Source organism: Tiliqua scincoides, chromosome 10, assembly GCF_035046505.1.
Source record: "Tiliqua scincoides isolate rTilSci1 chromosome 10, rTilSci1.hap2, whole genome shotgun sequence".
Taxonomy (NCBI): Eukaryota; Metazoa; Chordata; class Lepidosauria; order Squamata; family Scincidae; genus Tiliqua; species Tiliqua scincoides.
In genome coordinates this window covers 21,293,380-21,365,468 of record NC_089830.1, presented here as the reverse complement: position 1 = coordinate 21,365,468, position 72,089 = coordinate 21,293,380, and the positions used below count along the sequence as shown (strand labels likewise).

The window sequence follows — 72,089 nt, the reverse complement described above, 5'->3', positions numbered from 1 at the left end:
CCAAAGCTAGAGTCAGCCCAAAACCTCCTGACACCAGAGACATCATGCCAGATGCTGCCCCCTTAACCAGGGGCCTCTGATGTGCTAGCCTCTAATTAGTGGCAGGGCCATTGCATCCTTATCAACTGTGTCCCAGTCAAATGCATCCCCACACAGGGCATGTACTTTTTTTATTTTTTAAACACAATGGTAGGGGTTAGGGCTGAGATAAGAGGGTTAGGAAATGGAACAATTGGTTTGTTGCCCAGTTATAGTGGGATGAAGGTTTTAGTTGATACTTACTAGACCATGCCATATAAAACCTTTCACATCTTTCTGCCACTCTTTAAAAGGTTTATCAGTTCGGAAACTGCAATTAGTTCAGAAACTGCAATTAGTGCAGAATGCGGCGGCCCGTGTGGTCACTGGAGCTAGGCGGTTTGACTCTATCAGCCCGCTTCTCCGGGGGCTACATTGGCTGCCCATTTGTTTCCGGGCCCAATTCAAGGTGCTGGTTTTGACCTTTAAAGCCCTATATTGCTCTGGGCCAGGTTATCTTAGAGTTCGCCTACTCCCGTACAATCCGGCTCGTCCTCTCAGGTCATCAGAGAAGGCCTTTTTACAAGTGCCGCTGCCTAAGGAGGTACGTGGGGCGGCGGCAAGAAATAGGGCCTTCTCAGTAATGGCACCAACGTTGTGGAACTCCCTTCCCCTTGACTTGAGAATGGCTCCCTCTCTTGAGACCTTTCGGCGAGGCCTGAAGACCTTGTTGTTTAACCAAGCCTTCTGACTTTATGGCCTTTTTAACATCTTTTATACATCTTTTAGTTGCTTTTTTACAGGCCTGATTCCTCTAAGAACTGCTGTTTTATGCTTTTTTATTCTGACTTTTCTGACTACTATTTTTATGGGTTCTGCTAATGTGTTTTTTAATATGTTTTTATCTGTTTGTGAAATTATGTTTTAATCTGTTTTACATGTTGTTAGCCACCCTGGGTCCCTCTGGGGAGAAGGGCGGGATAAAAATAAAGCTGTTATCATCATCATCATCATCATCATCATCATCATCATCATCATCATCAGAGAGTAATATTGGTATATTCTGGAAGAGAAAAAGCATTTTTGGTAATACATTCATTTTGATTACAGATATCCTTCCCAAAAAAGATAATTTCAACCTTTCCCATCTTGCAAAATCTTTTTTGATTTCACACCAAACTTTAACATAATTATTTTGAAATAACATACAATTCGTATTTGTCAAATAATATCTAAATACTTAATCTTTTTCTCCACTTTGAACCCGGTCTTATTCAGCAACTTCAATTGGTCTTGTATATTCATATTTTTAGATAAAATTTTAGTTCTCTGTTTATTTATCTTAAATCCTGCTAATGATTCAAACTTCTTCAACTTAACCATCAACAACTCGATATCTTTTAAAGGTTTTTCTAAGATCAAAACCGTATCATCTGCAAATGCTCTTAATTTAAAGCATTCATTTTTAATCTTTGCACCTTGTAGCCTTTCATCTTGTCTAATATCTCTACACAACACTTCTAGGGCAAGTATAAATAAAAGTGGTGATAGTGGACATCCTTGTCGTGTTCCCTTTTGGATCTCAAACACTGTTGTTAGTTCTCCATTTACCACTACCTGCACAGTTTGTGATGTGTAAATTGACTTTATCCATTGAATAAAATTCCCTTCAAAATTCATCTTCTCTAAGACAGCAATCAAGGAAGTCCAACTCAAATTGTCAAATGCCTTCTCAAAATCTAAAAAAATCAATGCTAATTGTTTCTCTATTCTTTTATCATAGTACTCCAACAAATCCAATACTATTCTGATATTATCACTCATGTGTCTTTTTGGTAAAAAACCACATTGATCTTCATGTATAAGATTCTGTAATATCTTCTTCATTCTAGTTGCTAAAATTGCTGTAAATATTTTACAGTCATTATTCAACAAGGAAATAGGTCTAATTTTTTATGTCCATCAAATCCTGTCCTTCTTTAGGAATCAAAGTTATATTTGCTGCTTTCCAGGAATCTGGCATTTTCCCGGTCTGCAAAATATCATTCATCGTGTTAAGCAATGGTAGACTTACTTCTTCTTCTAAACATTTATAAAATCTACCTGTTAGACCATCTGGACCCAGAGCTTTATCTGTATTAATCTTCTTTATTGCCTCTACAACTTCACATAGAGTTATTCTATTATTTAGAATTTTCCTTTGTTCTTCAGACATTTTTGGTAAGTTTTGTTTATCCAAGTAGTTCTTTACTTCAACTTGACCTATTTTCTGATTTTTGTATAAATTAGCATAATAATTTGTAATTATTTTTTTTATATCCTCCTGATCAGTATACATTTTTCCTGCCTCCTGCAATTTTAAAATTACTCTCTTCTCTCTCTCCTTCCTCAATTTGTAGGCCAACCATTTTCCTGGCTTGTTGGCATGCTCAAAGTATCTTTGTTTCACACGATGCTGCTTCCAACGGTGGGAGAGATCATTGCATCTCATTGGGCAGCTACCGCCCGCCTTAAGCTGGGCAGTCCCCAGCCAGTAAGGTGTTGCCTCGCCACGGTCCGTTAACCTCATGGGGTGCGTGGGGTTTAGGGTGAAAACCGACAAGCAGATCGACAACTCTGCACCATGCAACAGAAAACAGAAAACTACTGCCCTAAAGCTGGGCACCTGGAACGTAAGGACAATGACACCTGGCTTCTCTGATGACCTGCAAGAAAGGCAGCTAGCGTGCCCGTATGGCTGATTGCCAGGCTAAACCCCCCCTATCAGCCGGCAGCAGGGCTTTGCTGCCAGCTGATTGGCTGGCTGGCCTTGGGGGGCGGGACAACAGAGCCTGATCTACTATTTTTTTTTTATCTCCTGGGACTTCTATTAGCTCATATTCCTTCTTTTTAATTTCCTCCTCAATTTTCTGAAACTTACTTTGTCTCTCTTTTTTCCATTCTATACTTTTCTGAATAAAGTATCCTCTCATAAAGGCTTTACTAGTTTCCCAAACTTTTCTAATTTCTGGAAATTAGGGAAATTTAGGGAAATTAGGGAAAAAACCGAGAGTGAAATTTAAGATTTTGCAAGATGCAAAAGAAAGAGGAGGTTTAGGACTGCCAGACCTGAAGACTTATTACGCATCATGTTGTTTTCTGTGGCTTAAAGAATGGATATTGCTGCAAAATAAAAAATTGTTGAAGTTAGAAGGATATGATTTAAGATTTGGTTGGCATGGATATCTTTGGTATGATAAATTGAAAGGGAATATGGAATTTAAGAATCATTATGTTAGACATGCACTGTGGAAGATATGGAATCATTATAAGAAAAGGTTTTATAACAAAATTCCACTCTCAGCCTCACCACAAGAAGCACATTTTGGTTTGGGAATAGTACAAAGAGACAGATGGTTATTGTATAAGAATATATTGAAATTTAGCCAAGGTCAATGTATGTTGAAGTCTAGAGAAGAATTGATTGCAGAGGGTTTTGACTGCCAATGGTTTATGTATTTACAATTATTAGAAAGATTTAAAACTGATAAAAAATTATATGGCTTTGAAGAGGGAGAGTCAATATTGGAGAAACAACTAAGATCAGATGAGCAAGTAATATCTAAAATATATAAATTGCTTTTGAAATTTGAAACAGAACATGAACAGGTCAAAGAATGCATGATCCAGTGGGCAAAAAATGTGGGCCATGAACTCTCAATGGACAGATGGGAGAAACTATGGATAAAACAGATAAAATTTACTCTGAATGTTAACATTAAGGAAAATATATATAAGATGATTTATCGATGGTGTGTGACACCAGGTAAATTAGCCAAAATGTATGAAAGTATGCCCAATAGTTGTTGGAAATGTAAGAAACAAGAGGGAACCTTTTACCACATGTGGTGGACGTGTTCAAAAGTAAAAAAATATTGGTTACAAATTCATGCACAGATACAGTTGATCTTAAAAACAAATATACAGTTGAAGCCAGAAGTATTTTTATTAGGTATGACAGATGAATATGTGGAAAGAAAAAATGAAGTTTTATTTTTGTATATGATAAGCACTGCCAGAATACTTTATGCTCAAAATTGGAAGACTATAAACATACCCTCGATAGAAGAACGGTGGATAAAACTTATGAACTTTGCAGAGATGGACAAACTCACAACTTTACTTAAGGAGAACTCAACAAAAAAACTTCTTGAAAAATTGGAAACCAATTATTGATTTTTTGAAACAGAGAGAAGACAATGATTTGATGTATTAAGGATTTGAAGATTGGTTTTGAAGGATTAGATAGTGGTATAGACTACCATTTGTTAATGTTTGGACTTTATGTATCTAAAATATAACTAGTAGGAATTTTTGGGCTTTGCTCTTGCTACACCATTAGAATATTGTTTATGTATTTGTTTATGTATTTTATGTTTATTATAGTTAAATAAATAAATAAATAAATAAATAAATAAATAAATAAATACTTACTAGACCATGCTGCAACGAAAGGGAAGGGGAGGCGAAAGAAAAGAAAAGGAAGGAAAAAATGGAGTTAAAAAATATTCTTCAAGCTTCCATAATATTCTGAGGCAACATGCCAAATTTCCCTCCCCCCCCTTTAACCTGATGCTGTGCCAGCCTCTGTTCCCCCTAGACTCCAACATTCTAGCTCAGCAATCTTCTCTCCTAGACATTTCCTCATCCTCTTTGTTTTCCTCTTCTCTTTCCCGATCCAGGGGTGAAAGGAGAGATAGGAGCAGGAGAGACAAGTCGGCAGCAGAGGTGGGCAAATCAGAGCAGAGCAAAAACTGATGCCTGAAGCACCTGCTTCAAGTTGGCCTCATGAATGGGTCGGTGCCCCATTAAATCCTCTCTTTAGAGGGTTTATGTACACCATAGACTAATTAGCCTCCCTTCTTTCCCCAACAATGGCCCTGGGTCTGCAGAAAGTACTAGGCAGCAACTGTTACCCTGCACATGCCTGATCTCGGATGCTAAGCAGGGTCAGGCCTGGTTAGTTCTTGGATAGGAGACTGCCTGGGAATAGCGGGTGCTGTAGGCTTATACCACAGTCTTTTGAGAATGAAGGTTGCCAACCACCACTGCTGGACCCCACCACCAGAGTGGCTGGCCTGTTCAACCTGCAGAGGTCCTCCTTCCTCCCCTCCCATTAGTAGCTTCTCCAGTCACAGCAGCAACACCTCAGTTCTTAGCAGCTCCTGGGCATGGCAGCCACAAACCAGTCTCCAGTCACAGTCATCCATCCATCTACACCCACACCCTCTGCTTCCTCCAGGGGCTGCTTTTACCCCTGAGGGCCCTACTACCTACAGTATACTCACTGCATTCTAGGTCTTTGGTGTTAACCCCATGCTTCCCAGACCTGTCAGAGCAAGGAGACACTTTTGACCTTGTCTCCCCGAGGGATCTTGCCACTTTCCACTACAGTCACCCCTACCCATACCCTGAGATGCTCCCCCTGAGATACTGAGTACGCTTTTGAATCTGCCCTTCTACCATTTGGAAGAAGTCACTGAAGCCAGTAAGTAAGTACAAAGAATGTTTTAACTTAGAGACAGAACTGACAGGTCACATCCACTTGCTGATACTTACTCTTCCCTTCTGCAAGAAAAGATATAAAAGATGAGTTAAAAATGTCCCTCCAACTCCCATAACATCTTGACACAACTCCATAATCTCCATACCCTACAGAATCTAAGGTACTGTGGAAGGTTTTATGAAAGTAGAAGTATGTTCGCACACCCCACTCTGCCGCATCCTGCAGTGGGTTGTGTGTTGTGGGGATGTGGCCAAACTGGGCAGCGGCGGGCAGCTGCCACGGAGGCCAATTTGGCTGGCTAGACCTACAGGTCACCCAAGGTCACGTGAATTCACACCAGCACAGGGCATGACCCTGATTGTATGGGGCTGAATGCTGCAGCTGCTGACTTCAAATGGAGTGGGGCAACAGCAGGGGGGCAGATAGCTGAGGAGCATGACTGTCTCAGCACCAGAGAAACCACCTCTGCAAGGGATCAGTTGCCACCCTCTGAGGCCTGAACTCCCTGAAGGGGGGGGCAATTCAACCCAGGCAGAACAGGCTCCATTTCAGGTCCAGGTTCCAACCTCACTAAGACCCCAACCTGGCAGGGCTCTGGAGGTGGGGCCAAGATAAATGATTCCATATCTGGGGGCAAGAACCCATCTACAACCACCACCCCAGCAAGGGAAGCTCAAAGCGCCCAGCTACCCTCCGATCAACCCTGCTAGGACTTTGACAACCCCAAGGACTTATCTAACGCACCTTTGCTCCAGTGGCTCCACCATACTCATCCTGGAAAAGAGAAGGCACTCCTATTTGACACTGCGACCCAATGTCAGAACGTGAGACTGCTATATGAATGCAAAATTATATACCTAAATATACCATCCTAGAGTAGTGTTTCTCAACCAGTGGTAATACCCAATACAGTGTCAGAGAGATGATGTGGCCCTCCTGCCAAAATGTTTGGACACCCCTGCCCTAGAGCATCCCCTCACAAGTCGCCTTGGGTGCCCTTCTGGGAGAAAGGCGGGATATAAATCGAATGAATGAATGAAAGAATGAATGAATGAATGAATGAATGAATGAATGAGTCTGTTGGCATCACCCTACAACCAAGCCACAAAAAGAGCCTGCCATGTCCCAATGATTCCAGTTAGATGCCCCCTTACTCCCCAAACCAGGGACCAAAGGAACCATAGATGTGTGAGAGTAGCCATGGATTGCTCCTCAAGGTAGGAGGCCTCGTTAAGGTAAGGGAACTTTGGGCACAGCAGGGTTGCATTGTGGCTGCATTGGTGCTGGGAAGTTGGATATATTCAACTCTTAGTGGGCTAGAGACTTGTCTTCAAAACCCTGGTACTCTGTCAAATGCCAGGCACAGTGATGCTGCTATCCCTCATGTCAAAATAAGATGTCCATATCAAGGAGATTCTCACAGAAGAGTTCTTGTGTATTATTGGTTTCTCATGGTCACCATACACAGAACTGTCCCCATAAGCCCCTTTCCTTGTCTGCACATGGTTCCTAAAGAGCGCCTTGTGGACCCAGCTGCGCTTCTAAAATTCTGGCTTCTTGTGCTGTTTCTAGAGTGTCACCATGCCAGGGTCAGAAGTTACTATGGATGCCCCAGCTCAAGCCTATCTCATGAACCCCCTAATGGCTTGTTTCCCTCTGGCTGCTGGTGGCACCTTCTCAAAGAAGCCATTTGGCTTGGCCTTCTTGACAAAATGGCGCTCATCAGCCATCATGAATACTCACGAAATCTTCCCTCATGATCCCCTCTGCCGCTAACTGTCCCACCACCATGCAACAAATCAGGGTCCTTCTTACCTGGAGAGCAGCAGTGGTGTCCTGTAGGATGATCAGGCCGATGAGGAGGAAAACAGCCACCACTGACAGCTTCATCTTTGGGTGACTTCTTCCAACTGTACTCTTTTGAGTTGAGTTTGGGAATAAAGTAGAAGTAGCGAATTTTGAATTTGAATTTATGCTGGGTGCTCTCTTGGGCAGGGCTAACATCCCTGGGCCAAACCCAATGACTCAGCCTTAGAACAAACCTATGCAGTGTGTCATAGTCCTCTTTCCGCAGAATTAAGGGGCTCCAGTTGCTTTCTTTATCTCTGGAAGACCTTGTGCCCTGTTTCTGATCTTTCTACATATTTATCACTCGTTCAAGCCCGTTTCTTTGTTCCAAAGACACTTGTCTGCTCTCTGCTTCTGGTAGACCTGTGTGCTTGATAGCAGAGTGGAAATCTTAATAACTGGTATTTTGTCCTGGGAAATCTAATGGTCAGCTTGAACGTCAGACAAGGAAGGTGCCTTCCAAATAGAACTGCAGTATTGGTTTTGTTCATTTAAGGGCACAATACTAACCAGGTCTACTCAGAAGTAAGTCCTATTTTGTTCAATGGAACTTAGTCTCAGGAAAGAGTAGTTACGAATGCAGCCTAAGGTCACAATCCTAACCAACTTTCCAGCACTGACATAAGGGCACAGAAACTCCGAGGTAAGGGAACAAACATTGCCTTACCTTGAGGAGGCCTCTGTAACTGCCCCCCAACTTCAGGATGCAGCATATGCCCCACTGGCACAGCTATGCCAGTACTGGAAAGTTGGTTAGGATTGCGCCCTAATTTTTCATTCATTATCATTCTAGCCGAGTCCAAATCTTGAAAGAACAAAGGACATCCAGCTTGAACTGAAGGAATGAATGAGGCAAATTTGTCCCCACAGACAGTATAAATATAGTAGTAGTTGGCAACCTTCAGTCTTGAAAGACTCTGGTATCGCGCTCTGAATGGTGGTTCTGGAACAGGGTCTAGTGATTCGGGAGTGACAATCCCTTCCACATCGGGAGCAAGTGCAGTCTGTCCCTGGTGTGTCTCCCTTGCTACGGGCCTTCCTTCTTTGCCTCTTTGCCTCAGTCTGTTGGCCAAGTGTTTCTTCAAACTGGGAAAGGCCTGGCACATTCTGGCTATAAATGTATAAATAAAGCACAAATAAAGCATAAATCAGTATAAATATAAAGCCATAAATAAAGCTTTAAAGCATTATAAATGCATTTATATAAAGCATAAATCAGTATAAATACAAAGCCTTTTATTGCAGCCCTTTCCTGCCTGCTACAACAGAAGTGCGAACGAACCTGCCAGCACCTTGTGATCATCTTCAGAGGACCACCTCTTGGAGAAGTCAATTTGGAGGGCGCTGAGCCAGGGCCGCCTTGGTGGTGACACCCAGAAGTGGCATCAGGGGTCCTTGTTTATTAGATGAACTCCCTGAGTAGGTTGACCTGGGAAGCCCCCAGTATCAGAGGCACTGGTGGAGTGGGTCAACAGATGGACTCAGAGATTCCATCTTATCAAGACCTCTCCCCAGAAATACTGCCCCTCCTTCTATACCATACAAGACAGATGACACATCCTCTTCTCTGTCTTCTTTTGTTTTCCCCCGTGTTGTTATTATGGAACATTCCTGCCAGTGCGTCTCAGCGGCAAGCAATCCAAATGAATTCTGCTCCAAATCATATGTTAACGCAAAGGGTACTTCTTTCTCATTATTCAGTCATTGTTTCAAACCCCCCAGTTATTTTTTGTATCTTCAGATATACTTTTGTCAACAATATGCTTTGTCTGTCATAATCTTTGATCCTCCTTTCGAAAGCAAATATGTTTCAGAAAATGCATCTGAATGGAAAGGAGGAGCCCTTTGCTTTCACCATTTGAACCACAGATTAATACATCTCCTCTTGCTACACAGCCCTGCCTTTTATCTCTAGTATATTGGCTACATTGTGGCATGGGGAGTTCCTACCCCTCACTTCTCCAGAAGTCAGTTTTACTGGCCAGGTGCCCCCACGTCTTGCCGGGATATAAACTTCAATTTCTTCACCCTCATCCAGTCCATTACTGACTGCAGATCCCAAGAGTGACCCTCAACTGCTCTCCAGTCCCTCAGAAACAGGAAAGGAAACCTTGGTCTCCAGCACAGAATCACCCCCCCCCCCCAACTTTCCTTGCAATGTCTTGTGTGAAGTCACTTTGAGGTTAGGTGTTTCTTACTTTCGTTCACCGACTGTGAGCGCTCTGTGCGGTTGTGGACCTGGCCCCCATACCGCCCCAGGGCACAGGACCGCAACATGCCACCCCCAAGGAATACTTACCCAGCCCATTGAGCTTTGTGCAATATTCCTGGGTGCTCTGAGAGCCTTCTGAGGCCTCCAAAGTACCATTAAACATAACTTCTGGTTTTCCAATGAAATCCAGAGGTACTGTTTAAGTGTGCTCTGGAGGCCTCAGAAGGCTTTTGGAGTGTCCACAAATGAAGCGTGGGGCTTCACCTACATGCAAAATGGTTCCAGAGGGCAGGCACAGGGGGCAGTGGCAGCTTTTGCCCCCCCAACCTAGGACCACCAACCCCCGGACCACTACTGGCTCTGTATGGGGATGGATGTGTAGCAATTTTTCTACATTTTAGTTGGAGACCCAAGATCAACCTCTTGCTGCTTTGGCCCAATAAGCTTGTCTGATCACTCCAGCATGTCCTCAGAACAAGGATCTCCTTTCAGAAGCTTGGAGTGTTGGTCAAGGTTTGGGGGAAGAAACCAGATTCCCGACTACAAGTAGACCACAAGTGAAGAGCTACCTTGGCCTGCTTCCAGGCTCTCCTCTTCCCTGTAGCACAGAAAACTACCGTATTTTTTGCTCCATAAGATGCACCTGACCATAAGACGCACCTAGTTTTTAGAGGAGGAAAACTTACTTTTAAAGTAAGCCTGCCCTCCCCCTGTGGCACCTGTGCAAATGAGGACCTTGCCCCCAGTATTTGCTCCATAAGACGCACACACTCCCCCCCACTTTTGGGGGGGGGAAGTGCATCTTATGGAGCGAAAAATACGGTATTTTATACCTTTTTGCCATTTTTGAACCTCCTAAATCTTTCTCCTCCTCTCCTACCAATCTCCACCTTTTCCCTGCCTTCTCCTTCCTTCTGCACAACTCAAACTTCCACTTCCTTCTCCTGGGTTCCAAGCAAGTTACATATCCTCTCCCCCCACCCACGCCCGCATTTTCCCCATGCTCTGTTCTGTCCCTTCTCCTTCAAATGAGTTACTTCCTTCATTCTCTTCATTTCTCTTATTTCTAGCAATTTTCTAGTATATGTATAGTATATGACTCCAGAAGCCCAATCCTATGCATGTCTACTCAGAAGTAAGCCCCACTATAGTCAATGGGGCTTACTCCCAGGAAAGTGTGGATAGGATTCTTGACCACGGAATTCACTTGTCTGAGATAAGCATCAGTTATTTTAGTTAGACCTCAAGATGAATCCACCTTTTTGCTTCTTGGGCACCAGAATTAATGTGGATCCTTCACCTGAACTCCATTTGCCTACCAACACCAAACCAGATGGGCCTGCCAATAGGTTTGTCACAGGATCCCTATGCATTATCGGCCCCCCGTTGTGCATGCATTCATACTTATGTTAAAAAGTTGTTGGCAACCTTCAGTCTCGAAAGACTCTGTTATCGCGCTCTGAATGGTGGTTCTGGAACAGTGTCTAGTGTGGCTGAAAAGGCCAATTCGGGAGTGACAATCCCTTCCACACCGGGAGCAAGTGCAGTCTGTCCCTGGTCTGTCTCCCTGGTATGGGCCTTCCTTCTTTGCCTCTCTGCCTCAGACTGTTGGCCAAGTATCTCTTCAAACTGGGAAAGGCCATGCTGCACAGCCTGCCTCCAAGTGGGCCGCTCAGAGGCCAAGGCTTCCCACTTGTTGAGGTCCTTTCCTAAGGCCTTCAGATCCCTCTTGCAGATGTCCTTGTATCACAGCTGTGGTCTACCTGTAGGGCGCTTTCCTTGCACGAGTTCTCCATAGAGCAGATCCTTTGGGATCCGGCCATCATCCATTCTCACAACATGACCGAGCCAACGCAGGCGTCTCTGTTTCAGTACTGTTAAAGTACTCTGTTCAGTACTCTGTTAAAAAGTACTACCAATAATATTGCTACTCAGAGGTGTATCATATAGATTAGTCGTTCATCTCAAATTGCCACCTTACTCTCCTGCTTTGTGGCACAGTGGTGGGCAACAGCCTTGCATCTCTTGAGACCAGAGAGTGACAGAGACGGGGGTTGCTGTGCAAAGCCAAGTTTATTGGTTAGCAAAGGGGGCTTGGGGGAATCGGCAGCTGGAAAAGGATCGTCTCTAGAGGCGATGTTCAAGCAGGGATTGCTAAAGGGTGGCGCCCAAGAGTGAAGGGCAGAATAGAAGGCATCTCAGCCCTGATGCAGGTTTCTGGCTCTGTAAAAGAAGAACACTGGTAAGATTTTGAACATGCAGCTGATCCAAGAGGAATTTTCTTTAAAAAAAACACAACACCCAAAAAACTTCTAGGCTAGCTGTGATCTCCGCATTCTTTTCTTCATCATATTGCAGGGCCAAGTCACATCATGAGTGTCATTTCTGGGTTTGCAATTCCTGCTTTGGACAGCGGCCACGAGTCTTTAGTGGTATAGGAAGGTCAAGAGGTCAGCAGCGAATCTAAAATAGCCACAGCAGGAAATGCAAGCATGGCTGAGTAATCACAGCAACGTTCAGAAACTGTGTAGATTGTGAGCCTTGCCACAATGTAGAGAGGAAGACAGATGTTCATAGGCCTGCATCATCTCTACTCTACTGACCAGTACAGGATGCTTTCATTCCATTGGGGCAGAGGTAATGCCTAATGAGGTCAGCATCTGTTTCTAGATATGGGTTTGTGTGTATGCTGGTTCCATTTTCTCTGTGTCCTTAACCCTATGTGGATGTGAAAAGGCAGTTCCTCAAACTCACCCAGATTCAGGGATCATTTCCCAGGCTGCAATCAAAGCAAGAACAACACATTAATCCTGATTTGTTTCTGAGATTCTTTTAATTTGCCATGAACACAATCTAAAAACAAATTGTCCTATCTTAAATTTCTAGTGTATAGGAAACTCTCTCTCTCTCTCTCTCTCTCTCTCTCTCTCTCTCTCTCTCTCTCTCTCTCTCTCTCTATCTATCTATCTAGCAACTCCCCACAGTGGATAATCTGTCTGCAACAGAACTGAACTGAGATCTAAGGTTGGAGGGGAAAATGCATCTTTTACTTCTACAGAAATAAACACAAAAAGTCATGTGGGAAATCCCACTGTGAATATTGAGAATTGTTTTAATATTGAGAAGAGGGCAATTGTGATAGACTAACAATCAGTCACAAAATATAGAAAAATTGTGAGCACTTACACCATAGATTATATGACTGTTGGCCCCTCCTCCAATGTTACCATTATAGTCCCCGATACCCTGGAAGAAAGAGAAGAATCTTGTAAGGGGATGAATGGGAAACCCAATTTCTCATGTTTAATCACCTATCCATCCATTTCAAAACATAGAGAAATTCTGACACTCACCCCATTGGCATTGATAAGGCCCATTCCTCCACTGTTGTGGAACTGAAAAGGAACAGAAAGGGTCTCATTTAAGTAGATGACTTGAAAAATTAGCTGATTACTCTGGTATCAAATCTGTGTCAGTGGATGATGAAACAGAGAAGCAAGCAGACATTCAGGAGGAGTTTTCCCAGGGCATGGTTTTTGTCACTGCTGTTGAAACTGCTGAAAAAAAACTATAATAATTTTTCAATCCAGCATACAATATGCATCGCAAGGTAGGTTGATATTATGCTGACTGCCTGAAATAGGAAACTCAGGCCAGACAACTGTGGGAGTGGAGTGTCCAAGGTATTTTCCCTACAGCTATAGTGATCATGTAGCATTTGAACCGAAGGAGATAGTAGAGAGGTAGAATATGTTAATGCAATGCTAGATGAGGTCGACAGTGTACATTGACTGATACTTACTCCTCCTCCACCACCCATAGGGAGAAACTGCAATTAAAAAGAAAAATAAATAAATAAAATATGTCTGACATTTGATGCTGGTGGTGGGCTGATTCCAAGTGAGTTGCCCCCCAAGAATCCCTGAAAGTTAAACTTACAATTCCTGCAAGACCCTTCTCCATCCCATTCCAACTTCAAGTTCTAACTTTAGTCACAAACAACAAGCTGGGTATCCAGAAGTGCTTGTTCAAAAGTCATTTTTTTGGTAAGATTATTGTAAGTAGAGAGATTGAGGGTGCAATCCTGACCGGGGGTTGAGCCAGCGCAAGTCGCTTGTGCTGGCCCAGGGGGGTCACAAACGTTCGGTAAAGCACATTTATGCCTCCTTGTGCGTCGGCTGGTCCAACGCACAGATATGTGCTGGCTTGCAGAGGCTGAATCCACCCTCTGAGCCGACTTGGGGAGGTAGTCTTGCATCGGCCGAGCTTGCATCGCAAGGTAGGCTGATATTATGCTGACTGCCTGAAATAGGAAACTCAGGCCAGACAACTGTGGGAGTGGAGTGTCCAAGGTATTTTCCCTACAGCTATAGTGGTCATGTAGCATTTGAACCGAAGGAGATAGTAGAGAGGTAGAATATTTTAATACAATGGTAGATGAGGTCGACAGTGTACATTGACTGATACTTACTCCTCCTCCACCACCCATAGGGAGAAACTGCAATTAAAAAATAAAATATGTCTGACATTTGATGCTGGTGGTGGGCTGATTCCAAGTCGCTTGTGCTGGCCCAGGGGGGTCACAAACGTTCGGTAAAGCACATTTATTCCTCCTTGTGCGTCGGCTGGTTCAACGCACAGATGTGTGCTGGCCCGCAGAGGCTGAATCCACCCCCTGAGCTGACTTGGGGAGGTAGTCTTGTGTCGCCCAAGCTTGGCCAATGCAAGGCTTTGGGATGGGCAGGGAGTAGGTGGGAGGGAGGCATTTGGGAGCAGGGGGTGCGTGGGTGGAGGGCAGTTTCAGGGGTGTGCAGGTGGGGAGTGGGAGATGGGAGGCGGGGCTGGGACCTGGCTGTTATGCTGAATCCCAACCCTTGTTCCTGCGCAGTGCCTTCAAGCCGCTTCGCTCTCCTCGAACTTATGCCACCTCAGGAGGTGGCGCAAGTCTGAGGAGACCCACTGGGGCTGCAGTGGCTTGCCCAGTGGTAAGGGGAAGAGTTCCTCCTTATCTCTGGCTGAGCCACTTCAGGGCCCTATTTTGCACTGGATACAGCACAGGCCTCCTGGTCTGCCTGTTCCAGGGCAAGATAGGATTGCGCTGTGGATATTTTAAGTCAATGATAGATGAGAAAGAACGTGTGCTCTGACTGATTCTTACTCTCCTTCTCCACCCACTGTGGGAAACCGCAATTAAAAAGAAAATAGCACTAAAAATGTCTTCAGTTGGGAAATATTTGCTCCTACGAGTTGGATGATAACAAGTGAAGTACCCTCTAAGAGTCCTCCTGCAGTGAAATATATGATCCCGACAAGAACCCTCTCCACCCAATTCCAACTCCAGATTTTCACAGCAAACCAACAAGATGGGTATTTAGCAGTGCTTGTTTAGTGGTGCTGGTTCAAAAGACAATTTAAATTTGACATCTGCAGAAGGGATTCCTTTAGCTCCCGCTGAGCTTGTCATGAACTCTCTTTGAGAGTGGAGCACTATTAGTGAAAGTAGGAAGGTAGATTATTGTAAGGCAATGCTAGACTGAAACATGTGGGTTAGCTGATACTTACTCCTCCTCCTGGTCTACAACCCATATTGGTACAAGGTGTCTGCAAAGGAGAGAGAAGTTAAAAATATCTCCCAATAACCGACTCTCCCAAAACAGAGCATCCATCTCCCTGATTAAAAATATCAGCAAACATTATATACCCCAAAGCAAACCTACTCTTTCACTATCCATCCCATCCAAGACGTTGGGATCAAACAATGGTACTGTTTGGGAGGACTGGGATAAGTGAGTGCCACGGACAACTCTCCCCTTTCTTCCTTGGTACTCCTTATACCTCTTTTTCCTGAACATCTCCCTCGTATGAACTTTCTACTCTCTTCATCTTATCTCTCAAAAATGTTACCCTGCACATGCCCAATCTCTTCCAATGATCTTGGAAGCTAAGCAGGGTCAGGCCTGGTTAGTACTTGGATGGGAGACCACCTGGGAATACTGGGTGCTGTAGGCTTATACCATAGTCTTTCGAGACTGAAGGTTGCCAACCAGGGTTGCCACAAAAGTATTCGGCCATTTTCCTTTTATCTAGCAGGCAAGATGCATTGCAAGGGAGGTTGGTTTGATGCTGACCATCAAGTCAAGCAACACACAGGTGGCAACACTTGGGGTGGGGCAGACTTCAGGCAACACTTGGGGCGGGGCAGAGTGATTAAGGCATTCTCCTTTTAGCTAAGAGCCTGTCATGAGCCTTTCCATGAACCTGTCTTGGAACACTTCCTGTGGCATTTGTGGGTCTGTAGAACCCACAGAGGTCTAGTATAGTTTAATGCATACTAGAGTAGATGGAACCTGTGATGATACCTACTTCTCCCCGGTACCACCAGGAGGAAATTGCAATTTCTTTTCTAAAAGGAGTTAAAAATCTTCCCAGTCATGGCCTTCACAAGATTCCCTCCCCACTCCATTCCAACTCCAAGTTCCCATCTGAATCACTAACCAACAACCTGGATATTGTGTGATGGATGTTCACATTTTGATTTTTCTGAAATTTGTAGACAGGTGGGATCATATGTATTTCCTGATACTTACTCCTCCTCCTACTCCTACTCCAACTGATACTCCTTGATGACCTACTCCAACTTTTACTCCTTGATGACCGACTCCTACTCCTACAGATACTCCTGGTTTACAGCTAGGACAGGTGGCCTGAAATCAGATAAAGGAGTTTAAAAAAAAATGCACATAGCTACCCAAATCATGTATAGTGCATTATCTATCACCTTGATTAAAAATAGTAGCAATCAGAACATTTTCTTATTTGTTCGTATTCATGATGTCAAGCTGAGTTGGAGCACTCCTGCAAACCGAAGACTGATTCACTGATAGATTGATGTTAAAAATGTAGACCAGGGGTGCTCATGCTTTTTTGGCTCGAGAGCTACTTTGAAACCCAGCAAGGCCTGGAGATCTACCAGGGGGGAAGGAAGCGTCTGACAGACTCCCCCTTTGATGTATGGAGCCCCTGCTGGACCAGGTCAGAGGAGGCCCACCAAGTCCAGTCCAGTTTTGTTGCTGCATGCCTGAAGAGCAGCTAAAGTGTCAGTTTCAGTGTCAGTTTAGTGTCAGCTAAATATGTCAGTTTCGTCTAGTCACTAGACGAAACTAACATATTAACAGTTTGGAGAGACAGGGCTCCGCGATCTACTCATTTTGCCTCGCGATCTACCAGTAGATCGCAATCTACCTATTGAGCACCCCTGATGTAGACCTTGCTCTTTTCCCCTCTAGGGAGAATGAAGACAGCTGACAATATCCATTAAAGAAAATTAAAATCAATACAAAAATAAAATATCAGTGATTCAATATGCACATCCATGGGGGGGGGGGCGGTCAAACAAAGAAAAACAGACACAATCACCAAAGGAACGTCCTTCTGGGAAGGCCAAATTTGCCTGGTAAACTTTGTGGCAAGCCATCTCTTGTCGTTTCTGTTGTTTGCTTTAAAGTTTTGTTGCTTGTTTGCTGAAACTGGATTATCAAGACTGAACACTTTCCTGGGAGTAAGCCCCACTAAACACAGTGGAGCTTACTTCCAAGTAGACATGCATGGGACTGTGCTCCAAGACAGCTCCCCTTGAAAGACCGCGGAGTCTATGATGAACAATCTCTTTGGCTTCAGACTGTTATTAAAATCCAAGGAGGAATTCGAGGTGTAGAATATTTTAATGCAAAGCTAGACTAGAAAGATCATGCACATTGGTTGATACTTACTCCTCCTCCTCCACCACCACCTGGAGGGTGATTCTGCAATTAAATTAAAAATAGTGTCAATACTTTCCCCAACAACCTATATTTAATTAAAAATAGTAGCCAACCAAAGCACTCGCTCTCTCCCCCCACCCCATGTATCCTGTTCACGTTGAATACATCTCCCTATGAATCTCATTCATGATGATGAATTCACTAGCGTAGCAGAAACATCAATAAGACCCTCAAGTGACCTGATTTTAATCTTTCTTGATTGCTCTTTTCTATATGCCTATTTCCCCAAACTCACTTTTCAAACTCCTGGGGCTCTGGTGGGGGGGGAGCAGGGAGCCCCGTGGACACCTCCGCAGGGCTCCCCAAGCCTCCAATTTAGTAAAAATAACTACTGGAAACTACTTGATTGGAAATGTTTTAAATCATTATTTTTACTCTATTGGGGGCTTGGGGAGCACTGAAGAGGTGTCTGTGGGGCTCCCTGCATTCCCAGGAACCCGGCAATGACTTCAGTAAGTTAAAAAAAAAAAAAAAAACCCTTCTGACCCTGGCAGCGGTTCGATCCTGGAGGATTGCTTCCATTGCCCTGCCCAACCCCTTAAGGAGCCAGAGAGGAGTGCTTCTCTGGTTGGGTGTGTCATGACCCACCAGTTTGGGAACCACCGAGCTAGAGGCAAGCCTGGGAATTTCTATGAGGCCTGGAAAACAGTCCGTGTTCTCATGAGCACTCTCCTTGGGATGTGAGTGTTGTTAAAATTCAAGGAAGAAGTAGAAAAATAGAATACTGAAATGCAAGACTAGACTAGGTAGATCACGTGTGTGTAGTGATACTCACAACTTTAATATCTAAGCCAAAATTCCCCAGGAGAGAGCCCAATCCGCCGCCTCCTCCGCAACCAAGCCCCAAAAGCTGCAATTTAAAAAGTAAGAGTTAAAATTGTCCCCAAATACTCACCCCTTCCTCAACATCTCCCTGATTAAAAGTAGCAGCAAACAGAGGTTGTATCTCCACCCATTAAAACGACTCTCCCTCCCTCATTCATTCATTCATTCATTCATTGGTTTCATTCATGATGACCAAAGCTTAGCATCCCATTCATGACGGTGAAGAATAAAATGCTGCAATCGCTAGACCAGCGGAGCAAAATTACTCTCTCCCTCTCCATCCCATTCATGAAGATGGGGTAAAATGATGGTACCATTTGAGAGGATATGGACAAATGGGTGTATCGAACAAGTCTCCTCTTTCCTCCTTGGTGCTTTTTATGCCTGCAATAGGACTCCCTAAATGTCTCTCTTATGTCAGTTTCCTCTCCGTATTACCTTTCAAAACACACCGCTGTTTTCCTAAACCCTTTGGCAGAACCAAACGTGTCCCCATACTCTTATCTTCCCCTCCGCCCAGCACCTTTTAGAGCAGGGGTCTCTAAACTTTTTGGCCAAAGGGCCGCATCAAATATCTGGTGCAGTATTGGGGGTCAGAAAAAAATAAAAATAAAATTTAAATTAATACATTAGAGATGGAACTTAGATGAAGGAATAAATGAATGGGCTCAAATGTCCAGGACTTCTCCAAGCATGAACACAGCCCAAGAAATAAAGCACACACTTAAATGGACCCCCATCCCCCCACCCCACAAGCACAACTCTGGTTGTGTTTGGTCATCTGGGCCAGAGGTTGTTAGGGTATCAGAGGCTGGCCGTGGGCCACATCTGGCCCCCGGGCTGGGGTTTGGAGACCCCTGTTTTAGTGTGACTGAGATTTTTCTTTTTCTGGAAGACATTCAAATTCAATGAGTAAGGATTGAGAATATTTCAACATGGGGACAGAACTGACAGGTCACATCCTCTTGTTCCTTACTTACTCCTCCAAGCTGCAACAGAAAAGAGAAAAGAAGAGAGATATGTATTGAAAATGTCCCATAAACCTTCTGACACAATGTATAGTTCCCATACATTAGCTAATTTAAGGTGCTTCCCCACTAGGGCTATTGTTTGCATTCCACATTAAATATGGATTTCTTTAAAAAAATCAAGGCTTTGATTTTCTTTATGCAGCGAACCTTAGGGCAGCATGGAAGGGCATTCATCCTGGATGGGTTTCTGCAAGGAGGCCTGGTGGAGGGCAGAACTCAGTTGTAATGGATGCAACACTCATTATCTAATGTGGAGGTAATGGAGAGGGCAAGGAGGCAGTGATCAGCCCCCAATTGGTTTAAGTGTTCAACAATATTCCAGGCTTGAAGGGATATCCAGCTAAGAGAGGGTTGTTTTAGCAGCTCAAGGGCCCCTCGTGACCAACCTCTTTGCAATTCTGAGCATTCATATAATGCAGAAACTGTGTAGTAAAATACAACGTAGAGTCTTTTCATGCAACAACAGGCTAAGTGGTTCATATTTGTGGGTACTTACCGGATTACCACAGGGACGAGAGCACATCTGCAATTAAAGAATAGTGCAACTTATTAAGAGTAAATACATAGTGATTGCAAAATTAGGGATATTTTCATGCAACACCAGCATAAGGCTGCAAACCCAGGCACACTCATAAGAACAGCCCCACTGGATCAGACCATAGGCCCATCTAGTCCAGCTTCCTGTATCTCACAGAGGCCCACCAAATGCCCCAGGGAGCACACCAGATAACAAGAGACCTGCATCCTGGTGCCCTCCCTTGCATTGGCATTCTGACACAGCCCATTTCTAAAATCAGGAGGTTGCACATAGACATCATGGCTTGTACCCCATAATGGATTTTTCCTCCAGAAACTTGTCCAATCCTCTTTTAAAGGTGTCCAGGCCAGACACCATCACCACATCCTATGGCAAGGAGTTCCACAGACCAACCACACGCCGAGTAAAGAAATATTTTCTTTTATCTGTCCTAACTCTCCCAACACTCAATTTTAGTGGATGTCTCCTGGTTCTGGTGTTATGTGAGAGTGTAAAGAGCATCTCTCTATCCACTTTATTCTTCCCATGCATAATTTTGTATGTCTCAATCATTTCCCCCCTCAGGCATCTATTTTCTAGGCTGAAGGCTGAAGAGCCATTCGCCTGGATGGAAGTCCCATTGAATACAGTGAGGCTTACTTTTCTGTTACTGTGCATGAAGATCCCCCATCATATGGATCTTATCTATTTGCTAATACTTACAAGACAGCACCCATCTGATGCAAGACCACAATAAAAGGACAGTGGTAATTCATGGAGTCCCAACTAGGCAACATTCTCCCTAAAGATCCCTTAAGATTCTCCCTTAAGACTCCTTTATAAGGAGTTCTTATAAAACTCCTGCCCCAAATTCTCACAGGGACTTCTAAGCAGTCCTCTTTCCCAGTCCCTTCCCATGTCTGAGGTAGTGGCACAACCCATTGATCTCCTCCGCCTTTCTTACCTGGTGTGTGGAGAATGACATGATCAAACTACCCACCAAGGAGCTCTCTCCCCTACCAATCAACCTGTACTAGCTTCCTCCTCCCTGCCCCACCTGACTTACCAACAGCATCCCCTCTGCCATCGTCCGCCACGGTTAACTCATCCTCCATTTCTCTCCGAACCCCTTTGCTTTTCTTCCCCATTTCTTGGTGACTTCCTCCCCCCTCCATCAGAACAAGTGGAGATCTCCTCCTCCTCCTCTCTTCACTTCCTTTCATTTACCTCTCTCCCCTTCTATCACTGCTCCAGAGCTTCACATCCCAGACTTTTCAGAAGACTGGGTGTGGTGAATGGAAGAAGGAAGAGTCAAGAGTTGAGTTAGAGCACCCAACAGTCTATGTCTCCATTTTCTCTTCTTCCATTCCTTGTATCTTTTCTGAAGGCAAGAGGTAGGGTGGGGAGAGGAGAACAAACAAAGAGACCTATGGCCATAACCACCATTACATTCAGGGAGATTGAAGTCAGGGGTATGACGAAGCAGGAGGCCCTGGTAGTGTTGGGTATGGGTTAGGCTCTGGTCTTGAACAATCACTGGTGGTTACTGAAACTTACTCCTGTAGCACAACGACGTTCCTGAAACAAAAAGGGGGGTGGGGGATTAAGCAAGTCCCAGGACAACCAATGCAGCAGTCAAGAGTTCTACATTCCCAATCCACATGTCCCAATCTACATGTCCCACATTCCCAATCTACATATCCCAATCCAAGGCTCTGCACTCCACGTCCATCACATTTTTAAAGCAATATCATCACCTAATGAACGCAGCTGCACTGCTAAAAAACTTTGACTCTTGTGAGATTTCTAGAGCACCACCACACCAGGACTAGAGGCAAGCTTGGATGTCCAAGCTTATTTTATGACTCCTCTTCGTGCCTTCATTGGTTGTGGCTGCTAATCTTGCTCCTGGTTGATGCGAACCTATTCTGCTCTGAAGACAGGCTGGCCCTCAATAACTGCCTAGCACTCACAGACACTTCCATCATCATCCTCTCTACCACTGCCTGTCCCACCAGAATTCAATATGTCGGAGTCCTTCTTACCCTGGGAGCAGCTCTGGTGCCCTGTAGGAAGACCAGGCAGATTAGGAAGAACACAGCCACAGTTGGGTCCTTCATCTTTGGGCTACTTCTTCTGACCATCAAAGCTGAGTTTAGGAATGACACTATAATAGCGGGCTCTAATTTATGCTGAGTGGCCTCTTGGGCAGTGCCAACCTTCCTGGGCCAAGTCCAGTGACTCAGCCTTAGAATGAGCCAATGCTTGTTGCCCATCTTCCTCAGAATCAAGGGGCCACACCCTCTATCTTTTATCTGGAAGCCCTGTTTCCGACCTTTCTGCATATCCGCTCTCCACCGAGGAGGAGGGGGAAACAGTGTTACTCCACTAACATCCTCAGAAATGCCAACACAGTCCACCTATCATGGAGTGGCAGCTTGATGCCACTCCAAAACTGGCCAGACCTCAGTCCAATGTGCAGTGAGCCAGTTACTGCTATCCACCCAGCCAAACAAGTGCCTGCAGGGTGAACCAAGCCGAGGGGGGGGGGGGGGTTTGATGGCAGGAACAGCTCCAATGAGTGGCAACAACTGAGAAGACACCACCCAGTGGGTGCCAGGGGGTAGTAACAACCACAGCTGCTAACCACAAGGAGATACCCCTAGGACACTTCTCTAATACATACCTGACTTAAGTATGCCACAGCACTCCCACCCCTGCTGGAGCTACCGTGGCTACAGATAGCTATGGAGCAAAATCAGATAGCTGCCTGGACACGTAGCACCTTGATTTCAAATCCCCTTATGCCACTCTTGTAGAATCCCTTCAAGATTTAGTGTTGGACTACAGCAGATCAGGAACACAAGGAATGGTCCCTTGGGAGAAGACAGCCATCTGAGACAAACACTAGAATGCAACAGAGCCAATGATCTTAGACCTTGCTTTGGTCGAACAAAAACTGGTTTAAGGAAATGCATATCAAAGCCAAGAAGGAACTCAGCACTTTCCTCAGTTTAACCACAAATTAATACATCTTCGCTTGCTTCATTCTCCTGCCTTATCTCTCATTATACTGGTTCCATTGTGGCTGAGTACGTTTGAACGGAGCCTTCAGCTCTGTAACCAGCAGGAGGTGCCTGCCAGGTTCTTGCAACTTCCTACCACACGACTGTGTCATTATCCGAGCTATTTGGAGAGTCAAAGTCTGGAAATGGCCATCAGCAGTTCCTGGAAAGGCGCTCTGCACATGGCCAGACAATTCACTTAAATGACCAGTGAATACTTGGTTCGGGATCAACTGATTAGGCTGTGAAGCCCATCCAAATTCTAAGAGCAGGAAATTTAGGGACCCAGATGGCACTTTCCAGTCTTTCCAGTCTGTGTCCAGTACCCACTGACTATGATAGTGGATGCCCCTCACACACACACACACACACACACACACACACACACACACACACACACACTTATTCATGATCAATGTCAAAAGCATCTGCTACCTAGCTGGTATTGCACGAGTGGCCTCACCATATACGTGAACATGGGCAATATAATATTCATGTTCTCGATTCCTTTCTCAATGCACGATATGGGCCTTCTTCACTGCTACAGCACACTGGATCAAGATTTTCATTAGGTTACTCCCCACAGATTCATTAGCAACAACTCAGTCCCCATCAGTGTGCAAGAGAAGCTGGGAATTTTTGGCCCAAGTTGCATCACTTTATATTGATTGCCACTGATTTGCATGTGCTAGTTGGTTGGCCATTCACCCCATTTGGAGAGGTCCTCTGAGATTCATAACTTACTTACTTACTTACTTACTTACTTAGACCATGAATGTCATGGTGTCATCTGAAATGTGGCCACCCCTAACTCCTCATCATTTATGAACATCTAAAAAGCACTAGTACCAAGACAGACCTTTTTGGAAATCCAAGTCTTCCAAGGATCAATTAGATCCAAGCCAACAGATTCAACCGATTTCTTAACTGAATAATATTTTAATGCCAACATACTTTCCATTATCTAGTCCTCATTTTTCCTATTTATTATATATTTTTTGGTAGGCATTTGTTGAAGACGTGCTTTCTCTGTTACTGTAATAGTTTTGCTCTCCTTTTGGAAAAAAGAAAATGCATTTCTGAAAATGCATCTGAAAGAAAAAGAAGGAACTCTGTACTTTCCCCATTTGAACCACAGATTAATTCATTTCCTCTTTGCTCCCTCACTCTACCTTATCTCTAGTAGCTTGGTTACATTATGGGACAGCACTTCCCACAACTCAGTTCCCCAGAAGTCACTTTAACTGAACAGGACCCCCTCTAATTTGTCTGTAGCAAATTTCAATTTCTTCATTCTCATTGAGTCCATTGCTGACTGCAGATAACCTAGAACTTCAGCAGCTCCCCAGCCTTTACAGAAACAGGAACTGTAGCCCTCATCCATGGTGAAACCTTGACAAAGACCCACAAGTTCTCCGTGACCTTTCCTTGCCTGTTCTCCTGAGGACAGTCGCATTGACTGGACGCCGGGTCTTTGTCGCCTTCCTTTTCTGCCTGTGAATGCTGTGTAGTTATTCCTCTGCTTTTTAGACCTTTTGGTTGGAGACCCAAGAGTAGGAAGGAGTTTGCCTCTTTGGTTCAACAAGCCCACCTGACCAATCCAGCAAGTTCTCTAAACATGGATGTGCTTTTGGTGGCTTGGAGTGTTGGTCAAGAGCGCATGTTTGGTTAGAGAGATTAGACCCCCCACCCCCACCCCAAGTAGGTGAAGTGTTTTCCTGGCTGCTTCCATGCTCACCTCTTGCTTGCAGGTTACAGAGAACTCCTTCCCAACACTGCCTTTTTGCCATGGTTTGGGGAGAGAAACCTACACCTTCCTCCTTCTTGCTCCCAATTTTTGCCGCCGCTTGCTTCCTTCCTCTGGGAAGCCCATGGGCAGTCCAATCCTAAACTTCTCAGCACTGCAAGTTGCAGCAGCTGAAATGGCCACTGCTGTATCCTGCAGAGCCAGGGAAGCTGCTAGAGGGAAGGGGACATTTGTTCCCTTTCGCTAAGTGAAGCCCTAGTGAAGCCATAATGAGGCTACTTGTGTCTGCCAGATAAATCATTGACACTGGAAAAACCCCATGTCAGGTTTCTGAGCCTGACATGGGACATAGGGTCCAGCAGAGGAGGCCTCTGTCGGTCCCACCCCCCCTCCTGGGTCAGTCCCACCCCTCATTCTGCCCTCGCCCACCCTTCAACACCTCCCCCTGTCCTTCCACAACCCTCCCCACATCCCTGCACTGCCTGGCACTCACCTTCTCAGAGCTGGTGAAAGAGCTTCTTGGAGGTCCCTTCTTGGAGGTCTCCTTTGCTTACTCAGAGGGTGCAGTAAATGAGCATACTGCCATAAGAACATAAGAACCGCCCCAATGGATCAGGCCATAGGCCCATCTAGTCCAGCTTCCTGTATCTCACAGCGGCCCACCAAATGCCCCAGGGAGCACACCAGATAACAAGAGACCTGCAAGGCTTTCTGGGAATTGTAGTTAAGAACATAAGAACAGCCCCACTGGATCAGGTCATAGGCCCATCTAGTCCAGCTTCCTGTATCTCACAGTGGCCCACCAAATGCCCCAGGGAGCACACCAGATGACAAGAGACCTCATCCTGGTGCCCTCCCTTGCATCTGGCATTCTGACATAGCCAACCTCCAAAATCAGGAGGTTGCCAGTGCTAGAGCTCTTAGGATTGAATTCCTAATCTCCCGACATAGCCCATTTCTGAAATCAGGAGGTTGCGCATACATATCATGGCCTGTAACCCATAATGGATTTTTCCTCCAGAAAGCAGCTCGGGATTATCTTAACTTTTGAGAGTTCACCTGCACTGTATATAGAGCAACAGAACATAAGAACAGCCCCACTGGATCAGACCATAGGCCCATTAGTCCAGCTTCCTGAATCTCACAGCGGCCCACCAAATGCCCCAGGGAGCACACCAGATAACAAGAGACCTCATCCTGGTGCCCTCCCTTGCATCTGGCATTCTGACATAGCCAACCTCCAAAATCAGGAGGTTGCCAGTGCTAGAGCTCTTAGGATTGAATTCCTAATCTCCCTACATATCTTCTCCCCAATGTTTTTCCCACACTTTTTTCTTCTTCAAAGGAGTTCTTACCTTCATCCCTACCTTGCATCTCCACTTTCTTCTCCTGGGTTCCTCTGAGAAGCCCATCTGTATCCTCTCCCTCCACCTTTTCCCCTGTGCTTTTTTGCTGCCCCTTCTCCTCCTAAGGAGTTATCTCCTTCATTCTCTTAATTTCATTTCTAACCATTTTCTTTAGGACTCTATTGTGTGTGATTCTAGGCTGCAGAACCTTCCTGCCTAGAGTTAAGCATAAGTTATTCTAGTTAGACCTCAATCCCCCCTTTTGATTTTTGGGCTCCAAAATAAATCCTTTGTGTACCTTTAGCTTGACTCCATTTGCTTCCCAACACCAAACTATAGGAGTGCCCATTCAGTTTGACACAGGATTCCTCCCTCCCCAGTTGTGTGTGAATGCTAGACATATGTAAAAGAGCACTGCTGATAATAATGCAACTTGTAGGTATCATATAGATTAGCCATTAATCTCAAATTACCATCTTACTCTCCTGCTTTGTGGCACAATTGTCGGCAGATCAGAGAGCGTCTGTTGAGATCAGAGAGTGACAGAGATAGAAGTTGCTGTGCAAAGCCAAGTTTATTGATTAGCAAAGGGGGCTTGGGAAAAATCAGCAGCTGGAAAAGGATCATGTTCTACAGATGGTGTTCAAGCAGGGATGGCAGAAGGATGGTGTCCAGGAGTGCTGGGCAGAATAGAAGGCATCTCAGGCCCTGCTACAGGCAGTTTCTGGCTCTGTAAAGGAAGAGGATTGGTAAGACTTTGAACATGGAGTAGCCCCAAGAGGGATATTCTCTGGAGGAAAAAAAAAAAAAAAAGCTTCTGTTTCTGGACTGGCTGTAATTTCCTAATTTCTTGCTTCATCTTGTATCAGGGCCAAGTCACATCATGAGTTTCATTACTGTGTTTGCAATCCCTGCTGTGGAAAGTGTCAGCCGGTCATCAGAGGTGCAGGAAAGACAAGAAGACAGGAGGGAGTCTAAAATAGCCACCGCGGGGATTGCAAGCGGGATGGGACCAATTTCTGGAGTTTAAGTCCACCAGCAATCACCAGCCAGGACAGCGATAAAAGAGAAGTAATACAGCAGTGAATAAACAGTTTCTAGGAAGGGATAGCCATGGGCTAATTCTAGCCTTCACAGTTTGCCTCTGAGTTCCCCAGAAGTAACTGGGTAGAAACTTTTGAAAAGGGGGCAAAAAGCTCAGAAATAACCACATTCTTCATCCAAGCCAAGCCAAGACTCACCTAGAAGAGGAGGTCATTTCCGAGGGCAACAACACATCATCCCTACAGAAAAATACACATGTGTACAGTTGATACAGATGCAAAGCACAAATAGGCAGGTTCACATGTTCAATGACACATGAGAAAGGGCAAGCATGTTTGAAATCATCGCAGCCACGAGATCATTTCAGAACACAATTCTGGTCGCCACTGGCAGATTTGCCAAAAATCTATAACACGGTTTCGGTCCAGCAGCCCAGCTGGTAAAATGCATTGCAAGGGTTTTATGTGGACTTCATCAGGCAGGCAACACAGGGAGGAGTCAGACAGAGTGACCCACACGTGTTCCTTTCAGCTACAATGGAGTCCATCATGAGTCCATCGATTTGAAGTGTTATTTCATGCCCAAATTAGAAAGCAAAGCGATGCAATATTTTAATGCAATGCTAGACCAAAAACAGGACATGCTTTGACTGATATGTATTCTTGTATATGTACAAGAAACCTAAGGGGGAAACTAAAATTTAAAAAGGAGTTGTTATGGTCCTAATCTGAGAGACCTTTGTTTCTGGTGATGGGTTGAAGTACCCTCCAAGAACCCTCCAAGACATAAATAAACGGTTCCCACAAATTACTAGTCCAGCGGAACAAGAATATACAGAGATTTAAGGTAGCAAGAAATGCACCTTTTACTTCTAAAGAAATAAACAAATCCCTTGGAAATCCCACTGAGAACAAAGCACAGTCTGGTGGAAGGCTTGCTACAATTGTAAGCACAAATCGTTGATTTAAAACCGAGACGAGAGGACTAGAAAATGGCTAACAGTAAATCTCAAAATATTGAGAAATTCTGGGCACTTACTTCATAGCTGATACGACTGTTGGCTCCTCCTCCAATGTTGCCATTATTGTTCCCAATACCCTGGAAGAAGGAGAAGAAAGAGAATGTTTTTGTTTTTTTTGTTTTTTTTTGGGGGGGGGTGAATAGGAAATCTGATTTCTGACGTTTAATCTGGCTAAATAGGTGGGAGAACCAATTGCAGTATCAGTGCATGAGATGTATGTCCAGACAGAGCATAGAAGTAGAAATTAAGATAGATATATCACTGCCTCATGAAAGGGCTACCCCTGGGCTTGATAATCTCTGTTAATGATATGTTTTCTGATGATGTCACAACTCTTTAACAACTCTTAAAAATATTATCTAGTACTCCCCCAGATCAAATGGGCAGCACAATCCTAACTTGCGCTGGAACAGGAAGACAAGTGGTTTCAGGCTGTCTTAGGTTTGGCCCAAGGCAAGGGGAAACTTTTCCCCTTACCCCTGGGAGAGCCGCAGCAGCCCCAATGGGTCTACTCAGATCTACACTACCTAAAGAGGTGGCGCAAATCCAAGCAGTCTGGGACAACCCCAGGCTGCCCAGGATCAGGATCTTGCACGGGGTGAAAGGGGCTTTAGGATTGCTCCCTTACAGTGACCAGTTTATTAACACTGCAACACAGAGAGAGAGAGAGAGAGAGAGAGAGAGAGAGAGAGAGAGAGAGAGAGAGAGAGAGAGAGAGAGTTCTTCCCAATTAAAAATTATACTGTATAACAAAATATGAACAATTTTGGGTTTATCTGAATATTTCAATATTTCTTTAATTTCATTGTGAGGATTGAAGGTTTGCTACCATTGGAAAGAGAGATCATTTTTCTTCAGTATTGATCAGCCAACCATCTATTGCAAAATACAGAGCAATCCTGGTACTTACCCCATTGGCATTGATAATGCCCATTCCTCCAGAGTTGGTGAATTGCTGAAAATGAGCAGAAAGATCATCATTCAGGTAAACAACTTGAAAACCTAACTTACTTCCCTGGTATCGAATCTGTGGCAGCAGATAATGAAAAAGAAAAGCAGGCAGGCAAATAAGAGGCATCGTTCCAGCACACGGTTTATGTCACCACTGGTGGAACTGCTGAGAAACTATAATATAGTTTCAATCCAGTATGCTATAAGTATTGAAAAGTAGGTTGGTTTTCTGCTGGCTGCACCAAATAGGAAACTTCAGAGAACTGGGATAGACAACTGTGGGAGTAGGGGCAGAGTGTCTAAGGCATTCTCTTTACAACTATAGCTGCCATGAAACAGTTCCCACCCACCCCCAATAAACATTCAAGAGGTAAGGCTTGGGTAACATTCAAGACAGAGGTAACATTCAAAACAGAGGCTTGGGTTAACTTCAATGAAACTTATTATACAACACCTGCAGCAGGGGAAAATAATACAAACCCAGTGCATGCAGGACCTACATCAAGGGAGATAGTGCTTGCCTCCCCCAGGAGATCTGGATGATCACCGATGTACCACCTGACTCTAGGCTGAACTCAGTCAGAGATTGAGTCTGCCTTTCATGGTCAGCCCCAAAGGATTGAGGCAGCTGGATAGTGCAGACTCCCTCAGGCCAAGCCTTGCAGTAGACTTTGCCAATTTCAGACAAGGGGCTTGCCAGCCAGCCTCACCGAGCTGGGCAAGCAACATCTGAGCAGTCTTGGCTCACCCCCTGCCCTTGCAAACCTCAGAATAGGCACTGAAGAGTTAACAGCTGGCTACCTGGCCTGCATGACACCTGCCTACAGTGACCATCAAATAATAGAAAAGGGAACAAAATAGCACAGTTCAACACCAGTCTGGGATAGGTGTCCTGTCCACCCAAACGTCCTACTCAAGCTGATGGACAGCAAAAAATTCCTACCTGGCTTCATCATGGGCAGCCAGTTAATCTCAGACTGCATGAAGGGGATCAATAGATCCCCTGATCCCCTGTTGATCCCTGGGTGGGAGGGGATCAACAGATGGGGTGCAGTATCTTTGCACCAATGCACTCACCCCTGGCCATGGCCCACCCAATGCTGCCTTAGCCTGTATGGTTGGGCAGGGCAAATTCAGCTGCACACGTTCATGCACCACTGGAATTTTGTAGCATTTGAACCCAAGGAGAAAGCAAGGAGACAGTGTTTGAATGAAATTCTAGATAAAAAGAATTGTGTGAGTTGACTGATACTTACTCTTCCTCCATCATCTCCTCCATCATCACCCCTAGGGGAAATCTGAAAAAAAGAGAGTTAATATGTATTCAACCTGAGAGATATTTGCTGCTGGTGGAGGGCTGAAGTGTCCTCCAAGAACCCTCCAATCCTAAATACATGGTCCCTACAAAATACTAGTGCAGCAGAACTATAAGGAACTGAGAAATGGCAAAGTGGAAAGAAATGCATCGGTGGACATAAACAAAACAAAATCATTTGAAATCCTACTGAGAATGATGCACAATCTTCTGGAAGGCTTGCTACAATTGCAAACACAAAGTTATTTAAATACCAAGGACAATAGTGATTAGCTAACAATCACTCTTAAAATACAGAGAAATTCTGGGCGCTTACTTTATAGCTGATACGACTGTTGGCTCCTCCTCCAATGTTACCATTATTGTTCCCGATATTCTGGAAGAAAAAGAAAAGAGAATCTTTTAGGGCAGTGGTTTTCAAACTTTTCAGCACTGGGACCCACGTTTTGTAATGTCAGTCTGCCGGGACCCACCAGAAGTGATGTCATTAACCTAGAAGTGATGTCATTGTCAGAAGTGACATCATCAAGCAGGAAAATTTTTAACAATCCTAGGCTGCAATCCTATCCATACTTACTCAGGAGTAAGCCACATTGACTATCATCTTTAAAAGCTTATACATAGTAGCCTGTTAAAGTACTGATCTGTAATTCCCCCAAATGCAGTAACATACCATGGTAGTACCAATATATTAAAAATAAAATACTGAAATGAATGGAGACCCACCTGAAATGGACCTGCGACCCACCCAGTGGGTCTCAACCTACAATTTGAGAAACACTGATTTAGGTGGATGAATGGGAAATCTGGTTTTCCACCTTTAATCTGGGTCAGTGGTTGGGAGCAGTAACAGATGGAACAGTGGGTGATATGTATGCCCAGAAAGCACATAGAAGTAGAAACCAAGATAGATAAATCAATGCCCCATGCAAGGGCTGTTTCTGGGCTTGATGTTCTCTGTTGATAATATGTTGTCTGATGATTTATTTTCTATCAATTCTTGAAAGTATGCTCTAGTCCTCCCCCATATCAAATTTAGAGTGCTCACGCACAGAGAGAGAGAGAGAGAGAGAGAGAGAGAGAGAGAGAGAGAGAGAGAGAGAGACCTTCCCAATTAAAAATTTGAACAATTGAATGTTTATAGTTTATTTCTATGTTTATTAATTTTGGGGGCAAGGATTTCAAAAAAGCTGCTATTTTTGGCATAGCTTCAATAGTTCCACCACAATTAACACTACAGTATGCAGTTGTCTTAGGTGACATGTACTGCAGTGCGTTATACAATAGGAAAAGATACAAACACAGCATTTAAGATAACTAACAACATTTTGTTGGTATGAAAAAGCTAAGATTACCATTAGAATCTGAGCCTCTGACTTGTACAAGAAACATCAACAATTCAACATAAACTATGTTTGTGTTACACACTGTTACATGCCCCAAGATGTGAAGCTGCACTTTTCCCATGAATTACACAAAGTTGGGGGAAATGTGCTACAGTGTGACTAGCAAGAAAGATCTAACAGTGCGGGTGATGTTCCTCTCCCCCCCATCCCCCATTAGAGCTAAAGTCACCTTGTGTGAAAGAAGGCAGGTTTGGGAAAGGTTTGCTAGCATTGGAAAGAGAGGACATTCTTCTGCAAAGAGAGCAATATCAATCAGCTCGGCATCCATTGCAAACACAGAGCAATCCTGGCACTTACCCCATTGGCATTGATAATACCTATTCCTCCAGTGTTGGTGAATTGCTGAAAAAGAGCAGACAGAGAATCATTCAGGTGAACGTTGACTTCCCTGGTATTGGATCTGGGTCAGTGGATGATGAAGAAGAGAAAAAAGCGGACACTGAACAGGCATCATTCCAGCACCACTGGTGGAACTGCTGAGAAACTATCATACTGCTTCAATCCAGCTTGCAGTATGCATTGAAGTGTAGGTTGGTTTTATGCTGACTGCATCAAATGGAAAACTCAGCCCAGACAACCCTGGGACTAGGGACAAAGTGTCCAAGGCATTTTCTGTACAACTATCACTGTCATGGAACAGTTTACCCGTCACCTCCAATAAGCACTCAAGAAAGGCTTGTGTTAACTGGGCCACTTTATCAAAACTTATTATACAACACCTACAGCAGGGAAAATATAACACAAACCCGGTCAGTGTGGGACCTACCTTTGGGGGAAATGGTGCTAACCATAAACCCGCCCCCCTCCCCAGTGATCTGGATCGGGGGTGCCCAAACCCCAGCCCTGGGGCCACTTGTGGCCCTCGAGGCCTCTCAATGTGGCCCTCAAGGAGCACCCGTCTCCAATGAGCCTCTGGCCCTCCAGAGATTTGTGGGAGCCCACACTGGCCCGACGCAACTGCTCTCAGCGTGAGAGCGACTGTTTAACCACTTATGTGATCTGTGGGATGAGAGCTCTCTCTACTGCTTAATGTTTCACGTCTGTGATGCAGTAGCGGCAGCAAAGGAAAGGCCAGCCTTGCTTTGTGTAAGGCCTTTTATAGGCCTTGAGCTATTGCAAGACCTTCATTCATTCATGTAAGTTCATCTTTAATATATTCACTTATGTAAACCTATGTGAATTTATTCAAATTTTAAATGTAAATTATGTAATTCTTTTTTTCCCCGGCCCCCGACATAGTGTCAGAGAGCTGATGTGGCCCTCCTGCCAAAAACATTGGACAACCCTGATCTGGATGATCTATGGGCATACCACCTGACTCCAGGCTGAATCCAGTCAGGGACCTAGTAAGCCTATCACAGCCTGCAGGGTGTAAACAACTGCAGATTTCAGACACTCATAGACCAAGACTGGCAGTACCCCTTGGCCTATTCCAGCCAGGGGGCTTGCCAATCAGCCTCACCAAGCTGGACAAGCAACATCTGAGTAGTCCCGGCTCACCCCCACCCCAACCTGATTAACCTCGGAATGGACACCAAAGTGTTAATACCTGCCTGCCCAGCACACACAACACCTGTTTAAAGTGACCATCAAATAACAGAAAAGGGAACAGCCTCCAAAATTAGCACCGTGCAGCCCCAGTCTAGGACAGGTGAAAAAAACCGCCCGTCCAAGGCCAAACTGACAGGCAGCAAAACATCTCACCCCATAACAATCAACTAGCTATCTCAGACTGCATGAAGGGCAGGTGGGAGGGGGTCACTGGACAGAATACAAATGCATGGTAGGTGCTTGCAGTATCCCACCTATGCACTCATCACTCCCCCAGCCATGGCCCAGCCAAAAGGGCTGAAGGGTACCTCTGGGGTAGGGCAAAGGCAGTGGCATACAATTATGCACCACTGGAATTCTGTAGCATTTGAACGCAAGGAGTAAGAAGAGAGATGGAATATTTCAGTTGCATGCTAGACTAGAAGGATTGTGTGAGTTGACTGATACTTACTCCTCCTCCACCACGCATAGGTGGAATCTGAATAAAAAGAAAAGAGAGTTAAACATGTATTCCATCAAAGAGATTGAATCTGAGCTCCTGGTGGTGGGCTGTTTCCAAGTGAAGTATCCTCCGAGAATCCCCCAAGGTTAAATTTACGATCACTACAAGACCCTTGCCCACCCCATTCCAACTCCAAGTTCTCGCAACAGTCACAAACCAGCAAGCTGGGCATTTGGTGGAGCTCGTCCAAATGTTGATATGTGTTAACACCTCTAGAAAACCCTTCTAGCACAGAAGGGATGCCGAAGACACTCTCCTTTCAGCTCCTACTGAGCTCGTCATGAACTCTCTTTGAGAGTGGAGTGTTACTGGTGTAACTAGGGAGGTATCATCAGGCAATGCTAGATTATTGCTGATACAATGATACAATGCTGATTTGTATGCGCAACCTCCTGATTTTAGAAATGGGTTATGTCAGAATGCCAGATGCAAGGGAGGGCACCGGGATGAGGTCTCTTGTCATCTGGTGTGCTCCCTGGGGCATTTGGTGGGCCGCTGTGAGATACAGGAAGCTGGACTAGATGGGCCTATGGCCTGATCCAGTGGGGCTGTTCTTATGTTCTTAACTACAATTCCCAGGAGGCCTTGCAGGTCTTGTTATCTGGTGTGCTCCCTGGGGCATTTGGTGGGCCGCTGTAAGATACAGGAAGCTGGACTAGATGGGCCTATGGCCTGATCCAGCGGGGCTCTTCTTATGTTCTTATGTTCTTATTAGACAAAACATATGGGATAGTTCATACTTACTCTTCCTCCTCCTTTGACTCTTTTTTCTCCTGGTCTACAACCCATACCTTTACAGGGTGTCTGCAAAGGAGACAGGAGTTTAAAATGTCTCCCAATCAGCAGCTCTGCCAAGAAGCATTGTAAAGTAGGTAATGGTTTTACGCTGTCTTCATCAAACACAAAATCATGTCCAGGGCAACCCTGGGATGGGGCAGAGAGATCAAGGCATTCTCCCTTCAGCTGAGTCTATCATGGAACACTTTCTGAGGAACACTTACTAAATGCTAGAACCCAAGGAGGGAGTAGAGATCTAGAGTAGTGACTTAATGCATGCTAGACTAGATAGAACCTATGTTTGATGATACACCTTCCTTGCCACCATAAGGGAGAAATTGCATTTTTTTTAATTTTTAATTGGGAGTAAATAAATAGTAAATAAATAAAATAATAATAATTTTTTATTTTTAATTATTTTTAAATTTTTACTTTAATTTGGAAGGATCTTGATCCTCCCAAGATCCCTCCCCCTCTACTCCAACTCTCAATTCCCACAGGAATCACAACTAACAAGATATTGAGCAACGGTTGTTCAGATTTCGATTTGTCTAAAATTTACAGACGGATGGGGTCAGAAGTGTTTGCTGATACTTACTCTTATTCTTCCTCCTGCTGGTACTTTTGGTGGACTTCTCCATACTGGTACTCTTGGTTTACAACTGATACCATAACAGGGGCGCTGAAATCAAATAAAGGTATTAAACTCACCTTTCACTCACCTTCTGATGGGGTCAGAAGTGTTTGCTGATACTTACTCTTGTTCTTCCTCCTGCTGGTACTCTTGGTGGACTTCTCCATACTGGTACTCTTGGTTTACAACTGATACCATAACAGGGGCGCTGAAATCAAATAAAGGTGTTAAACTCACCTTTAACTCACCTTCTGATGGGGTCAGAAGTGTTTGCTGATACTTACTCTTGTTCTTTCTCCTGCTGGTACTCTTGGTGGACTTCTCCATACTGGTACTCTTGGTTTACAACTGATACCATAACAGGGGCGCTGAAATCAAATAAAGGTGTTAAACTCACCTTTAACTCACCTTCTGATGGGGTCAGAAGTGCTTGCTGATACTTACTCTTGTTCTTCCTCCTGCTGGTACTTTTGGTGGATTTCTCCATACTGGTACTCTTGATGAACTTCTCCATACTGGTACTCTTGGTTTACAACTGATACCATAACAGGGGCGCTGAAATCAAATAAAGGTGTTAAACTCATCCACAAAATCCCCAAGTCATGTGAAGCGGATAGTCCCCTTGATTAAAAATAGCAGCAAAGAGAAGTTAAATGTCCCCAAGCAAAGCGACTTTCACTGTCCCCATCCCATTTGTGAAGATGGAATAAAACAATGCAACCACTGGACAGGGTGAGAATCAAGGAGTATCAAAACACTCTCCTCCTTCTCCCTTTCTGCCCCTTACGCCTGTCATTGCCTTCCTTAACGTCTTCCTTATGTTACTTTTCTACCCCCTTCGCACTAGGTGAGGCCGATTTTCAAACAACAATAAGCGCATCACGTGTGTTTGCTGACCCTTACAAGTCTAGCACTGAGATGGTAGCACACCAGTAGCTGAAGGAAGGTGGGAATTCTTATGAATGCATAGGTGACAGTGTGACTGTGAGATTACGGCTGCAATCCTAACCACGCTTTCAGGAAATTGAACAAAATTCCAACCCCATTGAACAAAATAGGACTTACTTCTGAGTAGACCCGGTTGGGCTTGTGCCCTATGACTCTGTGCATCTGAGAAGGCATCTGAGCAGGTCAGGTGCATTTGGTAATACTTACAGGTCTGGCACACGGACGGCGGCACGGCTGCAATAAAATGAGAATGATTAAGAATGCAGGAAGGATGTCACGATTAGTAGGATTGTTTTCTTGTAACACCACTCTAAGAGAATCATGTGCATGTGTTGATACTTACAGGTCTACCGCAGCGGCGGCGACAAGCCTGCAAAAAGAACAGCAGAGGCTACTAAGGCCAGTGGCGTAGCTAATGATCTTGTAGACCGGAGCCAAGCTCAAAATGTTGCACCAGAAGTGATGTGACAACCGGAAGCGACATCACGCCCAGGCTTTTTAAAAAGTGAAAATTGGGAGGAATCCACCTCCTCACCACCCACTTGCTCTGCTGCCTCCCTCCCCCCCCCCCCAGTCAGTGGCATTGCTAAGGCATCTTGCAATTGTGAGGTTCGGATTATGTTCCTGCAGTACTACTAAGAGGGTAGTAGGAGGAACTACTTACAGGTCTACCACAGGCTTGGCGGCAGGCCTGCAATGAAAGAACAGCAGGACTGATTAAAGCTGTTAAAAAAGCAAAGTAGCCTTGATGTGTATGTGCAACTTCCTGATTTTAGAAATGGGCTATGTCGGAATGCCAGATGCAAGGGAGGGCACCAGGATGAGGTCTCTTGTGATCTGGTGCACTTCCTGGGGCATTTGGTGAGATACAGGAAGCTGGACTAGATGGGCCTACGGCCTGATCCAGTGGGGCTGTTCTTATGTTCTTGTGATGATTTTAACACAACCCTTGTCTTAACTGAGCTTGCCGGTACTTACAGGTCTAGCGCAGGGACTGCAACATGCCTGCAATGCAAGAGGACTGGGAATGAAAGAAGTTCCCAAATAACCTTCTCCCAATTATAGTTCTACTCTAATTTCCCAACAGGGATCTCAAAGCAACCAGCAGTATTTGGTCCCTCCTCACACCTGAGGCGTTGATGCATTTAAGGTATTGGCCGCAGTTCTTTTAACCTAATCCATTTTCCCCTTCCACCCTGGAGAGTGAGAGATTCTGCAACCAGGACCCCTGGTGTCACTTGATCCCTGGTAGTCCCCCCTCCACCCAGTCTGCTTCTTCCCTGCCCCACCTGATCCACAAGGATGTCCCCCATGCTGTGAACCCCCACTGCTTACCCTCCTACTGTTTACTAATCCCTCCATTTCATACCCAAACGCCCTTGGCTTTCATCCTTCTGCTCCCTTGGTGACATCCTCTCACCAGAACCCCTCTGTTGGCTTCCTCACTTTCCTTTGCAGCTCCTTGCATGTAAGCCTCCCCCTGCCATCACTACAGCTCTGCTTCTCATCCCATTCCTACCCCCTGCCTTTGCAAAAAGGCTGAAGGTAGTGGGACACCACAACCATCATCATCTTTATCTTCATCCTCATCAACAACAACAACTTCACAGCCCACCCGATTGTGGCTGGTGTTTTCTCAAAGTCAAGTTCTTCCCAAGGACCTCAGGTATCTAGTGGTATTTACATAAAATGTGCAATTCCAAGTCAAATTTCATTTACACCTAATGATGTAAAACCACCACCACTGCTACTACTAGGGCAATGATGATGATGATGATGATGTTTGAGAAGAAGAAGAAGTGCTCCACTTTTGCTATGTTAGGGGAGAGTTAAGGCAGAGGTGCAGCGAGGCAGAAGCAGAGGGTGAGTGCAGGGTGCAAGTCAAGAGGGATCACTGGGGTTTACTGATACTTACTCTCCGACCCCTGCAAGGACCCTGCAATGAAAAAGAAGGCATGAAGAAAATCCCAAGACATCCAACCCTTCCTCAATGTAGCATGAAACTCTTGGATGAAAAAGGCACAGTGGAGATGTGTAGACGCTCTCTGCAGAGATACTCTCTCCGTCCATCTCATTTAGGAAGGGGAGACAGAACACCTTTACTACAACCACAGGAATATTAGAGCTTCTGATGCTTCTAATTTCAGAGCTTTGCCTCACCGAGGCCAGAAATAAAGGTGAGTGCACTCCTACTAAAGTTTTGGTAGATTGCAACTCTAGCTGTGGGGGGAGGGGGGGAATCCTTATCACCAAGCTAACTGGATTAAAGTGGTTCATCAGGATGGGACTCAATAGCTCTCCTTAACACTCATGAACTTTTGCACCACTGTCATTTCTGTTGCTGCCTAGACCATCACCATACAATGTCAGACTCCTCCTTACCCTAGGAGTAGCGCTGGTGTCCTGCAGATAAACCAAAAAGATGAGGAGGACAGCGGCCACAACCAGAAGCTTCATCTTGGAGATCCTACTTCTGGCTTTTCTGTTTCAAGTTGGACTGGGGTATGATGGCTACAAAGCAGGCTCTCATTTATGCCAAGGGCCCTCTTGGGCAGTGCTAACCGTGGTTGGCCAAGCCCAGTGACTCAGCCTTAGAATGAACCAATGCCTGATTGATTCTATCAGTCCTCTTTCCTCATACTTGGGGGTCCACACCCTCTTTCTTTTCTCTGGAAGACGCTATACACCACTTCTGAGCCCTTATATCACTGTCTTTTTCCTGCAGGCATGTCTCTGCTTATAGTTACCAAGCACAAGGAAGAAAATCTGAATGGCCAGGTTTTTGTTATTATTTAAAATTTTCAACGTGATACATTGATACATGAACATAAGAACATAAGAACAGCCCCACTGGATCAGGCCATAGGCCCATCTAGTCCAGCTTCCTGTATCTCACAGCAGCCCACCAAATGCCCCAGGGAGCCATATACCTTCATACACGACTGTTTGGAGATATTAGTTGTAAAACTATATGCCTAATAAAGGTTTGTTGTATGTTGCCCCAGGGAGCACACCAGATCACAAGAGACCTGCATCCTGGTGCCCTCCCTTGCATCTGGCATTCTGACATAGCCCATTTCTAAAATCAGGAGGTTGCACACACACATCATGGCTTGTAACCCGTAATGGATTTTTCCTCCAGAAACTTGTCCAATCCCCTTTTAAAGGCATCAAGGCCAGATGCCATCACCACATCCTGTGGCAAGGAGTTCCATAGACCAACCACACGCTGAGTAAAGAAATACTTTCCCTTGTCTGTTCGTATATGGTGCTGGGCAGTACTTTGCCCTGGAACTGGAGATGGATTAGAAGCCAACGAGGCTATTGTCACAAGGCGATCCCATGTTCTAAATAACTAGCTCCCATTAGTTATCTGCAAGACCAGTTCTGCTCAGGTTCTTAGCAATTGTGCTAAAACACCTTTCACCAGCATTTCATGGTAACTTTTTCTGCTCTAATATTAGGTTACATTGAACAGTGCTGAGAGGGTGTAATGGAAGTGGGTAGTGACAGGCAGAGAGTGTCCCAGGAGGAGGGTGGGATCAAGAGTGGTCCACCAGTCTCATATTTTGTTTGTCTGTCCTCCTCTTCTATTAATCTCCCCATTTTTTCCTCCCTTCTGCTTCCTTCCCTGTACCCCAAACCTCCTTTATGTCAGGTTCCTCTGGGAAGCCCATCTAATAATCTCCCTACCAGTTATGTCACTAGGGTTTGCATCACCCAGTGCAGGAGGCCTTCGTGTCACCCCTGTGATGGAACCTCCTCCCATGCAGTGGGCGGGACAACATCCCGGTTGGTGGGCCTGGTGAATCAACATCACCCTGCCCCGCTGATGCTTTGCCTATAACTTTAGATAGAATAGGGATATTTCAATGTGGTTTGTTTCATTGCATTCTGCATGAAATTACACATCAAATGATATATAGCACTATGGTATTATTCAAAAATACCAAGATTTAAAATTTTTTGGCTACCAGTGGTGTCACCCCCCATGTGTGTCGCCCAGTGCAGCCCACACCCCTTAGTGACGCCACTGCTTCCTACATATCCGCTCCTCCCACATCCTTTATCCTGCCCCTTCTACTTCTAAGGAGTTCTTCCTTTCCTCATCTCTCCTATTTCTAACCATTTTCTTTAGGGCTCCGTTGTGTTTGATTCTTAGCCACAGCTTCCTCCTGTCTAGAGTTAAGCTCGATTTACTTAGTGTTAAGTTAATTTACTCAGATCTGAGGGAGATCCCCCCCTCCTGATTCTTGGGCACCAAAATAAATCCTTTGGGTACTTGACTCCATTTGGCTTCCAACACCATACTATATAGGCCCCATTAGGTTGGCAACCTTCAGTCTCAAAGGACTATGGTATAAGCCTACAGCACCCAGTATTCCCAGGCGGTCTCCCATCCAAGTACTAACCAGGCCTGACCCTGCTTAGCTTCCGAGATCAGACGAGATCGGGAGATAGTGTTCAGTATAGGGAGATGGTTGGCAACCTTCAGCCTCGAAAGACTATGGTATAAGCCTACAGCACCCGGTATTCCCAGGCGGTCTCCCATCCAAGTACTAACCAGGCCTGACCCTGCTTAGCTTCCGAGATCATGGTATAAGCCTACAGCATCCGATATTCCCAGGCGGTCTCCCATCCAAGTACTAACCAGGCCTGACCCTACTTAGCTTCCAAGATTAGATGAGATCAGGCAAGTGCAGGGTAACTTGACACAGGATTCTCACACGTGACTGCCCCCCCCCACTGTGTATGCATGTCACACATATGTTAAAAAGCACTGCCGATCATAATGCTAGTTATAGATGTATCATATAGATTGACCATTAATCTCAAATTGTCATCTTACTCTCCTGCTTTGTGGCAACAGCCTTGCATCTATTGAGACCAGAGACAGTATTTGCTGTGCAAAGCCAAGTTTATTGATTAGCAAAGGGGACTTGGGAGAAATCAGCCACTGACATTGTTCAAGTGGGGATGGCAGAAGGGTGGTGTCCAGGAGTGCAGGGAAAATAGAAGGCATCTCAACCCCTGCTGCATCTGGCTCTGTAAAAGAAGAGGATTGGTAAGACTTTGAACATGGAGTAGCTCCAAGAGGGATTTTCTTTGGGGAAAAGGAATAGCTATAATAGCTGTTCAGCTATTGCTGAAATAGCTATAATCTTGTTTCAGGACCAAGTTGCATCATAATTGTCATTTCTGGGTTTGCAATTCCTGCTGTGGAAAGTGGCAATCAGTTTTCAGTGGTACAGAAAAGTTAGGAGGGAATTAGAACAGCCATAGCAGAGATTACAGAGATTACATAGCAGAGATTACAAACATAGCTGGTTAATCATTAAAAAAAATAATAATTCAGGATTTGTTGTTACCAGGAGTTGTTTCCACATGGATGGAAACCTATGACAAGAAGAAAGAAGTAGTTCTTTGGGAAAAAAAGTCAGAAAGAACCACACTCTTCATCCGATTCAAACCAAAACTCACCCAGATGAGGAGGTCATTTCCGGGCACAACTGCACATCATTTCTACAGAAAAATAAATATGTGCATACTTGATATAAATATACAGCAGAGGTAGCATCATGTTCAATGTGTGTATCATGTTCAACAGTGTATCATGCTCAGTGATACAAGAGAAAGGACAAGTATGCTTTGAGATCATCACACCCATGAGATCATTACAGAACATAATTCCTGTCAGCGCTGGCAAATGTGCTGAAAAAATATATAAATGTGTTGGTCTAGCAGCCCAGCATATAAGATGCATTGCAAGGGTAATATGTTGACCATCAGGCAGGGAACACAGGGAGGGCCTACTGGAGGAGTCAGACAGTGAGACCAACACATGTTCCTTTCAGCTACAATGGAGTCCATCGTGAGTCCATTGGTTTGAAGTGTTATTTCACACCCAAATTACATAGAAAGCAAAGAGATGCAATATTTTAATGCAATGCTAGACCAAAAACAGAACATGCTTTGGCTGATATGTATTCCTCTACAAGAAACCTAAGGGGGAAACTAAAATTTAAAAAGGAGTTGTTATGATCCTAATCTGAGAGACCATTTTTTTCTGGTGATGGGTTGAAGTACTCTCCAAGAACCCTCTAAGACATAAATAAACGGTTCCCACAAATTACTAGTCCAGAGGAACAAGAATATACAGAGATTTAAGGTAGCAAGAAATGCACCTTTTACTTCTAAAGAAATAAACAAATCCCTTGGAAATTCCACTGAGAACGATGCAGTCTGGTGGAAGCCTTGCTACAATTGTAAGCACAAATCGTTGTTTTAAAACCGAGACGAGAGGACTAGAAAATGGCTAACGGTAAACCTCAAAATATAGAGAAATTCTGGGCACTTACTTGATAGCTGATTTGGCTGTTGGCTCCTCCTCCAAGGTTGCCATTATCGTTCCCAACACCCTGGAAGAAGGAGAAGAAAGAGAATCATTTTTTTTTTTTTTGGGGGGGGGGGGGTCAATAGGAAATCCTGATTTAATCTGGATCAATGAGTGGGGGCAGCAATAGCTCAATCAGTGCATGGGATACATATCCAGAAAGAGTATAGAAGTGGAAACCAAGATAGATAGATCAATGCTTCGTGGAAGGGTTGCCCGTGGACTTGATATTCCCTGTTGATGATATGTTGTCTGGTGATGTCATGATTTATTTTCTAATAATTCTTAAAAATATTCTCTATTCCTCCCCATATCAAATTTAGAGTAACCACTTTATTAACACTGCAGCCCATGCAGGTACACTCAATACATACACAAATACACACACACACACACACACAGAGAGAGAGAGAGAGAGAGAGAGAGAGAGAGAGAGAGAGAGAGAGAGAGAGAGAGAGAGAATTCTTTCCAATTAAAAATTACACTGTATAACAAAATATGAATAATTTCATATTTATCTGAATATTTCAATGTTTCTTCATTAATTTCAGTGTGAGGATTTTTTTAAAAAAATGCTGCTATTTTTGGAACAGCACCAATAATTTAGTCACAATTTAAACAATGCAATTATAATTAGACAATGTGTGTTGTATCTTTTTTTATCTGAAAAGAGAGCAATATCGGTCAGCCAACCATCCACTGCAAAACACAGAGAAATCCTGGCACTTACCCCATTGGCATTGATAATGCCCATGCCTCCAGTGTTGGTGAATTGCTGAAAAAGAGCAGAAAAATAATCAACTAGGTGAACGACTTGAAAAACTTAACTTACTTCTCTGGTATCAAATCTGTGTCAGTGGATGATGAAAAAGAGAAGCAAGTAGAGACTGCCAGCCCAATCCTATGCATGTCTACTCAGAAGTAAGTCCCATGAGAATCAATGGGGCTTACTTCCAGGAAAGTGTGGATAGGATTGGGCTGTCAAGCATGCAATATGGATTGAAAAATAGGTTGTTTGGGACAGATAATTGTGGGTGTAGGGGCAGAGTGTCCAAGGCATTTTCTTTTCAACTATAGCTAACATGAAACAATTTACCATCACCCCCCTCCTTTCCAATAAGCAAGCAAGACGGAAGCTTGGGTTGACTGGTCCACTTTAATGAAACTTATTATACAACACTTGCAGCAGGAAAAATAACACAAACGCCATGCATGCAGGAATTACATCAGGGGAAATGGTGCTTAACTTCCCCAGGGGATCTGGCATACCACCTGACTCTAGGCTGAATCCAGTAAGAGACCAAGTCAGCTTTCACGACCAGCTCCAAAGGGTTGAGGCAGTTGGATCACGCAGACTCCAACAGGCCAAGCCTTGCAGCAGACTTCGCCAATTTCAGCCAAGGAGCTCGCCAGCCAGCCTCACCGAGCTGGCCAGGCAACATCTGAGCAGTCTTGGCTCACCCCCTGACCTTGCTAACCTCAGAATGGACACCAAAGAGTTGACACCTGCTTATCTGGCCTGCATGACACCTGCCTACAGTGACCATCAAATAATAGAAAAGGGAACAGCCTCCAAAATAGCACAGTTCAACAACAGTCTGGGGTAGGTGAAAAAACTGCCTGCCCAAGTGCCTACTCAATCCGATGGACAGCAAAAAATTCCTACCTGGCTTCATAAAGGGCAGCCAGCTAATCTCAGACTTCATGAAGGGGATCAACAGATCCCCTGATCCCCTGTTGTTCCCCAAATGGGAGGGGATCAACAGATGGAGTGCAACTGTACAATAGATGTTTACAGTATCCCACCAACGCACTCACCGCTGGCCATGACCCAGCCAATGCTGCCCTAGCCTGTATGGTTGGGCAGGGTAAAATTAGCTGTACACGATCATGCACCATCTTGAAATCAAAGAATGGAGTTGAACAAATACCCAAATCACATGCGGTGGATTTATCACCCTGGATAAAAAATAGCGGCTAATAGAAGTTTCATATTCCCAGGCAAAACTGCTTTGTCTCTCTCCACCCCATGGGATAAAACAATGCAACCGCTGGGCAGGATTAGAATAAATTCTGGCACTAACAGGTGCCATAGTGGCACCAACACTATGGAATTCCCTTCCCCTTGACTTAAGAATGGCTCCCTCTCTTGAGACTTTTTGGCGAGGCCTGAAGACTCTTCTGTTTCAACAAGCCTTCTGAGTTCTCAGCCTTTTTAAACATCTTTTCAAAATCTTTTAATATCTTTTTAAATACCTGGTTACGGGCCTGATTCATTTATGATTTGCTGCTCTATGCTCTTTTTACCTGACTACTTTTTATCTGACTACTGTTTTTATGATATGTTGTTAATATGCTTTTGTTGGCAACCTTCAGTCTCGAAAGACTATGGTATCGCGCTCTGAAAGGTGGTTCTGGAATTTGAAAGGGATATGCTTTTATCTGTTTTTAAATCATGTTTTTAATTTGTTTTAACCTTGTTGTAAGCCGCCTTGAGTCCCTCTGGGGAGAAAGGCGGGGTAGAAATAAAGTTAATAATAATAATAATAATAATAATAATAATAATAATAATAATAATAATAATAATAATAATAATAATAAAAGAGTGCCAAAGCACTCTCCTCCTTCTCCCTTCCTGCCCCTTACTCCTGCCATTACCTTCCCAAACATCTTCCTGATGTACATTTTCTACTTTGCCAATATCCATGACATGAAGCTGAGTTAGTACATTCCTGCAAGCCTAGGACTGATCTATTGATAGACTGATTTTAAAATTTTAGACGCCACACTTTTTCCCTCTAGGGCAGTGCTTCTCAAACTGTGGGTGGGGACCCACTAGGTGGGTCGCAAGCCAATTTCAGGTGGGTCCCCATTCCTTTCAATATTTCATTTTTAACAGATTAGGCTTGATGTACCCTGGTAAGTGACTGCATTTGGGGAAATGCCACAGATCTGTACATTTAACAGGCTACTGTGAAAATGCTTTTAACCATGATAGTCAATGGGACTTACTCCTGGGTAAGTGTGGGTAGGATTGCAGCCTAGGATTGTTCAAAATTTTCCTGCTTGATGATGTCACTTCTGGTCATGACATCACTTCTTATGGGTCCTGGCAAATTCTCATTCTAAAAAGTGGGTCCTGGTGCTAAAGAACCACTGCTCTAGAGAGAGTGAAAGCAGTAAGTAAGATTTGAAAGTGTCCTCAAACATCCAACACTTACTCATACATCTCCCTTATTAAAAATAACAGCATTGTTTCTCCCTGATACAAACTCCCTCTCCCCCGCATAGATTGTAAGTGACATAAATGAGGGGTCTCAAAAGATGCTGTCCTTTCTTCCTCAGTACCCCATATGCCTTTAACTACCTCCCTGAACATCTGCCTTGTGTCGCCTTTCTACCCCCTTCACACAATCTCTAGCTTAGGCCTATTTTCAAGCAACACCGGTCCAAAGGAATCATGTTTGCTCATACTAACAGATCTAGTGCAGGAACAACAGTACATCAGCAATACAAGGAAGGTGGGAATTTGTATGAATGCCCAAGTGATGTGGTGACTGTGATGATTGTTTTAAAGCAGCATCAGTCTGAGCAGATCAAATCTGTTGGTGATACTTACAGGTTGAAGACACGGAGGGCGGCATGGCTGCAATAAATGAAATAACAGCGGGATTTATTAAGAGTGCAGGAAGCATGTCACAATTATGAGATTGGGACTACAGGTCCAACCTCGTTATACACTGATCTTTTCCACACGGATTTAACTCAAACACGAATGGCCACTGCAAATGAGAAGGAATGTGCTGAACCCTGGAGAAGGGGAAAAATGCATCCCTTTCAAATTACAGTTTAAAAACCTGCTTTTCTTACTGTTGTAGAGACAGTCATGCAAGTGATGATTCCGTTCTTCAGCTGAGCCAGGCAAAGACTGGGGGTCCTTCGCATTTCTAATTGCTGGCTGCCTCTCCACAACAGTAAGAAAAGCTGTTTCTAAACCACAATTGTAAAGGGATGCACTTTTTAATTTTTTAAAACTGCTTTTATTTAACACATTTTATGGTATCAGCAGGGAGTCCCATAATCAAACCCCTGCGGATGTCGAGACACAATCTTTTTCCATTAGGAGCAACGGAGGGGCAAGAAAACTGGAAGTGGGTCTTTAAATCTATTCTTTTCCATTTTTAAAAAATCAACTAGGGGTTCTGGAACAGAACACCAGTGGATAACAAGGGACGACATGTATGCTATTGCCACACCACTCTAAGAGGATTTTGTGTGAGCTTGTGTTTGTATGCCTGGGAGTGAGTGAGTGAGTGAGTTTTGATACTTACAGGTATAGGGCCAGGAGGGCGGCATGGCTGCAATAAATAAAAAACAGTGAGAATTATTGAGAGTGAAGGACGTATGTCGCGATTATGAGATTAGGATTATGCTATTGCCACACCACACAAAGAGGATTTTGTGTGTGTGTGTATGTGTGTGAGTGTTGATACTTACAGGTCGAGGACATGGAGGGCGGCATGGCTGCAATAAATAAAAAAACAGCAAGAATTATTGAGAGTGAAGGACATATGTTGTGATTATGAGATTTGTTGGAAACCTTCAGTCTCGAAAGACTCTGGTATCGCGCTCTGAAAGGTGGTTCAGGAACCACGTCTAGTGTGGCTGAAAAGGCCGATTCAGGAGTGACAATCCTTTCCACACCGGGAACAAGTGCGGTCTGTCCCTGGTCTGTCTCCCTGGCTATGGGCCTTCCTTCTTTGCCTCTTAGCCTCAGACTGTTGGCCAAGTGTCTCTTCAAACTGGGAAAGGCCATGCTGCACAGCCTGCCTCCAAGCGGGCCGCTCAGAGGCCAGGGTTTCCCACCTGTTGAGGTCCACTCCTAAGGCCTTCAGATCCCTCTTGCAGATGTCCTTGTATCGCAGCTGTGGTCTACCTGTAGGGCGATTTCCTGTAGGGCGCTTATGAGATTAAGACCATACTATTGCCACACCACTCTTAAGAGGACTGTGTGTGTGTGGGTGTGTGTGTGTGTGTGTGACTGTGTTGATATTTACAGGTCTAGGACACAGAGGGTGGCATGGCTGCAATAAATAAAAAACAACGAGAATTATTGAGAGTGAAGGTCGCGATTATGAGATTAGGATTATGCTATTGCCACACCACACAAAGAGGATTTTGTGTGTGTATATGTGTGTGCGAGTTTTGATACTTACAGGACTAGGGCCGGGAGGGCTGCATGGCTACAATAAATAAAAAAAACAACAGCGAGAATTACTGAGAGTGAAGGATGTATGTTGCGATTATGAGATTAGGATTATGCTATTGCCACACCTCAGAAAGAGGATTTTGTGTGTGTATATGTGTGCAAGTGTTGATACTTACCGGTTTAGGACACGGAGGGCGGCATGGCTGCAATAAATTTTTAAAAAGCAGGAATTATTAAAAGTGCTGGAAGTATGTGGCAATTATGAAATTAGGATTATGCTATTGCCACACCACTCTAAGGGCGCAATCCTAACCCCTTATGTCAGTGCTTTCCAGCACTGGCATAGCGGTGCCAATGGGACGTGTGCTGCATCCTGCAGTTGGGTGTCACTCACGGAGGCCTCCTCAAAGTTGTAAGGGAATGTTTGTTCCCTTACCTCGGAGCTGCACTGCCCTTATGTCAGTGCTGGAAAGCACTGACTTAAGGGTTAGAATTACACCCTAAGAGGATTTTGTGTGTGGGGGTGGGGGTGGGGGGTGTCTGTGTGTTGATACTTACAGGTCTAAGACACGGAGGGCTGCATGCCTGCAATAAAAGAACAATGGGAATTATTAAGAACACAAGAAGGGTGACACAGTTATAAATTTAGGATTATTTCTGCACCACCATTGTAAGAGAATTATTAATTATTTCATGGTCTACTGCAGCAAGGTCTACGCCCTCAAAGCAAAGGGCCCAATTTGATGAAATCGGGAAAATCAGTTTAAGGCCAATCCGGTGACATGATGGTTTGAGAGTTGCATTTAGACCTAGAAGATCCAGGTTCGAATCCCTGCTCAGCTATGAACCTTCCTGGGTGACTTTGGGCCAGTCATTCTCTCCTAGCTTCACCTACCTCATAGGGTTGTTGTGAGGAGAAAAAGAGGGGAGGAATTATGTACACCTCCCTGAACTCTTTGGAGGAAGCTGTGATAGAAAAATGTGAAAGATAAATACAATATGCACTGATGCTGCTATTTTCAGAGCCCTGCCTCACCGAGGGTGGGTGGCCAGTTTATTTCATGGCCTGTACTAAACCTTTGGTAGAGTTTGGCTCTAGCAGGGTTCCTTTCCACAGAGGCAACTGGATGAAACTGGTTAGTCAGGATGGGACTCCATAGCTCTCATTAACAAACAAAAAAATCACTTGGTCACCCGACGCGTCACCCGATGCGAGAGCTCATTGAGTCCTTGATGGACCTCCTCCCATTTAAGACCATGCAGAAATAATTCCAATATCATATGCATTGCCTAAATGCAATGGCATCACTAGGTTTGGTGTCACACCTATTCATTTTATGTATTTGTTTATTTATTTATTTTCATATATAACAGTATTTATTTATTTTAATATAAAACAGTTGGGTTCAACCAACAAAACAGTATCCAACAAAAAAAACAACAACAACCAGTGGTCAATGTGATGACACTCACACAACTGAATAAGAGTTCTAGTATTAGCTCTGATCCATGGAAATAAGAGCGGAATCATACTAACACCTTATTGGTACCCTGCTGTGTCATAGGTTCTCAGAGCAATCAGTCTCACTAGTCAGTTTTGAGTGAAGGAAATCTACTTTTTGTTACATGAGGCAGTTGCGTTTTTTTTTTCCTTTTCTGCTTATTTAGCTATTACTTTTGATAGGATACAGATATTTCAGTGCGCTTTGTTTCATTGCATTCTGCATTACTTTACACTTCAGATGATATATAACATGATGGTATTCAAAAATATCAAGATTTTCACAATTTTGGCCAGTAGTTGCATTCCCCCCCCTTGAGTGTCACCTGGTGCACTCCACACCCCCTGCACACCCAGAGATGCTACTGCACATTAACACTCATGAAGTTCTGCATCACTGTCCTCTCTGTTGCTGCCTAGGTCACCACCATACAAGTCAAGCTACTTCTTACCTTAACTCCAGTGTCTGGCAGGTAGACCAAGCAGATGAGAAGGACAGCGGCCACAACCAGAAGCTTCATCTTGGAGATCCTACTTCTGGCTTTTCTGTTTCAAGTTGGACTGGGGTATGATGGCTACAGAGCAGGCTCTCATTTATGCCAGGGGCCCTCTTGGACAGTGCTAACCGTCGTTGGCCAAGCCCAATGACTCAGCCTTAGAATGAACCAACGCCTGATTGATTCTATCAGTCCTCTTTCCTCATATTTGGGGGTCCACACCCTCTTTCTTTTCTCTGAAAGATGCTGTACACTGCTTCTAAGATCAAATATTTCCGTTGCCTTCCTCCTTCTCTCTTTGTACTGTGTGCTTGTAGTCACCAGGTGCAAGGGCGAAAGTCTTCACGGCCGGTTCTTTGTTGCCCAACAAGCATTTCAATTTATTTTATTTAAAGCTTGTAGTGTGATCAATTTATATATACAGCAGGCCCTCCTTATCCGCAAGCTTGGCATCCGTAGATTTGAGCATCCATGGTTGCTGAGCCCCAGCTCAGAGGACCTCAGAAGGACTTCCAGATGTGACCAGAAGTACCTCCTGGACAGAACTGCAAGTTGCAGCTGTGAACTGGAAGTGAGTCCTGGTCACGTCTGGGAGCTGGGGGGCTGGCACCACCAACTTCCTGTGGATACCAAGGGACAACTGTATTTGTACATGGTGCTGGGTGCCTGCCATGAAAGCATCTGGTTGGCAACCTTCAGTCTCGAAAGACTATGGTATAAGCCTACAGCACCCAGTGTTCCCAGGCGGTCTCCCATCCAAGTACTAACCAGGCCTGAGCCTGCTTAGCTTCCGAGATCAGACGAGATCGGGAGATAGTGTTCAGTATAGGGAGATGGTTGGCAACCGTCAGTCTCGAAAGACTATGGTATAAGCCTACAGCACCCGGTATTTCCAGGCGGTCTCCCATCCAAGTACTGACCAGGCCTGACCCTGCTTAGCTTCCAAGATCAGACGAGATCAGGCATGTGCAGGGTAACAGTTGCTGCCCAGTCCAGTACCGAGCCTGCAGAAACAGGACTGATGGCGCAACGCCTAAATCAACAGGTTGAGAGAAAGCCACCGGAAAGATAGTACTGCCATCTCTGCTCCTCCAGCACTTTGCATCCCCTTTCTTTTCCCATACTGGAAGGGAAGCTGAATTATCAAAGGACAAGCAGAGGAGTCCCAATCCCTGAAGAACACCCAAGACTGTCTAATTCCAACCCAAGACTATAATTCTCATGCTAGCTCAACTTTCCATTTTTTTTCCTAATTTCTGACCCAAATCATAGTTTAATGTAAAAAAAATATTTTGTCATTATGTTCCATGGTGTAGAGATACTTGGTTTAATCTTATCCAACTGTCCAGCGCCCATGCAGCCATGCCCTGATGCAGGTCAGGGAAAGCCAGGGAGACCTCCTCAAGGTAAGGGAATGTTTGTTCCCTTACCTCAGGGCTGCATTGCAGCTGCATCGGGGCTGAAAAGCGGGATAGGATTTGGTCCTTGGACCTGGAAGATCCAGGTTCTAATTCCCGCTCAGCCGTGAAGCTTCCTGGGTGACATTGGGTCAGTGACTTCCTTGGAGGAAGGGCAGAATAAAAATGTAAATAAATAAATAATGGTTGGTTGGCAACCTTCAGTCTCGAAGGACTATGGTATAAGCCTACAGCACCTGATATTCCCAGGCGGTCTCCCATCCAAGTACTAACCAGGCCTGACCCTGCTTAGCTTCCGAGATCAGACAAGATCAGGCATGTGCAGGATAAATAAATAAATAAATAAATAAATAAATAAATTGACAGACAGACAGACAGACTAAGGCTTTTGTGGCTGGATGAGTTTAAAACATAATTTAGCATGTTGCTCAAGTTTTTAAGGCACAGATTAAAACACTATAATGTGTTTTCATCTGTGGTTTAAAGACTTGAGCAATATGTTAAATTATATTTTAAAATTAATAATAATAATAATAACTTTATTTTTACCCCGCCTTTCTCCCCGAAAGGAACTCAAGGCGGCTTACAACAGGTTAAAACATATTAAAAACGTAATTTAAAAAACAGATAAAAGCATATAACACATATCATAAAAACAGTAGTCAGATAAAACAGTATTAAGTCTGATAAAAAGTAATCAGGTAAAAAGCATAGAGCAGCAAGTCATAAAAGAATCAGGCCTGTAACCAAGTATTTAAAAAAATATTAAAAGGTGTTGAAAAGACGTTAAAAAGGCCGAGAACTCAGAAGCCTTGTTTAAACAGAAGGGTCTTCAGGCCTCACCAAAAAATCTTTGCCAAATTTTTTTTTTTTAAATTTTGGTGTATACCATTTTTCAAACATGTGCTTTCTCTTGTCTGAGAATCTCATCTCTTGCTTTTATTAAGTCAATGTGTGTTGATTGAAATGTGCATGAAAAGAAGGAAGGAACCCTGAGCTTTCACCAGTTGAACCACAAATTAATACATCTCCTCTTGCTCCATTGTCTCTCCTTATCTCTGGTATATTGGCCACTTTGGGACAGGGTACGCCCTCCCTCTCTTCGGTTCTTGTGAAGTGGCTTTTACATTTCCAACTGCCTTCTCATATCTGGGGGGACAACCAAGATTCTTTAAATATATAAAGCTATATGTTCATTTAAATGTAAAATAAAAATAATGCCATAAATAATAGACTCAAAATGTGTACTTACAGACGGGGGGGGGGGGAAAGCTACTCTGTCGCGTTGAGCAGTGTTTCCCAAACTGTGGGCTGCATTGCACTGGTGGGGTCATGACAGATTGTTGGAGAGTCATGAAACAGAAACTGACAGGCTGATAGCAGATAGGGATAATAGATTGAGCCCTATGGATAGTGAAATTTATCCCCACATGTGCATTTACTTGTGAGTAGGTGATCATGCCTGGACTCCTATCAAAGGCCAGGTGACGGGGAAGCCAAGGCCACTGTAACAGTCCTGATCTGATGAACGTGGAGCTCAATAAACACTCTAGAACAGTGTTTCTCAAACTGTGGCTCAGGAAGCACTAGGTGGGTTGTGAGCCAATTTCAGGTGGGTCCCCATTCATTTCAATGTGCATTTTATTTTTTTAATATATTAGATGCTGCCATAGTATGTGAACTGCACGTGGGGAAATGTTGCAGATCTATACTTTGAACAGACTACTATGTAAACTTTTAAGGCCCAAATCCTAACCAACTTTCCAGCTCTGACATAGCTGTGTCAATGGGGCATGTGCTGTTGGGGGGCAATTGTGGGGGGACAGTCATGCAGGCCCCCTCCAGGTAAGGGAAAGTTTGTTCCCTTATCTCAAAGCTGCATTGCCCCTACCACAGTGCTGGAAAGTGGGTTAGGATTGCTTTCAAGGTTACTTAATTGATTTGATTTTATCATGTGGGGGTATTGAACATTTTCCTGCCCGATGATGTCACATCTGACCATGCCATCACTTCCAGTGAGTCCCAACATATTGGCACCCTAAAAAGTGGGTCCTGTGCTAAAAGGTTTGAGAACCATTGCATTAGTGCCAACGCACCATGCTGGTAGACTTTCTGAAGCGGCTGGCCGAACACTGTGGAAAGGCAGATGTTGGGTTCAAGGATACTTTCGTTTAATCTAACTGTATCCTTCCTCAAATTATCTCACAGTTAATTGAGTCATATGGAATAACTGCATTATGGAAAAGCTGCACAAATAGACTAGGACAAGCAGTTGTTTGCAAAATGAGGTTGCTTTATTTGGGAATCTGAGAACAAACAAGAATCTTTTGCAATCAACATTCAAGAGGGAAGGGCAGAAAGGTGTATTCCTTGGGCAGACAGCAGTGAAGAGGGCTTCTGGATATCGGTTGTGTCATCTTTCTGGGCCCTTTCTGCTGTAAAAGAACACAGCGAGAAACTCGAATGGCATTGTGAAAAGGAGAGTGACCTGAGATTTTCTTCCTGCTTTGGTCCTGCAGACACTGAAACTTCTGTTCTGGTAGGGCCAAGTTACACTGAAAAGAAAACTTATATATTTGCTCAGGAGACAACTGTGTTTGCTGCATTGAAAGGGAAAATTAAAAGGCAGATATAATCTGTAACAGAGAAGAGAGGCTGCAACTTTTTGTACCCTCCTTGAACATTGCCCCAGTATTTTCCTGTGTATTTTGGAGAAGACCCCAGTCTCCCCTTCACACTTTCTGAAAGTGTTTGCACATCAATAGAATTGTGATTGCCCTCTGAGTCAAGCACGCATCCCCCTTTTCAACTGTGCTGTGCAAGGAAGATATTCTGCACATGCATAGAGATCTTCATAATTATCACTGTGCTTATTAGAGGGCTGGTATCTCTTTCCTTTTCTTTTCTTTTTACTTAAACACTGTTTAAGTTCAACAGGACTTAGGGCCCAATCCTATCCAACTTTCCAGTGCTAGTGCAGCTGCAATACAGCCCCAAGGCTCGGGAACAAACATTCCTTTACCTTCTGAAGGTCTCCATTACTACCGTCCCACCCCAGGTTGCAGCACATACCCCATTGGCATGGCTACACCAAGGCTGGAAAGCTGGATAGGATTTGGCCCTCATTCTCTAGGACATGTATTTAGGATTGCTGTCTGGGTCAGGCCCATTTTTCAGTGCAGCTCAGTTATACTACTGTCTGTCCTGCCAGACACAAATTGTCCAGTGCTTCATGTAGTTTATTGCTTTCCCTGGACCCATCTACAGATGTTGGAGACTGAACCTGGGATCTCCTCTGTGCAGAGCATGTACTCTATACCACAGATTCACAACCTGTCCCGTAGATGGATCCCTTTCAGCAAATGAATGTGAATCTTTGAAGGCTTACATTGCCCTCTATTGGGAGGACTAGAAAACAACAACAACACACATCTAGGCAAGCCAAATCAAACACAAGTGCTATGAAAGTAACTGAATTGCCCCTGGAACCCAGCATCCTACCAGTCCTGTGGTTCAGAAAGGCAGTGACTAATACTTACCCAGATGTAAGGCTCACTTGCCGTTCTGTAATACAAAGAACAAGCAACACATTATTCTTGCACAAACTCAACTGGGCACAGTTGATCCAAATCTGTTATTTCCATGCTGAAGCAAAACACAAGCCCCCTCTAGAACCCTTAAGCATGAACCAAAGATCCAGTCATGGCTATGACTGTTCCATTTCCTGTCTGCATCACAGTCCTGAGGAGGGACCATAAAAACTTTTGTAGCTCACTGGTAGCAAAATGGGAAGTCACTCAATGCTTGTTTTCCTCAATGCCCAGCCTGAGCAGAGAGTGGGGTAGATCTTAATGGGACACATTGGATCTGAATGCTAGGCCTGGCTGATATGGCATAGGGCTGGAATTTGCCAAGTAGAGATTTCACCAACGGCTGCAGGTTCGCATCTCCCAGATAAACTGGCAGATCAAGAGACTGTATGTTGACTTCTTTTTTTATAAGAGGGCACAGGTCATGAATCTAAAAGATACTGATAGGATTTAACAGTAAGGAGAGATCAGATCAGATTATTAACGGTATTACTAACAGTATTTATATAGATCAGATAAGATTCAGATCTCTGATACTTACGCCGTTGCCGTTGAAGCTTCCGTGACCTGCATTGTTGCCATTAAAGCTGCCAGAATTCTGGAAAAGAACAAAAGGGGCAGTGTGAAGTTTCTCTGGCTCCCTAAATGGCAGGAAGTCTCAGGGGCAACTTTTTAGAGTCTCTCTATGGAGAATTGGTTGACCGCTCATTGATTTTAAGGTGTTGAGGCACACAGAATACTGTATAGTGGAGCTGTAGGTGTTTTCCATGCTTTAACCACCAGAGGGCAGCAATCCTCTTTCCCTGATTCATGGGATTAGGATGGTGGACACATTTAGGCTGTAATCCTATCCACCCCATTCCTGGGAGTAAGCCCTATAAACACAATAGGGCTTCCTTCTGAGTAGGCATGCATAGGATTGTGCCCTCAGTCATGCATGGAAAAGTTTCACCATGTTTTTTAGACTGTTGCAATCTTTTGGGCACCTAGCTCTCCCACCACTCTGATGGGAAAACTGAACCTGCGGAAACCATTTTTTTTTTGGGGGGGGGGGGGGCTGCTCTGAGCAAAAGAGAGAGAGAGAGAGAGAGAGAGAGAGAGAGAGAGAGGAGAGAGAGAGAAGCCTTCTCTCATGTTCTGCCTTGCAGCCCAGTTCTCACCCCTTCCAACCCAGAATTGATGCTCAAAGCAGCAGTGACATGTGGTGAAATCCAAGGCTGGGGGGGCAGACCTTGAAGTATGGAGGTGGATCTCATCTGATCTCAGAAGCTAAGCAGGGTCAGGCCTGGTTAGTACCTGGATGGGAGACCGCTTGGAAATACTGGGTACTGTAGGTTTATACCATAGTTTTTTGAGACTGAAAGTTGCCAACCATTTTTGATGATGGCAAGGTCACAGAGCAAGGTATTCAGAGGGCTACCCTAGTGCCTGCATAATCACAGGTGAGGCTGAGCTGTTGTTGCCGCAGCTCTAGTCTCTGAGAGCTTGTGGCAACAGCAGCTAAGCCTCCCCTGTGATTGCTCAACCAATCAGAAACTGGGCAATGAGCATGTGTATTCCCAAGGAAGGCTGAGCTGTCACTGCCACAAGCTCCAGTCTCTCCCTGTGAGGTTATTTATATTGTAGGCATGTGAGGCCCTGAGATTATTTTCATTGGAGCAGAATAGGACAAGGGGAGGCTGTGCCTCTCCTGCCTTCCCTAAGTGCACTTCCCTGAAAGGTACTTTCCCTTCAGCAACTTCTGAGTCTGCCATGAACAGTCTCTTTGGAATTGCTTGGAACCCAAGCAAGAAAGTAAAGCTATAAAATATTTTGAGGTCATGTTTAACCAGAGGTAGTCACTGATACTTACTCCTCCTGCGCCACCGCCACCACCAACACAACCGTAACAGGGGTACTGCAATTTTTAAAAAAGGCAGAAATTAAAAAAAATATCTCCAAAAACCCAAATCTTTCTCGATGGAATATACATCTCTTAGATTAAATCTTTCTTTTAAAGTTATATCTCCCACATCAAAGCGATTCACTATTTTGACACATCCCATTCATGTCCACAGATTACAATGATGCGGCCACCTGAATGGCACAGCAAACTGCTCCCACCCTACTTAACCCATTCAGTACCGTTACCGTACCGTTGGCAACCTTCAGTCTCGAAAGACTCTGGTATCGTGCTCTGAAAGGTGGTTCTGGAACAGCGTCTAGTGTGGCTGAAAAGGCTGATTCGGGAGTGATAATCCCTTCCACACCGGGAGCAAGTGCAGTCTGTCCCTGGTCTGTCTCCCTGGCTATGGGCCTTCCTTCTTTGCCTCTTAGCCTCAGACTGTTGGCCAAGTGTGTCTTCAAACTAGGAAAGGCCATGCTGCACAGCATGCCTCCAAGCGGGCCGCTCAGAGGCCAGGGTTTCCCACTTGTTGAGGTCCACTCCTAAGGCCTTCAGATCCCTCTTGCAGATGTCCTTGTATCGCAGCTGTGGTCTACCTGTAGGGTGCTTTCCTTGCACGAGTTCTCCATAGAAGAGATCCTTTGGGATAAAACAATGCTACCCCTTGACGGGACTAGGATAAATGAGTTTCTTCTGCCCTTTCTCCAAGGATGCCCTCTATGCCTGTAACTACATCCCTGGACTTCTTTTCTTTTGTCACCTTTATACTTCTTATTATCCCACAAAATTCATGGTTCCCCTCAACATGTTGGCACAACCCCTTAGTCTACTGCTTCCCAAACTTCTCATGGTCACAGCGCCCTTCTTTCATGGTGCCCAGTCATAGTGGCAATTGTGCAAGATCTCTCAAGAATTGTGTGAGATCTCATGAAAATTGTGTGAGGTCTCATGCGAATCATGCAGGATCTTGCACATGATCTCGGCCCAGCCAAGATGGCAGCACCCTGGAGAGCTGGTAATAAGAGGCCATCAGGGACAGCCCATGATGCCCTTGTGAGTGTAGTTTGAGAACCCGTGCCTTACATAAACTCACAGTGCAATTCTATGCATGTTTACTCAGAAGTAAACCCCATTGTGTTCAATGGGCCTTATTCACAGGTAAATGTGCATAGGATTGCACCCGTTTCTCCAGTAGAGCCCTTTGGAGACATTGCTTTTCTACAACCTGTTTGGAGTCATTAGAACCCACTGAAGAAGTCACAAGAATACTTTCATCCAGGGATAGAATTGATGGGTCAAGTCCACTTGCAGATACTTACTTTTCCTGCATTCTGCAACAACAAGAACAAAGGACAAGAATTAACATCTTCAAACACCCAACTTGTCAGCACTGAAGCACAAATCTCCCCCATTTCACAATAAGAAGTCCCATATTCTGTTGCAAACCCACTTCTGCCTTATTCATTACCCAAAGTTGGGTCACTCACTACTGCAAGACGAGCATTGATTTATTACTTTTAATATGGATTTAATTAAAACATTTTGGCCCTGCCTAGAGTGACCAAAGATGGCTTATGACATCAATGAAAAACAGCTTAGGGCACAATCCTAACCAGGTCTACTCAGAAGTAAGTCCTATTTTGTTCAATGGGGCTTACTCTCAGGAAAGTATGGTTAGGACTGCAGCCATAATCAACTAAATGTGAAAGTACAGTGATAAAACCAGCACGCCCGCCAGTCATAAAATAAAATAAAATGGAGAGGATCTTAACAGGAAAACTGCTACTGGGTAAGTTAAAATCTCAGCCCCTGAACCAAAAGAACATCCATCTAATGGGGATTTAATTTCAGAGTTTGTTTGCCCTTCTGTCACTCCACATGCTGGTTCAGAACCTTGACAGCCTCCCCAGCTCACGGCGGTCATGATATGAAGAACTGGGTGACATTCATATATTGATAGTAGCCTATACGAAAGACCCAGACTCTTTTGGTGTTTTCATGCATGAAGTTTTCAAAAGCAGAAGTGACCTGATGGGCATTGTAGGCCAAAAACCAAGGTATCAAACAGACACCCCCTACCCCACCCCCCACCCTGAACTATCTTCTGGAACCAGCCCTTCAGAAAGGTCCTCCAGAATGGACCCCAGCCACAGCAATACAGTCTTTCGGTCCTATTCCATTTGTGAGATCCAGAAGGATAACATGGTTGATGGCATCAAAAGAAATGGAGAGGACCTGCAGATCCAACAGTGACTCATTAGCTCTGTCTAGTTCCCAGTCTAGATATAATGTACTATGGCCAAGGCTGGTTGATCTTTATTCCATCATGAAACTCAAAGCACTGGTACATGGGATCCCAATTTTTTACCCATCCAGGCGCTTCTCCATCCACTGCTGAGTGGCACTGTTTAGTTTCAAGAAGGCTACTTCATCATATACTCAGGGACCCCATAGACCAGTGGTTCCCAAACTGTGCACTGTGGTGGCTACTCCTCCAAGGCACTGCCATCTTGAATTGCGTGAAATCTCATTTGATCCAGGATGGTGGTGCCCAATCTCATGAGATTTGGGTGTTACCATCTTGGATCTCACAAGACCTTGCAAGATTTGGGTGCCACCATCTTGGATTTCACATGATCCATGATGGTGATGCCAGACTGAGCAGAGAAGAAAACACTGTGGGAGGGGAGGGCACCATGGCGCCAGTAAGTTTGGGGACCACTGCTTGTATAGACCAGGGGTGCCCAAACCCCGGCCTGGGGGCCACCTGTGGCCCTCAGGGGCTCCCAATCAGGCCCTTGGGGAGCCCCCAATCTCCAATGGGCCTCTGGCCCTCCAGAGACTTGCAGGAGCCCATGCTGGCCCGATGCAACTGCTCTCAGCATGAAGACAACTGTTCAACCTCTCATCTGAGCTGTGGGACATGGGCTCCCTCCATTACTTGCTGTTTCACATCTGTGATGCAGCAGTGGCAGCAAAGGAAAGGCTGGCCTTGCTTTATGCAAGGCCTTTTATAGGCCTTGAGCTACTGCAACATCTTCATTCATTCATATAAGTTCCATCTCTAATAAATTAATTTATGTAAATTTATTCAATTTTTAAATGTAAATTAATTCTTCCCCCCCCGGCCCCCGACACAGTGTGAGAGAGATGATGTGGCCCTCCTGCCAAAATGTTTGGACACCCCTGGTATAGACCATCCCTGGGACAAATATGAATTGAGAATTCCTCACATTTTGTTTCAGACACAAAAATAAACTGGAAATTTCCAATGAGGAAAAAAAACAAAACACAATCCAATGAAATTATTTTGAAAGCTGACAGTTTTTTCTCCTGAGAAGGGAATTAATATGAATAAATAAAGATCCATCTGAACATATCGGGGAATTCTGAGTACTTACTCCATTGCCGTTAAAACTGTTGCCTCCTGCATTATTGCCATTGAAGCTGCCCTGGTTCTGGAAAGGAGAAGCAAAAAGCATTAGATTATTGGGGGAAAAAAATATGAACATTGTACTATACCTTATATACCTTATATACTTATATACATAAGGTATAAGTACTATACCTTATGTACTATACCTTATACAAATATGAACTATACCTTATAGTATAGCTGGAATAGGGTCAGGTATGTCAGAGAATAATATGGGGTGGCAGAGACATTTCAAAAAGAGTAAAAGCAAGAGCAAATTTTGTGACTCCTCCTATGAATGATCAGAGAATTTTCAAGGGAAGCCAAAAGAGTTTCTGTCAGACAAGTACCAACGTAGACAAGATATACAAAGAAAATTGCGTCGCCATTTATGTTTACACACCAGTCCACCTGCGAAGTTGTTGAAGTGTGGCATTCCTTTTTTGCTCGATGACCAACACACATAAATTCATCCCCACCCTCTGCGCACCAGCCGTGTACCTCTGGTTCCTCCTAAACTCTGGCTACCAAGAAACAAGTTAGGGACAATCTTACCCCTGGAGCAGGAGCTGCGCTGGTGTCCTGCAGGGCCACCAGGCAGAGGAGGAGGAATCCAACCACAATCTTCATCTTTGCGTTGCTCTCTCACAACCAAAGTTGTGAGCAAAGGCCAAGAGGAGGCTCTATTTATGCCTGGTGCCCTCTGGAGCAGTGCCAATCTCTGCAAGCCAAGCCCAGCAATTCAACCTCTGCGTGGACCAATGCTTGCTTCTCCAGTCTCTTCTTCCACACCCCAGAGTCCTGCCCTCTTGCCTTTCCCGGAATGTTCTTGTGAATCACTTCTGACCCTGTGACCCACTGGGTGACACCCTTTTCCTCCCCACTTCTGTTTGCTCTGCTCTCACCTTTATGTTTTTTATTATATAGGATGATCCTTCAGATATACACAGTAGTATAGGAAATAATTTCCAATTCTTTTGCCTTCTCTTTCCATAGATAATCTACTGAATGCTTTGAATGGTGACTACAGAGAAGGGTTGTTCCCCAGCAATATCTATATTTTTATTGTCTTGATTTAAGTAAATGTCCTTGGCCATGTCCTTTTAATAATAATAATAATAATAATAATAATAATAATAATAATAATAATAATAATAATACAGGTACAGTGATGCCTCGCAAGATGAAATTAATTCGTTCCGCGAGTCATTTCGTATTGCGAAAATTTCGTTTTGCGAGGCATCACTGCAAACTGCAAACAAACCAAAAAAAATGCAAAAAAATTCGTCTTGCGAAGCACGGCCATAGAAAAATTTGTCTTGCGGGTCACCAAAAAAATCGCAAAACGCTTTCGTCTTGCGAGTTTTTCGTTGCGCGAGGCATTCGTCTTGCGAGGCATCACTGTATTTCTATACTGCCTTTCTTGGTCCTCAGATTTCTCCTCCGACTTTATTCAAGGCGGTTTACATAGGCAGGCAATTTAAATCCCCGAAGGGATTTTTACAATTTGAAAGAAGGTTTCTATCTTTCAAGAAACCACAACATTCAGGTGTTTCTTTCTTGATCTGGTCGCACATTCTGGCCTCCATCCTCCCACGCTCAGAGCAGATGGAATAGCTCGGCTCAGCTTGTCAGCTGCTTCAAGGTCGCACGGTGCCGGTGGCCTCAAACCGGCGACCTTCGGATGTTATCTTCAGGCAAATGGAGGCTCAACCCTCTAGACCAGACCTCCTGCCCTTTAGTCCTCCTTTAGACCTCCCCTTTAGACCTCCTTTTAGAAATATTTTTCCTCCTAAGGGTGTGGAAGTGCAGGGTATCTGGTGTTCATATGTATATAAAGACACAGACACACAACCTATCTGTGAAGACCTAGTGAATTAGTGAACCAGCTGGTGGGGAAAGGTCTTGCAAAAAGAGGACACCAACTGCACCACCAAGAGAAAGGAGTTCTACGTATCATAGGGGGCCATCACTGAGAAGGCCCTCTCACAGGTCATCACTTGCTGCACTTCAACAGTAGCAGAACTTCCAAGAGAGCCTCCCTAAAAGATCTCGTAGGGTGGGCAGATTCATATGACATTAGGTGGTTCTTTAGATACCCTGACCCCAGGCCTTTTAAGCCCCAGGCTACTTGCTAATCGACATGCAGCTCTTAATACGTGAGCCTCTGGGCCAGTGGCATAGCTAGGGGTGTGTGGGTCACACCAGGTGTTGTGCACAGGGGAGGTGACACCACTACTGGCCAACATTTTTAAAATCTTGGTATTCTTGAAAAAAAATACTATAATGTTATATATCATTTGATGTTTAATTTAATGCAGAATGTAATGAAACAAACTGCACTGAAATATCTCTATTCTATCAAAAGTTATAACCAAAAGTCAGTGGGGGCAGGGCAATGACACATCACCACGCCCACTGCCTGGGGCACTGCCTCACCCCCTGCATGGGAGGAGGTCCATCCTAGGGGTGACATGCTGGCCTCCTGCTCTGGGTAACACAAACCCTAGTTGATGCCACTGCTCCCGGCCCCAGTGTGGTGAATTGCTATCCACATAACTGAGAAAAGTAACTCACAGCCCAGTTCTCACCTGCGCCAGCACAACCAGGCTGCATGGCCTGTATCCAGGGCAGGTTAGGAGGTGGCTGGAGGTCTCCTTGGGCTAAGGGGATATACCGTATTTTTCGCTCCATAAGACGCACCTGACCATAAGACATACCTAGTTTTTAGAGGAGGAAAACTTACTTTTAAAGTAAGCCTGCCCTCCCCCTGTGGCACCTGCGCAAATGAGGACCTTGCCCCCGGTGCGGACCTTGCCCCCTTTGTTCTCCACCTGCCCACCCCCTGTGGCGCCTGTGCAAATGAGGATCTTGCCCCCGGTGCAGACCTTGCCCCCAGTATTCGCTCCATAAGATGCACACACTTTCCCCCCCACTTTTATTGGGGGGGGGGAAGTGCGTCTTATGGAGCGAAAAATACAGTATTTCCCCTTACCCCATGTAACACCCCGGACACCCCTATGAGGCTTCTTGGATCCACGCCAATGATTTAGCTGGTGCAGATCTGGGAAGCCCAGTATAAAGCTGACTGGGCTGGGAGGGAATTTAGGATACAGCGGAGGCTTTCTCTGCCAAACCGACCTTCTCATGGGCCTGTTCCACCCCTTGTTCTGATACAGGGTCATGAAAGCCACTGATGCGAACAAATCAAATGTTTAAAAACCTAAGTGCTCAGCATGCTCACAAAGCAATTATTAGTTTAAAATTCCACGTTCACATGCTTAGCAGCTTAAAGGGAAAATGAAGCTTAAATCCATTTCACTTCTCGGTGAAAAGAGGGTTTGAAAGCCGCAGGTTGGTAGCTCTAAAAATAGCAAGGAATGCTTAGCATCCAGATAAGAGAACAGTGGAAGATCACCACTCTTGCCTACTGAGTTTGCTTTTGACCTTGCAACAGTTCTACCCTCCCCACTAAAAACACCCCCTCCCTATCTCTCTCCTCCCCCCCCCCCCCACCCCTGGGCCATCTGGCTAAATCTTACCAATGCTGGCCAGCACTGCTCCAAGATGCAGTGCCAGCAGGCTGGGGCAGGCCATTGGGCCAACGATGCCGGCTCCTGAACAAATGTGCTACACTCTGAGCCAGTATAGGGACAATGTGCCAGATCCGGTGGGGGGATAGGATTGCACTATCAGGAAGTGAGGTGCGGGTTAAGTCATGCATGTCCCAGCAGCACATGTACCGGAAATTATGTGAAGCCAGTTGGACAGAATGAGTATCATCTGAGCAAAACTAGTGACGTTTTCCCCAAGTCATTTCAGGTAAGGGCAACTTGGAGAGACAGCAGGATGTTTGAGGAGCAGGGTTATTTGACCTATAGGCATTATAAACTTACAGGCTGTTTTAAAATTGCCACTTAGTCATAGTAGGAGACAGCAGGCAGGCACCCGAGCAAACAGTCCTGGTCTATAAATCAGCATTAGTCCCACCAAAGATCAACAGGCCACTTGGTTTGGGACAGAGAGCTGGGACCAAACTAGCCTTTCAGTGGATAGGAATAAGGGCCATTCTTGGGTGGACTCTCAGTTCAGACTCTGAGTTAGGACCAGAGAGGAGAGGAGATGTTTCTGGACCAATGTCAGGGCACTATCTCAAGACTGAGCTTGTGAGCTTCCCAGAAGCAATGACCATGCCATAATTGGAAGCAATATGGGGCCCAGTCAGTTGATTTGGTAATCCTTTGTCATATAGGGACCTCAACTGCTGCTGTTATCACTGGAACATGGCACTCACACCCAGTAATTAGAGGCGGGGCAGAGGAATATGTTGAAACTTGAGCCATAATGTGGTTAAATGGTCCTAACAGACATCTGTGAGGTGTCAAGAATCTTGTGCTGGTACCATCCTTGGGGTGACGCAGTGTTCATATCACACATCAACTGCCTCTCTTTCTGTGAGCAATTCAGGGCCCATATGAGGGTCGAAAGCGGGGGGGGGGGGGAGGAGTCACAGAAGGGGACCTGAAAATTTCTTGGGATCTCACATTTTCTGATCTCACCAGGGCCCATGAGAGTGGGGTGCAGGGAGTACATCATACCTGGGCCCAGGGTCAAAAATGGGGGCCTGGGAGCCAAAGGATGGAAGCTGGAAATTTCCTGGGATCTCAGAAAATGTTTGCATAGACTATGTGAAGACTAGAATTCACATTTTGCGTAAGCCTACATAGTTTTAAGGCAATCATTTTATCCTGCCACTCTTCTATGCCTTGAGTGCTTATGGTTCTTGGATAAGGAATGAACACAAGGGGTGAAGGTAAGGTCATATGTGTGTCACTGGGAACACTGACATTTCTTAGAAACTTGTCTAGGAGCCTCTCAACGAAAAGGTCAGGAATAGTGAAGAAACTTTATTGAGAACATTCCTGGAATGTTTCATTGGAAAGGTTTCATTTCATTCTTCATATGGAAGAATCATAGAGTTAGAAGGGAGTTAGAAGGGACCGTCAAGGTCATTAGTCCAACCATCTAGTCCAGTCCAGACAAGGATGCAGATCTCCTGTTGTCTTGTGTGCTCTCCGAGGTATCTGAATGGCCACAGTGAGATACAGGAAGCTGGACTAGATGGGCCTTTGGCCTGATCCAGCAGTGCTCTTCTTACGTTCTTATTGTCTGTAGCAAGAAATCTTTCCAGAGCAGCAGGTTCCTGTCAAACTTGTGTTTGAAGCTCTCTGGAGAAGGAGAATCTATTCCCACCTCTCTTGGCAACCTGATCCACTGCCAAACCTACCTGACCATCAAAAATTTCTTCCTGATGTCCAGCCAGAAACTCCTCTTTTGCCATTCGTACCTATTGGATTGAGTTTTAGCAGGGCAGACATGAAGTATCAGGTGGACTTTGGGCTTCTTGAAAACATCTGTGAAATATTCACCGGGGGGGGGGGCTTTTTGGTGCTAATCGGTCAGACCCCTTGGCTCAGACTAAACCAAAAAAAGGATGATATGCTGATCAACATTGAAATCTCTGGCACGTTTGTTCTTTGGAATGAATGAATATGGCTATCGAAGATGCCATTGTTCAGAGCAGCACACGGACGTGACAGGGGCAACCTTTCACATGGTCCTTCAATGTACAGATTTATGGCATTTTCGTAATTTCTGTTTATTCTAAGTAGGCAGCACCCAGGCAAACAATGTTGGTCTATAAAGCAGCATGGGTTCCTCCAAAGATAAACAGTACTCGACTGGAGACATTGAACCGCTGTCACCCAATTTGCGACAGCACGATATTGGTGAGTTGGATGAAATCTGATGGAATCCCAAGGTTAGAACTTGGATGATAAATTCACTCAATCCTCCTGTCTTAAAGAAAACTTAAAGAAAAAAAATTCATTTTTCAGTGTTTTTGGCTGCAATTCTGCCTCTCAGCCACACGATGGCGCATTGGTTGCAATCTCCCTACCTACTTTCCAGAGATGAAACACTTTCAAAGAATAAAAGAACATCTTCATTCATTGCGATTCACTGCACTCTTTCCCCCTCCAATGCAGGTCTATAATTAAGGCCTGATTGCCAATGAGGCTAGCATATGCACTGGGCACTTTAAAAAGACTTTAATGACCTAAGAGCTACGTTTTTAAGACAGGCAGTGTGGCGTAGTGGTTGGAGCACATTAGAACATGGGTATCTGTGTTTAAATCCTACTTAGCCATCAAGTTTTATGGGTGCTTTTTAGTGGAACTCACTGTCTTTTAGCCTAACCTACCTCACAGGGTTGTTGAGCAATGTGTGCCACCCTCAACCCCTTACTGGATGGGTGGTATATAACTTAATTTAGCTCCCCCCCTCCCACGTAGTTGAAAGAGTACAGTGCAGACTGAAAATGTTCAATTCCAGTTGAATTATTGACAGTGCTAACTGTTTTCAAGACATCGACATCCTTTAACGAAGGAAACAGAAGTTGTCACTATACCAAATATTTCCATAGATTGTAAATATATCTCAAATGATCACTGCAAACAAATGTGGAAACATCAGGGTAATATTGTATTTGTTAAACTGTGGGTTGGGGGACCCTGGAGCGTCTTAGAAGCTTATCAAGAACCATTTGCTGGGGGCCATGGGGAAAGTCCGTCATGGGAGTTCCCATGGCACCCCGTGTCTACTTCCTGAGGTAATACTGGGCTCTGTCACTTCCACTTGTAGTGAGGTATGTGTAGCTGGGGGTGTGTTTTTGTCCTGTATCTAGCACATCCCTCAATAGCAGGAAGTTTCAGAGGATTAATATATAAGCTTATTATAGACTGAAGGTTTTTTTGTGTTTTTTTTAAAAAAAAGAAATTATTGCTGTTTGTTTTGAGCAGTCAACAGCAGCCAGGCACCTGGCAAACACACTGCTGGTCTATAAAACAGCATACATTCCACCAAAGATAAACAGGATAATTGGTTTGGGACCAAGAATTTAACTTAGTGTAGCCAAACGTTGATGCATACTCTTCCCAGTGGTAATTAAGTGTAATTAAGTACAATTTTGTAAATACTGTATGAAGGTAATAAAGAAGTTTCTGTTCTTGAACCATGGAAAGAGTGCTGTCCCCAGTTGCTGTGGGTCTGTGTCCCATCTATCCCCAATGGTGGACTGAGCATGCCCACTAGTACTGAGGGTTCAGGGGCTGGCTTGGCCAGGTGGACTCTCTGATGCGTGCAGGTGTTTGGTTAATGACTGACCTGTATGATCTCTGGTCCCCCCACCTTGCATGGAATTCTGGGGCAGCTAGGAAGCTCACCAGGGGCGTTTTGATAAGAAAAAAGTGGTGAGCAGGCTTTTCAGTTTGAAGCCTACACACCACTTCCACACTACATTCAAAGGAAATATTTATTTACCCAGTATGATGTTAATCTGTGGAACTCCTTACCACAGGATATGGCAATGGCACCATATATGCCTTTCAAAGGATATTGGTTGATGGATGAAAAAAGTCCAGCAGAGGTTACAAGTCATGATGACTGTACGCAACTGTTACGTTTTAGAGGTAAGCTATGTCTGAATGCCAGATACCTAGGAGAGGGGATTTAGCTATCTGTTTGTCTTGTCCCGGAGGCATATGGTGGGCCACTGTGAGATTCAGGAAGCTGGATTAGATGAACCTTGGCCTGATCCAGCAGGGCTCTTCTTATGTTCTTTAGGAGTGTGTGTGTGGAGGGGGGGAATCAGATGTGTTCTTGGATGGTCTTCATTCAGACACTGTAGCGGTCAGGCCAAAACCCTAGCATTGTGGTATTCTGGCACAAAAGGATGTTTATAGGGGTGTCCTGTGGAATGTTACTATGGTCAGACAGCTACTCTGAATTCAAAGTGCAAGATCTAATGGATGCCTCCCCTACACTTCTCTGTTAAAAGCCATTCTGAGAGCTTCCAAGTGTCTGACTGGTAGAGTACACATCCCAAAACAATCTACTGCCTAGACACGTTCCAGTCACCCAAGAATACCTGTAGGGTGACCAGACCATCCATGTTTTTAAGCTGGACAGCTTAGTGAAGCAATCGACAGCTGTTTGCCATGAAAACTATGTAGAACCTCCAGCTCCAGGTGCAGTGTATCAGTGAATACCACTTGCAAAAGAAAGAAAAGCATGGGGGAGGACAATTGCCTTTCTGAGTGGTCAGGCCTGAAGCTTCACAATACAGGAAAAAGGATGTTCAACTATATGAAACTTCTGTGATATCCAAAGGGCTCTTTCCATGTTCTTATTAGTAGGCTGTTGTAGTTCTAGCGGCCACTCAAACCACACTAACAAGCACATTGGTCTGAACAGGCAGGAGTGTGTAAAGTAGGGATTCTTTATTTGCAAAAGGGATTGGGGACAGCAGCGGAGAAAGGAGAATCTACCCTGTGTCCAATAGGGCATGACGGAAAAGGCAGGATGGAGAGCATCTGGAAGGCTGTTGTGGTGGACTTCTGGGTCCCTAATACTGTAAAAGAAGAAAAGGAACATTAGCAAGAATGAAAACTACTCTACAGTCCCTCTTCTTCTCCCGTCCTCCTCTTCCAATCCAGGGACTGAGAAGAACAGAGGCTGGCACACCACAAGCAAGGGAGGGTGGCATTTAACAGGCTATCAAAAGAACCAGGAGGTCTTGGGGCAGCCCTAGACACAAAAAACTAAATGCAGCCATTCCTTGCATGAGGAGGCAGCTCAATGGGATATCAAGAGTTCTAGGACAGCCGGTGGCTTATCACAGAGGACAACATCATCTCCATTCCACTCGCCCCATAGCTAACTGGGGAGGGGTCAAAGGGATGGTTGCTCATACTCACCCAGACCTCGGGATTGTCGGGACTGTCGAAGGTGTTCTGTGGAACAAAACAAAAACACCATGTTATCCCTGCACAAACACAACTGCGAAGAGTTGTACAGACTCTCAGGAACATGCAGTGAGAGAGCAGCGGTCAAGGTCTGCTAGTCAGGTGAAGGAATCCGCCATTGACGGATCTTTGGTACTTACTCCGTTGTTGTTGAAGCTGTTGGAACCCACGTTGTTGCCATCAAAGCTGCCTCCGTTCTGGAAAAGAGATCAGGACAGGACATGTTTGCTCATTGTGGCTTCCCACTTCTGAGAGTGGAAGGAAGTTTGCAGGGGCAGCCTGCTAGGGGATCCATTTCCTATCAGCTTGCAGAGTTATGATGTTGGCCTTGTTTGTTTTAGAAAGGCGAAGCTGGCTGACACCCAGAGGAATGGGACTGGTCTTTCAAGGGGCACCAGGCCTCCTAAAGATAAACCTGGTGCTTGCTGGGGGCACCATCTCTGTTGCTGATGTGACATTCCAGTGGCCAATGGTTTCTCTCCAGTTCCTAGACACTACTCAGTTGGGGATGGGGGGTTCAATGTTCCTGCAGCTAGCAACCTAAGAACATAAGAAGAACCCTGCTGGATCAAGCCAAAGGCCCATCTAGTCCAGCTTCCTATATCTCACAGTGGCCTACCAAATGCTTCAGGGAGCACACAAGACAACAAGATACCTACATCCTTCTGCCATTCCCTTCCATCCAGCATTCAGAGATAGCCTACTTCTCATGGCTTGTAGCCTGTGATGGATTTTACCTCCATCAATCTGTCTAATTCCCTTTTATATGCATCCAAGCTAGATGCCATCGCCCAGTCCTGTGGCAAGGAGTTCCGCAGACTCATTACATGCTGTGTAATTAATTACATCACGTGTGTTTGCTGATACTTACCACTGCAAAAGAGTTCTGCAGCAAAAGAGAGAAAACGTACTAAGAGTTAAGAATGTCACCAGACACCCAACCCATGATAACCAGTTTTCAAATCCCCATGATCAGTTGAACTGGTAAATCAATGAGATGGTGCCAATGGCAGGTCTCTGGTACTTACGCCGTTGTTGTTGAAACTGTCATCACCCACTTTGTTGCCATCAAAGCTACCGCCATTCTATAAAAAAAGTAGAAGGGGATGTGTGAGTATTTTGAAGGCCCCCCTTCAAGCATCAGGAATTTTCAGGAACACTATCAGGCTCACAATATCTCAACAGAGCACTGCAAAAACTGCATTTCTGTAATACCTGCTTATTTACAAATGTATACATTGAGTGGAATGGTGTATGAACACACCCAAAACATGTTTGTCTTTATGGAAAGTCTAGGCTTGGTACTTCCTAGACATCAGAAAGGACAGGCTTTCTCCCTTCCTGGCTACACGCCTCCTGGCTTCTGTTCTTCCTTGACAGAATCCAGACCACACCTTACCAGTTGACAACAAGAGCTATTTCAGTACTTAGAAGGCACAAGTCATCAATGATCTTTTAAGCAAGCATCAGTTTGGGGTTTGACTTAAGTTGGGTTAGATTCTCCTAAAACTGGAAATGCACAAGCTGAATCTGGTTTTTCATATCGCACCACTAGATGGCAGCAAAACCAATCACGAACTATAGTCTGGGAGCTGCTACATTCAGTGATGCAGTTTTCAATCTTTTTCATCTCATGGCACACTGTCAAGGCGCTAAAATTGTCAAGGCATACCATCAGTTTTTTTTTTTACCATCGACAAGGCACTCTGCACTGCTGGCTAGGGACTCACATCCCCTAATAGTCCTACTAATAAATGGCCTTCCCCCAAAGTCCCGCAGCACACCTGCGGACAACTCGCAGCACATCAGTGTGCCATGCCACAGTGATTGAAAATCGCTGCATTAAATGAATGGCTGTGCCTCTCAGGGGATCATTTCAACCCACAGCTTCAACTGTGGCTATGATGGAGAAACCACACCTATTAAAGGTCCCCTATGAATAGCACCGAAACTAGATCCCATGTCGGATCTGGCGGCCCAGCACAAAGTGTGCGTTGCAAGATGGCCTGGTTTTAATCCAACTCTATCATATGGGCGCCCAGACAAGCACTGTAAGTATGGCAGTTTCACGAAAACTATTTACAAATCAATCCCATTGGATGGAAAGGTGTACCATTTATGCAGCTGGACAGAGAGGGATACCTTTGACAGTTGCCATTCAACTAATTCTGAAGCATCTCTTTAAAGTTCTGAATGATCTTAAAAATCAAGGTGTGAAGAATTGTATAGGACAGAGTTTCTCAAACCGTGGGCTGGGACCCACTAGGAGGGTTGCGAGCCTGTGTCAGGTGGGTCCCCATTCATGCCAATGTGTATTATATTTTTAATGTATTAGACTTGATGCTAGCATGGACTATTTTGATGTGCATCTTCAGCTCTGGCTATGATGGAGAAGCCACACCTGGTGAAATACCTCTGTGATACTATGAATAGCTCAGAACCAAGTTCCCGTGTTGCACTGGGCCAGCCCAATGCAGAGTGTGCATTATAAGATGGCCTGATTTTAATCCAGCTACATCGCATGGGAGCCCCAAGCATGCCAACTCCGAAAATGTGGGGCAACGTGTCCCTAGATAGTGAGCCACCAGTAACTGAAGCATCCCTCTAGAAAACCTGAAGCCTGCAGAATGCCCTTCCAAACGCCACTCCTGTCTCAACTGTCCATGTGGATCCCAAACTAGCTCTGGTTATCCAGCAGAACTTGTCCAAAATGTGATCTCGGTTTTTAGATGGCTTGCTGCTTCTCCAGCCTAGAAAGGATGCTTCCAGTTCCTTCCAGGTCTATGGGAATAAGCTCTTGGGAATGGTGTCTGTTACTCAAAGCAAAGGCATGGAGTGCTGGATGGGACCTTTCAATACAATGACAGGACTGGCGTGTCATGTGCGCTTGTGGATACTCACAACTGCAAAGGCATTCTGCAACAAAACATGGAAAGAGAAACAATGTTAGGAATTAAGAATGTGCCTGGCTGCCTAACCCTTTCTCAGCTGAACACACCTCTCTGATTTAATAAAACAAAAATGGCATCTTCCCTCCCAGTAAAACTCTCTCCACCCATTCTATTTGTGAGCATGTGATAGCACAACATGCTACTATCTCTCAAAGCACATGAGTGCACTGTTGAGCATGAATGACTCCTGCTCCTTCCCCAGATAGCTCTGTCCTTTCTCTCTTGCTGCCCCTTATGCTCAG

General features: G+C 44.7%; 1 long non-coding RNA gene and 2 pseudogenes across 1 annotated transcript; all 3 read right to left on the bottom strand.

Moving 5' to 3' along the window:
- Positions 1-40,486: 40,486 nt before the first annotated feature.
- On the bottom strand, positions 40,487-40,609 carry LOC136661880 (5S ribosomal RNA; annotated as a pseudogene).
- Positions 40,610-50,443: 9,834 nt separating this feature from the next.
- On the bottom strand, positions 50,444-50,566 carry LOC136662044 (5S ribosomal RNA; annotated as a pseudogene).
- Positions 50,567-53,449: 2,883 nt separating this feature from the next.
- On the bottom strand, positions 53,450-56,629 carry LOC136661019 (uncharacterized). The gene is made up of 4 exons (XR_010794918.1): positions 56,585-56,629; positions 55,274-55,330; positions 54,682-54,706; positions 53,450-53,577 (listed from the first exon to the last, which is right to left on the bottom strand). It is a non-coding gene; the product is annotated as an uncharacterized lncRNA (long non-coding RNA).
- Positions 56,630-72,089: the final 15,460 nt, after the last annotated feature.